The 51,661-nt window shown below is 39.9% G+C and overlaps 3 protein-coding genes and 1 non-coding gene across 7 annotated transcripts; 3 read left to right on the top strand and 1 right to left on the bottom strand.

The window, feature by feature from the left end:
* Window positions 1–1,277: 1,277 nt before the first annotated feature.
* On the bottom strand, window positions 1,278–28,743 carry XPOT (exportin for tRNA). 3 transcript variants are annotated; one of them, XM_050984688.1, is made up of 26 exons: window positions 27,262–27,415; window positions 24,778–24,884; window positions 23,676–23,806; window positions 21,784–21,866; window positions 20,647–20,703; window positions 19,114–19,183; window positions 17,730–17,948; window positions 16,967–17,151; window positions 16,450–16,618; window positions 15,035–15,271; window positions 14,689–14,727; window positions 12,153–12,215; window positions 11,071–11,195; window positions 10,058–10,202; window positions 9,786–9,905; window positions 9,509–9,603; window positions 8,667–8,736; window positions 8,144–8,382; window positions 7,370–7,655; window positions 5,966–6,155; window positions 4,670–4,786; window positions 4,469–4,584; window positions 3,923–3,970; window positions 2,946–3,017; window positions 2,387–2,443; window positions 1,278–1,857 (listed from the first exon to the last, which is right to left on the bottom strand). In XM_050984688.1, the coding sequence occupies exons 3-26, from the start codon at window positions 23,733–23,735 to the stop codon at window positions 1,831–1,833; spliced, it is 2,889 nt and encodes a 962-aa protein (XP_050840645.1). In that variant the 5' UTR covers window positions 23,736–23,806; window positions 24,778–24,884; window positions 27,262–27,415; the 3' UTR covers window positions 1,278–1,830. The 3 variants fall into 3 exon arrangements, with proteins under 3 accessions (XP_050840645.1, XP_050840652.1, XP_018775225.1); XM_050984695.1 differs by lacking the exons at window positions 24,778–24,884; window positions 27,262–27,415 and adding an exon at window positions 27,539–28,743; XM_018919680.3 differs by lacking the exon at window positions 24,778–24,884 and having other exon boundaries at window positions 27,262–27,422.
* A 146-nt stretch (window positions 28,744–28,889) lies between these two features.
* Window positions 28,890–32,497, top strand: RPL18A (ribosomal protein L18a). The gene is made up of 5 exons (XM_050984707.1): window positions 28,890–29,050; window positions 29,437–29,616; window positions 30,181–30,310; window positions 31,819–31,928; window positions 32,348–32,497. Exons 1-5 carry the CDS (start codon window positions 29,033–29,035, stop codon window positions 32,438–32,440), a joined length of 531 nt encoding a protein of 176 aa, XP_050840664.1. The 5' UTR covers window positions 28,890–29,032; the 3' UTR covers window positions 32,441–32,497.
* On the top strand, window positions 30,922–31,053 carry LOC115485277 (small nucleolar RNA SNORA68). The gene has a single exon (XR_003946037.1). It is a non-coding gene; the product is annotated as a small nucleolar RNA SNORA68 (small nucleolar RNA).
* A 1,431-nt stretch (window positions 32,498–33,928) lies between the features above and the next one.
* On the top strand, window positions 33,929–43,660 carry KICS2 (KICSTOR subunit 2). Of its 2 annotated transcripts, XM_018919679.3 has the most exons (4): window positions 33,929–34,208; window positions 36,266–36,339; window positions 36,418–36,554; window positions 40,906–43,660. In XM_018919679.3, exons 1-4 carry the CDS (start codon window positions 33,974–33,976, stop codon window positions 41,720–41,722), a joined length of 1,263 nt encoding a protein of 420 aa, XP_018775224.1. In that variant the 5' UTR covers window positions 33,929–33,973; the 3' UTR covers window positions 41,723–43,660. The 2 variants fall into 2 exon arrangements, with proteins under 2 accessions (XP_018775224.1, XP_009093301.1); XM_009095053.4 differs by having other exon boundaries at window positions 36,266–36,554.
* The last annotated feature ends 8,001 nt before the right edge of the window (window positions 43,661–51,661 follow it).

The following is a 51,661-nucleotide window of genomic DNA, read 5'->3' as shown; positions in this document are numbered from 1 at the left end:
AAGTGTTTCTGCTGCTTCAGCTTGGCTGATTATGGGCACAGATGAGCTCCAGATTTGGCACAAAGGGCCTACAGGAGTGGTGAAGGATGGTGGGGTTGAAGAAGGAAGAGGGTCTCTTTTGGCAAAGGCCAGTTTAAAGACTTTGCTCGTGAGAGTCTAATTTGATAACAGCTAAATCATCCTCTTAGCAGCACTGCCCTTACTTGTGAAGACAAAACCCTACTTCACATATAAAAACTAACGGTGACTCAAACCCAAAAAGCTTTATTTTCCACTACATAATCTGCCTACTGAAAGCTCTCCCCTAGGTGTGGTAAAGCTTCCATAACTGTGGGGGAGGAGGCCAAGACAGACACACAAGACTGACAGCAAATCCTCAGCCATAGCTGCAGTGTCAGGGGTGCAGCCTTCCTGCTGGGGAGGTGCAGGAGAACAGCAACACCTGGAAAGCACCAAGCCAGAGAGGGAAGGCTTCTTCTATGGCAGAAGATGAAATGGAGCATTGGTATGGCAGCAAAGGGAGGGAAACAGTACTGTGAAACTAGGAAATATGAAAAGCACGACAAACACTAATTTTGTGATACAACAAATCAAATAACAAGAAACTTTTGATTAAGCACATAAATCAGGAACAAAATCTTACAAAAGTAATACTGTCCTCTTGAAGGTAGTAACAGTACTTTCTTCCCTCAGTGAAAAATGAAAATGCTCAAAACATCAGTATGCTCAAAACATCACCACACTCTGATTCTGGATGCTGCTTCTGACCCACCTTCCCATTTATTTTTCAATTAAAGTGAATGAAGAACACAGCACCACAGAGTCTAGGAAAAATGCTCATCTGATTACACTAGAGGTAAGTCAGCTTTTTACTATGGACATTAGTTTGTGAGGAAAGTGTTATAAATCCCATGCATGGCAAGACTCAAACTTTCCCCTGCCCCTATGAGATAGCTATAAAAGCCTGTCATGTTAGAGAATTAAAAAAATAAAAGTAGAAGCATTCTACTAAAAGTCACTGTATAGACCATTGATGCTACTGAAATATTGCAGTGAATGGAATTCTTTCTTTCTGCCAGCATCTTCCACATGCAAGGGAGCAATATAATCTATTACCTAAGCACCAGAAAAATTGCCAGGTTCTACTCAGATATAACAGCCAAAAGATTCAAGAATGCTGTAGCTTCTACAGATTCAGCTAAAATGATTCAGAGAGACTTAGACCTTTCACTGCATCAAATTTTATTGGTTTTATAAAAAAAGATAGAACCAGATGCTACTTTTAAGTGAAATCATTTATTACACCAGTTTGCTTTATAGGAGGTATATATATATTTTATCATTAAGACAACTTCAATAAAATGACTATCTACAAGAAGGACTTTGATTGTTTTATTTTCATGTCACCATACATGAACAAATGAATTTTATGTCTTATTAAAACATTTTACTCCGTATCAAAAATGTACACATTTTAATAACCATTGCTATGGTCTGAAGGTATTTTTACATTTAATTCATTTAATTTAAAAAATAAGTGTCATTTCCTTGCTGTATGTGTTACAGTGTAAGCTTAACTCATCCTATACATAATAAAAGTTTGTGTATACAGATAATTTTTTATGTTGTCACATACCTTCATGTCTGAGACAAAGGTCGGGAATTTGCATTTCGTTTTTGCAGAAGGTTAACGTACATACTGATGTGAGCACAAAGCAACATTTCTTAAAAACAAGACCAGTTTGAATGGCACAAGAGTTAGCATTTTTATAAATTAACAACCAGAGTTCTGCATTATGGAAACAGGTACATGAGATTCCAGTACTTTCCTTAGGGCTTGGCTCGCTGGAAAAAAACCTGCAAAAAATTATTTTAAAAAAATTAAAACAAAGGAAATGTAAGACATGGAATGTTTGAGGTATAAGAGGATTTGTTTGACAGAGCTAATTTTTGTGTTTAACATATTGGTTAACACATTAAATTTAAGGGTGTGATTTTGCCAAGGGGTGCTTTGTTTATGCTCTTTGTCTAAGGGGTGCTATTTGTTTATGCTCACACCCTCAAAATGATCTGTTTTGACACTCGCTACAATTATAGCATCACATTTTTGCTTTTTCTGCTATTAAACAAAAGCCACAAGAATATCAAACTACTGAGATGGCAAGGTGCTAAGAATGAGTGACAATTTTAAAGATGCAGGTTTGTTTTTGTTTGTTCTGTCTTTCCAATTAACTGCTTTGCTCCTTTGAGATTCCCAATAGGAATCTACTGAAAACTACTAAATAATTCAGTATTTTGGTTTTACTTCAAGTCACTACTATGACTGAATGGTATGGTAAACTTCAAATGGAACTAAAAGCTATTGAAAGAAAAAAAATCTTTATACCTTTAAGTAGTTTTTAAAAACTTTAGCATCAGGCTGCTGAAGTGCTTGACAGAATTCCTGTAAGAGAAAACAAAGAAATTAAAGCCATTGGTATTAATTTGTATTTTCCCTAATGTACAACTGAAGAAAAGCATGTTATGGATAAAAATTTGTAAAAGGTTATGATAGTCCAAATGCACTCTAGGGTGAAAAACTATTTGTTTGGTGTTTTTTTGTTTTTTTTTTTTCAAATACAGGATATCTCATTCACTTTTAGCTGAGGAGACAGAAATAGGACTATCTACAAGGATATCTTCAAGGTAAAATTTGAATTAAAGTAGGAAGGTTGTTTAGACAGTTACATGCACTGGACTTGTTTTTTTGTTTTGGTTTTTTTTGTTCAAGATATCCTTGCAGTATCTTTATTCCTTGTGATAAATTAATCCTATTCTCATATGCAATAACTGAGTAAATTTTAAGGTGAGATGAAAGGAGGTTAACTTTGTAAATATCCATTTCTCCCCATTTAACACTTATGATTGTTAAAGAGTTTTCCAAATCCTCTTTTAGGAACTCCTACCTGGATTATCTCAGGAGCAACTTGCAAAGAAGGCAAATAGTCTTGCTGAAGATACTGAATGCACTCAGGACCCTAAAGAAAAGCAGTACACATTTTCTTCATGCATTTTTTTTACAGATGGAAAAATCATAGCCCTATTCTGTATGGTGGTCTACACCATTTCACAGAAAATGAATGCTTTTCAAATGCTTAAGTTATTCTTAGCTGTTAGCACATAAAAAGATTTCTCAATCTTGGCATTAAAGGTTCTACTGCAATTTGGTATCTTTTGTTACACAGAAGAAAAATGCACTAAAAATTGCACTGAAGAAATACAATAGAGCCAAACAGTTTGTTACATGTCAGCTGTAAGAGACAGTGAAATTAGAGTTACCTCCATAATTAACTATCTGACATTTGGAAGAAATATCTGGGTATTAGCATCTGCCTACTGCTTTACCATACTACTGCCATTGCAAAATTCAGTAGCCAAGAGAAGATGAACACAGTACTTCTCTTGTAACATTGACTATGTCATCTGCAATGAACTAAGCAATAATAAAATGCAATATCCAAACCTTTGAGTGAAACTAACATTTTGATTAACACTTGAGTTTTTGTTTTCTTTACCTATATTTATCAGATATGTTTCAGTACAGGAGAGATTACTGCACAAACTGGCAGAATACAAACATAATCCAACAGATCTACCAAGGGAAAGTGAATCAGCTTAACTAATTCACATAAGTTACCCTGGAACTAGAACAGCAACAAAGTGAGCAGACTTTTCTCCTTCATCAAGAGTCAGTATTTTGCATTATTTTATCAAGAGGTACAACAACTGGATCCTGTATCCATGCACAGCACTACGATCATCCTGTTATTTTATATAACAGTACAGTAGGAATTCATCCTAGTAAGTATCTAACTTTTGGAAATTGATAAAACTACTAGAAAGAAACCTATTATTATTCCCTATGAAGTATGATGAAGCTTACCCTTTTGAGATGAATTGTTTTTAACGTCACTGCACATTCTGATAAAGCCTGAAATGAAATACAGAGCATTAGACTGTTGCATTGGTCTACTGGTTCACTATTCAAAGCTGAAGAACCTAATGAGACCCAAAACAAGGGCTAGTTCATGCCATTATCCCTTCATTTTCCCCTCACACAATGCCAAGTCTTGACATTCCAGGTTTTGCTCCACTCATCAGAAAACCTTCTGCACAGCTGAATCCAAAATGAACTAGAGAACAGACCACTCTGTGTATTTACTTTCACTGAGCATTAGTTAATAGGTAATGCAGATCAATGTTAAATACTTAGATCTCCAATTGATTTTGAGCCTAGGTATACTACAGGATACACTACCAGAACATCCAATAATTAATCATACAGATACCTCAATGTAAAAAAATCCAGCAAAACCTAAGGGACTTTATTTCTGAGATGACAATCTTTAGTACCCCATGGCAATTGTAGGTTTGTTAGCTTCAGTCTGCCTCATAGGAATAAACGCAAAAAAAAATCCATAATACACACCAGTACTGTCTGGGCATCTGCTAAGTCAAACGTTTGCTTCAAAGGTGCTAAGAAACATGCAGGAACAATGTGCTTGTAGACAAAGTCTGCAAAACCTACTGGTCCATCTTTACCTCCTAAAAATAAAAAAAAAAATTCCATTTTGATTACTTCTTCATGGGTAGTAGCAGACAGAAAGGAATTCTGGAAAGACATTCTTACCCCAGAGCTCCACCAGTTTAGAAAGAATAATAAAACAAGTCTTCTGTGCAATAGGATCTGGGTAATCCACCGCTCCTTGAATGACAGTGAACAACACACGTTCCACATTCTCTGCACCTTAAACACATTAAAATGAACTTGTCACTTCCAACTGCAGCCTAAAACGTTTTGGTACTCATACACGTTTTTATATAAATACTGACCTGGAAGATATGCTTCAACTTCAAAATAGCTCTTTTTTGCACAAATCTCAAATATTTTTGGGAAGTTTCCCCTACGATGCAAGACAACTCTTATTTAGGTTAATTTTTTTTTTTTTTTACGTTTGGAGATTTAAATTGTCTTCTGGTCATTAACACACACAAAGGTGAGGGCAGTACTTTGTTTACAAATAAAAATTTTGTCCTCTCTACCTAACTTGGAAGTGTTAATTAAAACTCAGCAGCACTGTAGTAGTTGGCTTATCTTGCAGCATATGATGAGGTATTTTTCAAGCATTCAAAATTTCTGTGCTGCATCTATGCTTATTTGTGTGATCTCTTTAAAAATTTCTTGGCCCTTCACAACTACTAAGTGCCTCTTTCAAGAAAGCTCTCACTACTTTTTCCTGTCCCAGCAGTATTATCAGCATTTTAGGACAGGGGAAAGGAATTCTGAGCTTCACTTACCAGATGAGACACTTTAAACTTTCTGAAGTCCCTATCCACTTTGATGGAATTTAAATAGAAAGAATCACTTAAAATATCAAGCAACTAGATGTCTGACTTCAAATTCCCACCGTGAAAAATAATTAATTTGCACCAGGCCAGTAAAGGTGAGGAAAATCTGGTAACTACATATATACTAAGTCACATGATGCCTTCCACCATAGACAACAAGATCAGGCAACACTAATAAAAGTTTACAGGATTTACTGATGTGTCCTTCCAAAAATATACAGAATGAATAGTGGCATCTGTGAGAGGTCTTGCCCAGCAGTCTGAACACTGCTATATATTGGTATGTAGTGTAGGATCTCCAATTCACCAGAGAAGTACAATGATACACGAAGACAGGAGACACTGTTTTTGTCTTAACAGGCAGACTGATCACATTAAGCTGAAAAGATCAATAGGAAGAATATGCCTATTATAGCTTGATTTCACAACCCCAAATTCCTGTACAACAGGTAATATTAATCCACTCTATTGTAAGATAGTTAATAGTACTTGCCAGGAACTGGGCTAATAACTTTCTTAAATAAAATGTAGGTGAGAATAACCATAGTACTATCCTTTGAGAAACTTGATTCCTTACCTTGATTAGCTATGACTTCACTCATTCCACTGCCAGTTACTGTCTGGAGAAAAGCAAAGTAACTCCTCCGTAGCATTTGTTTTTCTAGAGCAGCAGACTGGTCATTTTCTTCTGCTGGAAGGAGCAACACCTCAAAAATAGCATGAAGTAGTGGCATAAACATCTGTTGCAGAAAAGGCGAAACCTGTGTCTGTGAGGATCAGAAGAGGGTGTCAGCTCAAAAAGAGAAATTGAACATTACGATGTTAAAACGAAAGTCTTGTTAGAATTCTCAGCTTGGATCCACTTTTAATGCTAGTAATTTCATATAATTACTTACAACACAGCAAGTTGCGTCAGGGTCACCATGAACATTACTGCCCCTTGACTTACACACCACCTGTTTTAAGCCTTCTGCACAAAAATAACTAGTGCTTCTAGCCTCATTTGGTGTAGAAAAAGGTTTTTCAGGATTTTTCATTCTTCTGTTTAGACAATTTCAAATATCCTGAAATACCTTCTCTAAGACGTTAAAACTGGCAACAGGCCAGCTTCTGTAGAACTTTTCTTTAAGGATTACTAAATTTTTCCTACTGACATTACAGAATAAACTTGTCACAACACTTTTAGCATAAAATATATGTAAGGGCACTAAATTAATTATGAATTGAAAAACTGAAGGCATCTGCTATTCAGTCACATCAAAATTGCACAAAGAAACAACTCCTATGTTAATTTGTTAATGCTTAGGCAAGATTTTACCTTTTATCTTCTCTCTGCTATGCCTTTAAAGTATTCAAGGTGAGACTGGAGAAGCTAGGATCTTTATTTTACCATGTTACAATAAGAATAGTACTGTATCATACAGACTTAAAACATTACACCTCACATGGTATTTATCCCACCTTGCTCCTGTGACTTCTTTCTTTTACCTTCCTCATCTTTCACAGGGTATTTTTAATTATCCTTTATCCCAGATATAAGTCTATATTCCTCCTTATACACATATTTGATATTTCTGTATCTCTATCTTCTGGAAATCTCATTATAAAATATGAGAATTCATTTCAAAGCTTGTGTATTTGTAAACTGATTTGCAACATTTGCTTAAAATTTCAGTGGAGAGTATGAAGTTAATTGTGTCAATAAGAAAAATTTGTGATGCAAGTAATATTTTAAAATATCAAATAAAAAAAATTAACACAATATAAACATTTAAGACTAATCAAAGAAAAGAATCAGTCATTTAATCACTGTGAGTCCAGCAACATATGACTGTGATCAAAAACAATGTTTCCCAATAGCAGCCTTCAAAATACACTTACTAATTTTTAGGGAGGGTTCTGACACAACTGGTTTTCTGGAACTAGAAATGAAGATCTCTCAGCAACACTTTAACCCTGAAAAGCTTATGCACTATTATACCTTAAACTTAGCTGTTATTTGGTTTATAAGAGGAATGAATTCTTGAAGATCTTTTGCTTCACAATCTTTAAGCATGTGTTCAGAGGCAGAGGGAATGAACGGAAGAACTTCTTCCTCTAGGCAAATAATCATACGGTGAAGGAAAGTGCGGACACCACTTCTCAGAACTTCTTTTTGTAATGGACAACTGAGAGCTGGCAGAAACGTTTGTAAGCAGTCCAAATAAACCTCTGAGCATCCACACTGCTTTACAGTTTGCTTATTGCTGAAAGCCTTGCTGGTCCGGCTGCAAAAGCACACATCAAGTTTTACATAAGCTCACATTCCAGTACAATGAAGAAGCAGTAACACTGAGAACAAATGCTTTCCAACCCAGGCACTAAACAACAATACTGCATTTCATGAACTGGGAACCAGACAGTGGAAGCAATGAACAGAATAATTTCATATGAAGTAGCATCACTTTGGCAGTTTCTGAGAATTAAATTCTAACAATTTACCAATGACATATGATTAGATTAGCTCCATACAATTCTTTGAGCAAAGAAATAGATGCTGATTCATTATGCACTTGCTCAATATTCTCTGTATATACATCCAAAGCAGACTCTTCTAAGGGGACTTAACTTATTTTCTCAGCTATCACAAATTCCTCAACAACTGATGACTTTTTAGGTCAATAAATAGAAATCTCAGTCCCTCCTCCCAGTAAACCCTTTTTTATTTCCCTTTTACTCAAACCGGAAACATACCGAGTTATCGTGCTATACCTACCTAGCAAACCCAACAGCATGATTGAGGCAGTCAGCCAGTGCCATCTGTCTGTCCTCATCTTGTGCCATCATCAGTTTTTCTAACAATACTTTGAACTTCTCCATCAGTGGAGTCAACAAATTCCTCATCAGAACCTGTTTTCTTTCTGCAGAGTATTCACTGTTAACTATTAACACTCCAGCTGTTTCATAAATGAAAAGTTGATCATCACTGCTTAACAGCGCCTGGTAGCCATTTTCCTACAATGGAAGATAACAGGCATAATTCACTAAGTGTCCCCTATCAAGGCTGTCTTCTCAAAGTTTATAGCCTTCTGTATATACATCCAAGTCCCAGAAACCCACATAAGCAAGATTATTACAATTAGGTACAAAAGTAAAGTGTGCAAGTGATCTCACACAAAAAAGCAGGAAAATTATTTGTGCTTAAATGTCTGCATGCTAAGCTTGCAATTCAGCAAGTACTAAGGCACACTGATAAGTGCAAGCCTCACTCATTAAAAAAACCTACTGCAAATACTCACAGGAGGAGAAAGTTCCATCAAGTCTTGTATTCTGTTCAGAACATCTTCAATGAAGGGATTCATTTGCTTACTGAAGTAAAACACAAGTACATAACACTACTTAGAAGCACATACATTTTCACAGGTTTTAAGATACTTTATGTAAGCTGTGAAGTTAAATGCAAAACTGCCTTCTCTATATAGGAATCCCCTTTAAATATCAAAGCACTGCTGCAGAAAAATCTAGCTTATGGGTATGATGCCAGTGGTAGGCCAAATAAATACATGGCATAGTGGGAAATAACCATTTCTTTCTTTCCCTCATTTTTAAAAAATCTGCATCATTAAAGTGAAGTATTTTGAACAGTTGGAAAAATGAAAGCATACTGAAATTTGAGCCATCTCTGAGCTTCTTCTGCCTCTAAATGAAATGCATGCCTGTGAAATAAGACCAAAAGGACAGGACTCATTTACTGAGTAAACTTCATCTGTATAAATTCCAAAAGAATTCAAATTTTAGTTAGGGACAGGGAATAGTTACTCTTGAAAGTCTCTAGATCCACTCACACTCAGCTCTGCTTACTGAGAAAAAGTAGAAAAGGCATTTATCTTGTTGATCAGCTTTAACGTCTGATCAAAATAAACCAGGCATAGGTATTCCACTTCTTTGTGCTGTGACAAATATTTCCACTACTACCTTAGTATTACACAGTAGAACAATGCTGCTAGAGCACTGCTTTGGTATTTTATTTCATTGCAGTCCATCTGAAACCTGTGTTCAGGCTGTTCCAGTGACAACTGGGACATACAGAAGTGTTGCATGCAGTAAATTCAGTGCCATTTGGATACATTTATTTACTCACTTAAGAGACTTGACAAATCTGGAAAAGAGGTAAGCTGTTCGACTCCGTACTTTGGGACTTGTATGACGAAGACCACGGTGATCTAAAAATGCCATCTGCAATCAATAAAGCATCTCAGTCTTAAGAGTGTCTAACCAAAGCAGGGGGAAAATCTAATCATTCAACAAGTTAAGAAACCCAGCTTCCTTAGGAACCTTCAGAGAATAGGAAAATTTCTGAAGTCTAAAGAACTTAACTAGTTTCACCTAGTTAAAAATGTAAATGAGATGAAACTTACTAGTACAGTTGGAATGTGCTGAGGTTCAACAGCAAAGAATTTTTCATATCTAACCACCGTTTCAAAAAATTCCAGGGTCACTGATGTGTGTTGATAGGCACTAACACCAGAAGTCACCAGCTACAAATAAAAGCATTAGCAAGTTAGTATTTTAGCTGTTTAGAAAACCTAACTACAGCATAAGTGACATGCTGGTAATTGCACAGAGCCATTTGAACTGAAACATTCTAGGCTTTAGTGGCACTTCTTAAAAGCTCTCAAGACATGCTTACCGTTCTCATCATGTCTTGTAAAGCTGTAGCTTTAGTAACATCACCAGAGAAATGAGCACCATGAGATACAGGAAGAGCCTCAGCCAACATATACAGCAGCCTTATTGCCACTTCTACTTCCATAAACCTTGTAGTCTGCCAGTTTCTAGAGAAAGAATATGAAGATCCCGTTAGTCTTTAGTACTTTATAAAACACTCACAATTATACCATGTTAATATTTTCTTTTGAGCCTTCTTCAGATGCACAGCATAAAAAGAACAGATTTAAACCAAGTAAAACACTGGAAGGCTTGGGCAGTTATGCAAGATGCTTCTGAGAGACTTTATCCTCAAAAATACCACCTTCTCATCAGATTATCACCAACTTTCTTTTGCCAGTTTCCACTTGAAAGCTACAGATTTCCATTGTGCTTATTTAGATGCAAACACACCTACTATGGACACAAGGACAAGCCATTCAGCTTCACATAAGAACAGACTCAGTTAAGGTACAAGGTAGCCACAAACAATAATGGATTTCTATTTGTATACACAAAACTCTCCTCCCTAGCCAGGGAACTAGTAATGTTTCTTTACTTGTGTCCAGTTTCCAGGATTAGATCTACTTTTTTTTTTTTTTAAATACTTAGATTCCCCCATAATCCAACTTTGTTTTACTGATAGAAGTAATACATAGTATTTACACCTCAAGGACACTCTTATGAGATGTGGCAAAGTGAACACCTCTCCAAACAGCTCGTGATGTGTAGGTAAGTGACAAATATCAAGAAACACCTCTAGGAAAGAAAAACTGCCATTTAAGGTTACAAAAAGAAAGCTTTTTCTTTCTAAGGAGCTGAGTAACAGATGATACAAAGCCATATTTATCATTAAGTTGTAATGAGCTCATTCTGTCAACTGACTTCACCTTGCTGCATCACACATTTCACTACAGACTGATAGTTTACAAAAGGAAAATAAAAACCAAACCCCAAAAAGGCAGCATACAAATCAAGTTATAAACTCCAACTTACTGAAGTGTAGTGTTAAAAACTCTGCGGACAGATGCCAACAGTAATTCTGGTGAAACCTGAGCAAGTCTGTCCAGCAACAGTTTCAACTGTTTTCTGTACTCCACAAACATTGCTTCATCTTCACCCTACCAAAAAAAATTCACGTCAGTAAAGTCCTTATTTTCATGTTTAAATTAATCCACAATTATTTTAGACAAATACCTAAAGCAAAAACATGTACATACAAAACGAGTATAGCACACTCAGAGAATTCAGTAATGCTCATCCAGTGCTCTTGTAACATAACAGCAGGCTCCTTTTATGGCTGGATATAGTATGTTGAGATCCACTGCCCTGAGTCCAGGAACATACTAAAAAGGCTTTACAAAATGAAAACTAGCCAAAAGTACAAGAAAGAAAATGCTCTTGGCAAAGCCTCATTGACCCAATTCTTAAAAATTAACTCACTCCTCAAAGACATTCTTTCTTAGCATCTAGCTTAGTTTTAAAATTGGACTGACAACATTTATGATGGACTGGATACAGTTTAATTTAACCCTTTTAAGACTATTGCTCCCTTAACAGCCTGGGACGAAGTCTGTCTCACATACTGTTGGCTGATAGAGATATTAAGCATGGAAGAAAAATGAAATCAAAGATCTTACCCCACCCTTAGCTCATTTTTGCAGAGTTTTGACTATCTCCAGTAGCTCAAGCAGCACTTTTTTTTTTTAGAGTTTCATTACACAGTATTTCTCATGTATTTTTGCAAGACAGAAGTGACATGCAGAAACATGCAAATTTGCACTAAACCTCAACAGCTATGTTTAGTTATCAGCACAGCTGTATTTGCCTTGGAATAGCTCTGTACAAACACAGCCACAAACACTGCAAACTCAGTTGGCTTGGATACACCTTTACTATGTTGTTCTGACCTATGCAGACATGCCCAAAATATTTCCACACAGGAAAAAACCTCAGCCTATGGACCCTTGCTTCCTACATTTAAATCTTCAGTCTATAAAAAAATATGTATTTTAAGTGAGCAAGTTTTACTACATATAATTAAGTTGCATGTGTCTATTATCCCTACAACACAATACCTCATTTTCAAAATTATATTCTTCATCATATGTCAACTTCTTCATAACAGCTAACATGATTGCCTAGGATAAAAACAGAACAATAAGCATAGAAGCAAACAAGTTATAAGAAACAATCATGAAAAATACTACAGTACAGAAAACACTGAAGCTAGTGTTATGTGTTTACAAATATTTTTAGTCCCTTTTAAACTATTATTTTCAGAGGTTTAGCAGAAGTTAACACTCCAAATCAAAACAGATGGATTATATCCAAACAATACACAGATGCTATTCCAGACAGACAGCATAGACCTTTTGGAGCTTTCAGTCTCTGATAGTATTATCTAGCTTTACTTCTGCTTGTGATTTGTACTGTTCAGTTCACATGGAAAACAATCAAGATGACTGAACTAGGCAGAGGAAACTAAACAGGTTGTCCAAGATACTATTTTAAAGGGATAAGTCAGCTTAGCTATAACATCAACTTCTCTAATAGCGTGTGTTAACATCCATCTGTATTCAATATTGTTTTGCCATCTTTAATACTGCTGATTCAACACTGCTTCAAGAAACAGTATACTATACTGTAGTACCTGTAACTACTATCCATTGCATGTGGTAAATACTTCTGATTTGAGTCTTTTAGTCTAATCATTATCATCAACATCAATAAAATCAATCATTTATAGATTTGGTTTGCCATCCTTAATCCTACAGAACAAAGTTGCAAAAAGCTTCACCTACACAATCCTTTATACATAAACCATTGACTAACTCTGGGAGATAGACTGGATCCAGCTGCACCTAGACTTCTCTCTAGAGGAGTTTAGAAAGCAAGAGGGTCCCTGCTGCACCTTGTCTCTCAATGGGAAGGTCTCTCTACACTTTGTCCATAACTTGCAGCAGCAAGCTGTCAGACCAATTAGAGCAATGAAGTGCAATATAACCTTGGTAGGAACTGTTGGTACATCCTAAAGCAGCTATAAAGGCTTGACCTTAGCTCTACTTAAGTCTAAATGAAACAAAAGGAAACAAAAAACCTTTTGACAAATAAACCATGATTACTGTTTTTCATTTTAACTGCAAAACATGAAATTCATCAACACCAAAATGGACCAATGGGTTAAACATAAGTTACTGTGATGAAATTCTTGGCTGACTTGCAGAAATAGATACTTTGACACCAAGTGTCACCATGACCTGTGAGAAGTGTCTGCTTCTCTGTAAGAAGTGATATTTAGGAATTAAAATAACTGCTAAACATTAATGCAATACACTTAGAGCCAAAAATGTTTAGAAAGACCTGTCATTCTAAGAACTAAAAATGTGATCCTGCTGATGAGAAAAAACTTTAGAACTTCAGATGCACAAGAAACAAGCCCCCTTTTTTCCTGTTCAAATACTGAACAAGTTGAAAGTGTATACTTTAAAATGCAAAACCTTAAAGGAATTCTGCTAAGCACAAAATTTAAAGCTTAAGGCAAACAACAATAAGATTTAGACTACTGCCCATTACTTTCTTATTATGAGGTGGATCAAAGAAAAAAATTTTTTACAATTGTTTCTCTGTTTAACACAAATCCTCAAGAAGTGTTCAGTAAAATTAAGAAATATTTGCAACATGAAAATCTCCAGTATGAAAGCAACTTAAACCAACATATTTCAGGGCAGTAACATATTCTAGCTTTTAGTGTCTTAAGTATACTGCAGTAGTAACTTATTTGATCTAGCTGTAACAACAAAAGACAGTCACAAAAATAAAGATTCAGTGTTATTATTAAAGTTCTCTTTTTGTGTTACCTAATCCAAATTAAACAGACATTAGACAAAAGGAAACCAAGATACTCTACACCACAGTTATCCAAATTCAACTTGTCATGTTAGAACAGGTACAGAATTCAGTTTTCTTTGTAAAGGAAAAGGAATCAAACCTGTTAGCTGTATGAACTTACGAAATAACTGCACCAATCTAACCAGTTCAGCATCCAAATCAGTACATCTACATTGGTGCAGACAGGACTGAAAAATCCATATAAGTTCACTCCTTCCAAAACTGGACATGAACTTCATATTTTATATATAAATTTAAGATTATCTACTTGAGCTTAATGTATATTTGATGTAATGTTTAACATATAACTGCTCATAATTACAATTGTTATCTCTCAATTGTTGCTTCTTTCTTAAGTTCAACTTGTATTATTAAGACTTATATTTATGAGTTATATTTAGGTCAATCCAATCCTAGGTAGATTTAAGAATATTCTTTGAACAGTATCCCCTGCAGAGGAGCTTGCCAAGCATATGCTCAAGGGTTGTTTGGGAAGACCAGCTCTGAAATAGCTTTCATCTTCATACACAATTCAATATAGGCTTACTATTTAAAGAAACAACTGTAGTTACTTAGCAAAAGATGGAACACACTGTCCTTACTTTTAATTACTGTCACATACACACTGAGGCATAAAAATGAAATATTATTTGTTTCAGCAAAATGAAATATTCTGATCTAATGTGTCCTTGAAGTATAGAATCTGTAGTAAAAAATACCTACCTCTACATTAGCTTTTTGTTGGTCTGAAAGTGCAGAAAGCTGGAAAATAAAATTCAAGTGTTATTTTTTGGTATTCTTACTCCTTCATTACTGTCTAAGAGAAAGACTTGCTTTTTTAACAGCCATATGATCTGCCTTTCCCCTTAACACAAGATTTAACTCAACTCCTTCAGATCTCTAAACAACACTACAGAAATAGCATGACCACAGGCATTAGAGAAATTGAATGCTAATTAGTAAAAAAACCTATTTTGCAAGTCAGTTTGCACAAAGTATGAGACATTCACACAAAAATCAAATGAAATCCTATCAGAATTGGTGTTAAATTGAAGCCAGATGTATTTACTTGTTTCAGGATGTGAAGGTAGTCGTAACAAAAGCCAATGATGTTAGAAGAGATGTCATCATCTTCATGAATTAGAAGTTGCAACATCAGGGCCACTTTTGCTTCAATAGCTTGTAGAGTGTCTTGAGCACTCTTCATATCACCATTTTTTATCAGTTTAGTCCAACTAGCTATTAATGCTTGCCCCATCCCATTGACCAGCTTAGAAAATCTGGCCAGAAAATCCACATCATCTTCCTGCAAGAAAAGACACCCCATTAAAAATACTAACACAGCTTATGTTTAAATAATACAAGACTACAGACTGTACTACTCATGTCTAGTATATAGAATTAAACCAACACTTGTCTCCTAGCTGGAAACTACCAATTGCCCACAATTGGTTCTTTTCCCCCTGGGAAGGGAGAGAGAAAAATGTTAAAGCAATGCCAGATTTGTCTGGCCTCCATTACACAACAGTAGCTTGCTTGATCTCTTCAGTTTTTTTTGTTTCTCTCTTTACAGCAATAAGGTTCAAAATAAAAGCAGCAGCACATGCATACCATAAATTCTAGGCTGTATAAGAGGAAAAATATTTCTATGGAAAAAGTTAAAAGAATTACCAGCAGCTCACTTCAGAAATACTGATAACAAGTACCTTTCAGTACTGCCTGTTACAGTGAGTTAATATTAAATATTTCTGGCATGCTTTGCAGAAATACATTGATCAGAATCGAGAAATACCCCTAAAGCAGCCACCTCAAGAAGACCTTTTGGACTCTGCCATAACTATGCAAAAGTGAAAGAAAAATAAGTCTGCTTATGAAAGACTGAGGCAAGACTTATATTAGTAGGAATATAAATTTGACAAAGGTTTCAAAAGTAAGAGGTAAAAGCCTTGCAATCTAAGGACTTCCTAAGGACTGGTTGTTCTTTCTCCATAGCAGGTAGTGAACAGCTGTTCCTTAAACAAGGCAACTGCCAGAAAATGTGTGTTTAGTTAGCAGGTATACTTTTCCAGCTTATAGATAAGCATTTCAAGCCTAATGTTTGATGGTGCACATGTGCAAAACAGCATACGCGTCCTTTGCGCCTACAACCTGTTACAGAATCATTCAGGAGGGAAGATTCAAGACAAGGAAACACAGAAGCTGAATTAACAGTAAGCACAACATGCTTTAGGAGAGGAAGAGGGGAGTTACATAATACCTTGCTTCTAGAATAAAACCCCGTGTGTTCAAATTAATAATGAACATTAATAACAAGCTCTTAAATTTAAGTATGAGAAAACTGTAAGAAGTACTCAGTTTTGATGCAGAAGCACAAGTACTTCCCTCTAACTTATGGACCGTTTTATAATTTTCTGTGCATCAACTTATTTAAGAGCTGTCAGAAACCTATGACTCATTCCTCTTGTTAAAAATCAATACACAAACCTGATCAATACTGAAGAGGCCAGCAGACTGCAATACTTGACATAAAGACTCAACCAGTTTTGTTTTATCAATTGGGTCCATTCCCTTATTTACAATTTCAAACAAACAATCACAGGCTTCTTCCCGGAGAACTTCCACAGACATGTGACCTAGCAGCATATTTATAAACCTTCAGAGAAAAAACAGTTCAGCTTTATATATATAAAGTAACATTGCATAGAAGCTTTATATTATTTGTGTGCATATTTACAATGATGTCTTTTTACAACCCTCTTTCTATTGTACTGACAAAACTCAACATTTTATGCATTTTAAAGAGAAAACAGCAAACTGAGTAGGGTTTAGTTTGGCCACTATATCAGCTTGGCTTGCAAAAACAATCACTCTCCTAAAATTCCCAAAACTCCAAAGATAGAATTAAAAGTCATCTTTGGAGAACTTTTATACATTTCATCCTATACAGTCAGCACACTGCCAAGGTGGTCTTTGCAAACCCTTTCCATCAAAGCCTTCTTACCTTTCATTGGCTATCAGGCTCAAATCTATCCAGGATACATAAGCTCCAACTACTTCAAGGCACTGGCATGTCAACTCTGAGTTATTATATTGATAATTTTGTAAGATTTGGTACCACGACTCCACCAAACTTGGAATGCACTGTTCCCTCATAGTATCTTTTAATAAGGTGTTCCTACGAGCCTCCTATCAATACAGAAAAAGGATAAAATCAGTCCTGTCACAGATTAGCATCTTGTCAAATTAGCAGCATTTTTGTGTCCAGACACCAGACATCATGCATCATAGCAAGATAAATCAGAAAGCTAAAGAGAATGTTTTTTTCCTTTCCAACAAATAAAACCAAAATATTCCAAGTTTCCCCTTTTGTTTATCCACAGTGCCCGAACACCGACAAAAAAGGCAGAAAAAGAAGAGCAGTTTTCTAAATCATTAAATGGACTTTAAGGGGTTAGGACCCCTTAAAACATGCACTAGAAAACATTAACATATTTTAAAATGACTCAGTCTAGCATTATGCTGACAAACTCAGTTGACTAATTTTTGTTTGCAAGCTTTCAAGCAAAAAAATTTAGCTGAAAATTATGAAATCATAAAAAGCATTAAACAACAAAGTTAAACATAATATTTTGAATTTATACCACCTAATATAACTAAGGCAGAGCTGCCACAGAAAAAAATGCCTATCTATAAACCTTCTGCTCTAATTAAAGTAAGAGAACTTAAAATTTTAAAACAAGTGTTAATGCAAAATAATAACTTGCCTCTGATGTATGAACAACATCCCGGTCCACCAGCTCAGCATCGACAGCCATCAGGATTCTGAGGTACATATCCACACCTCGTGGATTAAGGTCAACTACTGACAGAATGTCAAAAAAAAACTTGGGCCATTTTGTGAGATATTCAGTAACAAAAAGCAATGCAAAGACTTGTGCTGCTTTGTTGCGAATAAAAGTCTTCTCAGGCTGGGGGTTCAGCATCTGGTAGAAACAAGATATTTCATCTGTATATTCTCAATAAATTAGTGAGGAATCTTATAGGTTTGTTGCTCTCTCTGTAGTAGTTCATGTACAACCTCTCTTCCTGGCTGAGACCAACAAATAAACCCTTACATTTCCAAGGAATTTGATGAAAAAAATGGCTGAAGTTTCCTACAATAGGGAAAATGTTTTCTATGGGTGATACAGTCCTAAGCCTTTCATTCAGGAGCAAGACATTAGGTGTCTTCCAAAAATGCCTCCCATGCAAAAACGACCACAACTACTCAAAGACTAAAAGCTCATTTGCCAGTTTGGTGAAAGTTACAACCTGTGTTAGATGTTAGTGCTACAAATAGTAAGGGAAGTTCCTAAATCTAAGGGGGTGGGGGGAAAAATCCGCCACTACCAATCTCATCTCCTTTTCGTTTTAAACTCCATAAAAGAACAGTTTGCCACAAAGAAAAGAACCATTTAATCCACTTCATAATCATCTGTTCTTTTTAAAGTTGTATTACTTTCCATTTCCTACTGTTAAGTTTTCTACAGAGCAGCTATGTTTATCTTCAGTGCAGAAGTGGAATGACAGCTCTACAAGGGCAGGTACAGGCAAACCAGTGGATACTTCTGCTGACTGCAAACTCCTGGGTGGGGCTGATACTACAAGTTTGGTTACAGTAACTAATCCACAAGAAAGAATAGCTCATACTCTGCCATGGTACTAACATGGTTTATCACAGAGAAGCGATAAACATCTGCCAGCACTCTAAGCAGACAGGTGTTCACTCAGTAGGGTCTTAGAAAAATAACTAGCAGGCCTGCTTCTCCTCCAGAGACTCAGGAACATCAGGAATCTGTATTATGCCTCTCTAAAGGGGAACTTTTAATACACCTTATTTCATAAATAATTGATTAAACCACAATCATCTGATGCAAGAGTTATATATTTAATACTAAGCTCAGGCATGGACTTCTTTACTACAGTTGATTTAAAAAATTTCTCACAAACCTTTAACAATCAGATACCAAATATCTTCAGGAAGCCATCTTTATACTCAAACAACAGTTTAGTTGTTAAACTAAACTGTTTAAACATTCTGTCCACACTCAATGTCCTCTGTTAGTCTAAAAGCCTAACATGTAAGACTGCAGTGAAGAACATGCATACCTGTGCTTGCAGCCATGTTATGAGTGTTTCCCTAATTAGCTGCTGCTGGACTTCAGTAAGTTCAGAGTATCTGAAACAAAAAAAATACTGAGGTCAAAATACAACTGTGGTCCATGGCAAGCACCAACACTCAAAGCAAAAACTCTTTTATATGGTATGTAATCCTCCACATTAACGTAAATGATAAGTTTCTAGGACAGCAACCTACAAAGCTATTTGCATGTTAAAATTCTGACTCAAAGGCAAAGATAATAAAAAACATTTTACCCATAGTAATGGATCACATTTTGAGGCATTACTACCTCCTATACTGGAGTAGAAGCTTGAAATTTCGCACGAAGTCTGCTCTATCAGGGACAGGACTTATGATCCTGACAAAAATAAAAATTTCACCACAGGCCAAGGGGAGAAGGAAAGAACATCTGTATATGCCTAAACTTGTTCACTACATATTGAAGATTATCATTATTGAGTACAACAGGTCCCTCACTGATTTGACCTACACTGCATTTATGATATGCCTTATGTCAAAAAACCCAAGGAAGTAATTCTGCTTTATGTTGTACATATAGTCCTGGCAAACTGTGACATATATATCCAGCCCACCTCAAATACTAGCCATACCTCTGCTAGGACTAGTGAAGCTGCGAATACTCTATGGCAAAGAGAGTTAGCTATAGGCTTGTAGAGCCCTTAATAGAAATGACTGCTGAATGGGACTCTAGTGCTCCTGTCACAGCCAACTATTCATTAAAGAGAAGAAAAAAAACAGCCCACCGAAAATGTTTAAAGAAAATAAGCACCAGGAAACAAGAGAAAGCATACTACAGGAAGCAGGTGACAGGAATGAAACAAGCAGAGAAAAGTAGGCAGTGAGGTAAAATTGGGTAAATAAAAAAGTGTCTAACATTTGCATTCATACCAAACTGTAAAAATCAGTCACAGAATACATCTTATTCCTATCTAAATTCCTGACCTGTTCAGTGTATTACAAGCAGTCACAATGATATTAAGAGTCCATGACACTCAATTCCAGACCAAGGGAGCCCAAAGTGGGAAAAAATATATTTCTGTGCAATTACAATAATATTAATAAAAAGTATTTTTCCCTAGAATTATGGTTCTATGAAACCACCACTCAGTGAAAAGACTACTTTCTCAACATCTCTGCCACGGTTGTTGAATGAATAGGGCTTTGTCTGAAGTCCAGGACTCAATACAGAGCACAGCTTCAAAAATCAGTGAGAGTACAGAGTAAGTCCTGAATCTCCAGATAGGAATAGTGAAGTTTCAAGCAGTCCTTGCTAACTGGGTCTGTGTTGGGCAATATATGTCTTAGACTAGCTGAGAGTAGAGCATGCTGCTCAAAACCTCTCCAAGGAAAAGGTAAAGAAATACAAGACAGCTCTCTGCACCAGACTACAGACACCTCATCAACCACAACTAGGGAACAGATACTATTTTATTTGCAAGCAGAATAAAAAGGGAAAATTAAATGGATGCATATGGATGGTGTCAATTAAAATTACTCACTTGAACTTAACTTGATGTTCCAGAACTTGAAAGCAGAAGAACTTTATGTGATCATCACTAGAAAAGAAAATTCTGTTACTGGAAGCATTATGGTTCACATTTCTGTGAAGAAAAAAATTCCTCAAATATTACAATCAGATTGCCCCTTTGGCACCAGAAAAAACCAAACCTGCTGCTGCTGTTACTTCAAAGTAAAAATTACAAATAGTGGAGCAGTCAATCTGGTAGAAATGAGCAACTGTTAAACTAATATTTATGTTTGATACTAGTCCTTTTTTTCCTATAGCCACCTGTTTGTTATAGTTTGATTTCAGTATTGAACAAACAAAACTACAATACCTGCAGTATCCTGCCCTTACAAAAATCTGTCAGGCTTCAATAGTAAGTTTGAGGCCCACTACTACACTAAGTGCAAGTTGTACTCTGCATCTTAAAAATCAAAGGTAAACACGAACTGAAGTGTAGATTAAGCATAGACATTCCACATGCTCTGTTATCCACACTGTTTTTTCATCTTATTATCTAAAACTTGCAACAACCGCAATGTGTATTTCAAAGATTATAATTCCTAATCTTATGTGGTTTTAATTACTGCATATTCTGATGGAGTCAGTAGTTCTGATAAATCATTTACAAAAAAGCATTCACTATAAACTACTGCTATTATTCAGGAAATATGCACCACTCAATTTCCTTCCATACTGAACTATTCCATAAAACAGTGATAAACTAGTATTTTTGATGTAAATACACAACTATGTGCAAAAATAGTGGTGATTACACACACTTGGCATCTTGAAAACTGGGATGGCCTACTCCATAAAACTGGGGCAAGGAACTACTTATGAGATTACTGCATATAAAGCCTATAGTCTCACTGGGGGCATTTCTCACCACTTCTTTTCCCCAGAATTTCAAAACCCAGCAGTCTTTAGGCTCCTAAATTAACATGGAGTTTAATTGATACATTGCTCTTCCTTGAAAAGCATTATACAGAGGCCACAGATCAACTATGATACGAAAAACAGTACAATGACCATATTAACTTTCAGCAATTTAGTCTGCCTATTATGCTGCACAGTTAAATCAGACCCACACATATTACTAATGGCAATAAGAAATTATTAGTTACATTACCTGTATATACTCTGAGCTAATGCTTCTGCACAGACTTGCCAAGCATCCTGAGATATCTTCAGCTGCTCAAAGTAGGCTAGTGCCTGCAAAAATCAAGGTAAGTTTCACTTTAAAAAGAACAAAGCTCATAGCAATACATCTCATTCACACTTTCCCTTGTATTTAAACTGCTCTTCTTCAAAACACCAACACTATTTGGATACATTCCAGTGGCTCCCTAATCACCTTAACACCGAGCAGGCTTTTCAGCAAATGCTTGTATCATAGGTACCTATTTCCACTTCATACTCAATACAAAGATTTTTCTTACTTGAATATGGAAGTCATAGAATCAGAAGTGTTGGGGTTAGATGGAACCTCCAGAGACACAGTTAGACTAGGGCAGCTTGCTCAGGGCCTCTCCATTTAGGAGGAAGTTCACATCCAAGTTACAATTCCTTCCACACATTCTAAAGAAGTGGTAATTTAGATTTTTCACTGAAAACAATTCAACATTTTGTTGCACCACTTTGCTTGTATTCAACACCCCAAGCTCAAAAAACATTTAAATACTAACCACCTGGACAACTGTCTGTATAGAAATCTTTTACAGAAATCCAGAAAACCTCTACCAAATTTTAAATAATCACGTTACTTATCAGGACTCCTAAACAGCTTCTGACAACAGGTAATTTGACTTAATTGCTTTAAGGCTTGGTGTGCCCTGTAATACAGAACAGTAAAGCAAGTTTTGAAGCCGAAATTAGATTAACAACATTATTTCAATTCTATGAATGCATGTATTTCAAGGAAGAAGTCTGACTTGGATGTTTTTAGGGGCTGCTTTTTGCATTAGTTCATAAAGGCTTCCATTAACCAAAGTCATCTCCCAAAGTAATTATTCAGAACTAAGTCCTAAAAAAAGAATTCACCTCCTGTAGTTAGTACTAGTGATTTTCTTATACTTAATGTATTATTTTACTAGAAATGGTTTGATACTTCCTTTATGTTACATCTTACATGACTGTGGAAAAGGTAGGTCCCGTTCTGCTACGAAATATTTCAAAACTTGGTAGACTGCATAGTTAAGAGGTCAAATCTAGAAGCTTCCAATTTTAGTGATATTTATTGACAGATCACTAAAGATTAGCTATATCCAACCTTTTAAAAAGGACAAATAGCCAGAATCAACATATTTAACAGGCTACTTAGCAAATCAAACCAAATTTGTAACTGTTTTAAACATTACAGGATTAGTTTTACGAATACAAAACCACAGTATTAACATCCTCACTCCTGGAAGATTTTACTAGAAGTTATCTTGTAGACAGTTAAATCAACATGGTAATCAGTTAGCAGAGATAATTACTCAATAAACAGCTTTATAAATAATAATGTCTTTTCATAGGATCATCTCTTATGCAGCAAATGTTACCCACATACCATGATTACTTTCTTAACCTACTTTACAATAACACAAGCTTCACTACAATTAAACCCACACATTTCATTAAAAGACACTAAACCTATTAAGATTATAGTTAAAAACATCTAAGAATCAACAGGCTCATTTCAAGCAAATTGCTTTCTGTGACTGATTTTCATTCTATGACAATCTATGTAAGGAGTTGAGCAACAAGTACAAAGAACTGCAAAAACTTAAACAGAGTCCAGAAAAATAAATTCTCTACATGTTAACTGCAATCGAACTGAAATGTAACAGAGTTGATAATACATACCTCTCAGCGCTCATGTTTGCAACGTGACTTTGGTTTGTACTTGCCACCACAAATCCTACACATTTGGCTCACAAAACAAACTCAACAAACCCCCACCGCCCATGAAAACATTCGATTTTTTGCACTGCAATACCATCTCTAGTTATAAAAGAGAAGAGGAAATTAATTACATACTCGTTGTCTGAAGTCTGCATCAGCATTTGGGTTGAGCCCTAAAAGGGCTTGTTCATCCATGTCTACTGCTATATTCGTTGTTTCCTGTTCCTAACTTTGCCCACTGCTTCTAGAGGGCAAAATACGACCATCTGCAAATAGAGAAAGAGAAAATTTATTTGCTCAGCAGAACAAGAAAAACTAAAACCAGCACAGCAACAATGACACAAGGTGGCCCACAAACCTCAAAAAATGCACTCCAACTAAACATGAATGCTACAGTAAAATACGGTAATTCTAAGTCCTTTAATCAACTTTTCACAGTACTGTATTTCGTACTGAATAAGGAAACTTTAAAGTCTCCATATATTTCAGTTCTCTTGAAAACAGAACTTTGTTAACAGAAGGATGGCCTTATGTATAGTATTCAGCTAAAAGGCTTAAATTCAAATTTCAAGCATGCAGAAGTTTCAGCAAGATATGACATAAGCAGAAATCTACTCCTTAAATGAAAGGTAGCTGTTTTTTTTCCCTACCACAAACCTAAGTACAAAAAAATCCAAAAAAGAATCTCTACTCAACTCCAATATAGATAAGATGCTTCATATACCCACTTAAGAAGTATTTCCCGTGGTAGGGGCAAAGTCATTAGGAGGTCTTTCTTCTAAAGCAAGCACATACAAGTGTCTTAGAGATTAACCACAAAATACACCACACTAAGTTGTTAACAAAAGTTTTCTGTTCCTAACAATAGGTGCTGATTTACTAGCAATGATTTTTACTTAGAAAATTCAATGTAAAATTAACAAGTGAACTAGACAAATGTTCTAAGATGCCTTGGCGCTATAGGCTGTTCTGTAATGCTCTAGTAAAACACAAAGAATCAGAGAATTTTAAAAAATTAAAACTTCTCTGTCAAATACTAGGATGCTGTTAAATAATAAGAGGGGACAAAAATCCATCTATCCTTCAGTTCTCTGCCCCACCTCCCCCTCATGATAACAAAGTTAATTAGGCCTAAAATCAGGCCTTGTTATGTAAGTATGTAGGAGGTAGGGGAAAGAAAGAGACAAGAGGAAGAGATGAAATACAAAGGAGCTGTGGTTTGAAGCTGCCTACATACCCATAGGTAGAACTTCTAATTTCTTAGTATTGTGTCTCGTGCACGCTCTACTGTTCACCCTCCCCCACGGGAAGAAAGGGCACAGTGACAAGCAACAGCAAACAGAACTGAAAAGGAGAGCCCAAAATTTAATGTGATAATAGACTTTTACAGAAAAGTCAAGACAGAATATACTATGCCAAAGTCAAGACAGAATACACTATGCATAATGAAAATCAATTTAATAAAGAAAATTGAGTTCATACAAAAAAATTTGCAGGTTTTGGCAGTACAGAAACCAGAAAGTCTGGAACAAAGTGATGACTCCTGGCAAACGAAGCCTCACAGACTGCCTTAGTCACAGTGATCCCCCTCAGGGGCAGAATCTTTAGGGATTAAACTGCTGTGCTGAGTCTTCTCCCTCTGCGGCCCCAGCCCCTAGTCTGTTTTCCCCATAATCAACATCCAGAAGAGCGAGACTAAAGAAAGGTAAAATGCTGTAGGGAAAAATGAATTTTTTTTTTAATTCATCCTTTGATTAGGGTATGGTCCAGAGTTATACAACTATTTAATACACAGCGGCAATTTTTTTTTTGCATATTTACCTGCTGGTATAAGTACATTTTTATCTTTTGGGCAGATGATTTATACCTGGGTGACAAATTTTGCTAATAAAAATAACGTGACTCAAACATGTATTCCCTTCCCTTGGCAATGCCAATCTGTCCTACTAATTTTCTAAATGCCTCATGAGCGTATTTAAAATTTCAACTTCTATCATATAGCCTTTTCTGTTTCATCTTGACAAGCCAACTCTAAAAGACAATTAATGAGATAAAACATTTGAATGAGCCTCTTGAGAAAATTAATAAAATAGATTTTCTTGCCTCATGGTTTCACTTAAGCAGGTAGCTTTTCTGCCACGTATCTACTTAACCAGCCAGTTACACTTCAAAAGCAAAACTGAATAGTGTTTTTTATAGTACTAATAATTCACAAAATGCACTTGTCTATAACATCAAATATGTTATTAAAGCAAGTTTTATTTATAAAAAGCAATAGATGACGTTAATAGTTAATATGCAGCTCTGCAGAAAGTATTGTCTTACTTACTTAGAGATTATTCTTTGTTAACCAGTACACCATGTCAGGCAGCAAACTTATCTTACAGTAATTAGAAGGCTGCAGTTCCTTACCAGCAAAGTCATATACGTATGTTGCATCAAAATAATTTACTCCTTTTCCCCTACTAAATACTTAAAAGCACATTTGACAGTAAAGACTGTTTCCATAGTGTAAAGGAGCCAGAAAAAAAAATTCAGCCCACTTCAACTGGGCAAGACTACCCAATGAACAATACAGACGAGGCCAAAGTGTGTAACTTGGATCCATATATATCCCAACAATGAAAGCATTCAAAGCATTTTAACTACAGATGCTAACCACGGGAACAATCAGCAATTATAAAAAGCTTCATGTTCAGCAGTCATTTTAAGTATTTACAAGATGCGGTAACACAGGGGGAGCCAGTGGTGTGCCTCATTTGAATTTCCTCAAGTTTTCTCTCTAATAAAACAGACATTAAAATTCATTTTTACAATCTTTTTTGCGGTTTTGCTTGCTGCAAACCTTGGGCATATTTACAGCCTCTTTGGGCTCTAGACCCTTTACATTGACCTAACAGGCGGTTAAAGCCAACAACTGTGTAACTTCGACAACTTTTCAACTGGATTAGAAAAGTTTTTCCTTCTGGAATTGACATCAGGTCTTAATTTCAGGCACAATTTTACCGGCAGGAATTCCGGTAAGGAGCAAGGCCTCCTTGCCCCCTCCCCAGACTCGGTCAGAGCCCGGTCTCCTGTGGCTGGGAAGAGCCAGCAGGGCTCCGCAGCGCAGCCGGCCCGGGCACTCGGGAATGCACAGCCCGCCGCGTTCAGCCCCGCGGCACAGCCATCGGCCTGTCCTTAAACCTGCCCGGCGCCGTCCCGGGCCGCTGGGAGTGACCCGGCCCCACCACTCGCACTGGGGAACCGCCGCTGCGACCGCGCCGCGACCAGCGGAATACAGAAGTGCGCGGAGGTCGCTCCCTCCCCGCACGCCGCCGTCCTACGATTTCTTCCTTCCTTTCCCCACCAGAACCATAGCGGACGGACAGCCACCAAGGCGGCAGCTCCCGCGAGCAGAACCGCGCTACAGACTACATCGTGTATTAGCAGAAAAAAACACGGATATTTTTCGTGGCACCCGCAGGGCGGGACCGGCGGGGCCCGGTCGGCTGCAGCCCCCGCTGTTCCCCAGCAGCTGGGCCAGGCGGACGTGGTGGTGCCTCCCCCCCTTTCCCGGAGCCTCTCGGCTGCTGGAGAGGCGGCCCCGGGCTGAGGAAACCGGCCGGGGGACTCGCGGGAGCCCGCAGGCGCCGCCAGCTCAGCCCACACTGCCCCTTCCCCCCCGGGCTGAGTCACCCGCTCCGCGTGTCGCGTCCTGCCCGCGCCCCCCCGCCGGTACCTTCGCGGTCAATGCTCCATTGCCGCCGGCTCCCGCCCACCCCCACAGCTCCGCAGCCGCCACGAGCACAGGGAGCGGAGCGGGCCGGGCCGGGCCGCGCCGCCACGGCTGGCAGCGGGAGGAGGAGGAGGAGAAGACTAAGCAGGACCGCCCCTCTCCGCCAAGCCGGCCGGTCGCGAAGCACGCCGGGATGTGCGCCAGCCGCGGGGCAGCCTGGGAGTCGTAGTCCCACCCCCCCGCCTCAGTACCGCTGGCGCCGCTGTAAAACCAACCGCACCGGCGGAATAAACTAGGCCTGTCCCGGCCCGCCCCCGAACTGCCTCCAGTGTCTGGAAATCGTGCTGTGTCAGCGGCGGCGGGGCCAGGCTGACAGTGCGACTTCCTCAGTAGCGGCCGGAGCGACCTGCTTGGGGACGCGCACAGGGCAGGGCCCGGGCTGGCGTGCCCTTGTCCGTGAGGAGGAATCCAGCTGCTGTTGATAGCCACTGCGATGGTTGTCTCTCATAATTAAGAGATGAGCATTATGTGTATGTTAAGAGAAGTTTTATAGATGTATAGTTATATTATTTCAGTACGTTCTCGCCACAGTCCTCTGCCCTTTCCCCTTTCCTTTGGTGTTGCTAGTCAGCGCATTTAGGGGAGGGCAGGCTTGTTACTAGGAGGCGCGGCATGGCAACACCGGATCTCCAATCAAGGTGTAAGAAAGTGATCTTCACCAATGGACGGCAGAGAAAGAGTTGACTGTCAAGGCTTTGGAGGGGGCCAAGGATATAAAAAAACAGAGTATCCATTTTGTAGCCAAGCACGTGGCCGTTTGGGGAGGTACACTGGATGCGGCAATTTTCCCTTATTCAGTCTCTTGTATTCTGCTAAGGTTTAATAAACCTTTTTAATTTTAAAAGTGAGCGTTGTTTCTCACACAGCTGTGTCTGCACATGTGGCACTAGGCTCCTGCGCGGCAGCGCCGTGTTCGGGGCTTTGTGTCACCACATGCCCGCTTGGCCGCTCGGCCAGACTCAAAACCGACCCAAACGTGAGCAACTGCGTTACAAACCCGTCCGCGCTGCTGTTACAGTATCTTCCGAGGCAAAACCCACTCCTGTCCCGTGGCTATGGCAGGGTGGCTCTCAAAAGGCGTTGAGGCGCCCAGAGCTCGAGAAAAACTTGTTCTGCCAGCAGAGCCAATGCCGGCTCACAGTGCACAGGGGAACGAACGAACGCCCGGCGGGACCAGCCGCAAGACGCATCCCGTGGAACTGAGTGCGTGGGGGCGATCTTCGGGGGCAACCTCACGGTAGCCAGTGACCTCGCTATCCCAGGGGAGGACGAGTGAGAAAGGTTCCCCCGATACCCCTACGCTCCCGGCTACCGCCCCGAGGGGATTTCGGTGCCTCCGCCTGGAGCTTCCCTGCCAAGTCCTTCAGGCTAACGCCAGCAGGGCGGGCTGGAGACGGAATCACGCACAGCCAGGTCTATCTTCTATAGGGACCGTGCAGGCCCGCGGCCCTGGTGACGGGAGCAAGGGGTTGGGCCAGGACCGCGCTGCCTGCAGTGAACGATGGGGGCGGGCGCGAGTCGGGCCGGGCCACGCGGTGCCGCCAGACCGGAAGCCAGGGCCGCGCGCGGAGACTGACAGCTGCGTGCTCCAATCGCGCTCTGCTGGCAGCCAATCGCCGCACGGGCCGCCGGGGCGGGGCTGGGTGATGACGTCAGCCGGCGGCGCACGTTGCCCCTCCCTTTCCTTTCCTGAGAGCGACGGCCGTGGAGCGCCATGAAGGCGTCGGGCACCGTGAGTACGGATCGGGAGGGCGGCGGGCGCAGCCGGAACTGGGAGTGTGGCCGGCGTGGCCGTCGGGAGGGCGGTGGTGGCGGGTTGTAGCTCGAGAGTGGCCCGTGCATGCCCGAACGGCGCCGCCTGGCCCGTGGGGCGGCGAGCGGCCAACATGGCGGCGGCGCCGCTCCCGCCAGGCGCGGACCCAGGTCGGCGTGCGGTACCGCGGGGAGATCCGCAGGCACGTCGACCGCCCGGCGCAAGGGGCTCCCCTCCCTAATGGATTGAGCTCTTTTCGTCGCGTTGTTCATTTGAGGAGCCGCCTCAAAGGGTTCGGGGCGGGCGCGGTGGTGGCTCCACGGCTCACTCACTCTACCGTCCACCTGTTTTTCGTGTCCCTCCAGCTGCGGGAGTACAAGGTGGTCGGGCGCTGCTTGCCCACGCCGAAATGCACGACCCCTCCTCTGTACCGCATGCGGATCTTCGCTCCGAACCATGTCGTCGCCAAGTCCCGATTTTGGTACTTCGTCTCTCAGCTGAAGAAGATGAAGAAGTCTTCTGGAGAGATTGTATACTGTGGACAGGTGAAGGATTAAAAATCTAAAAGCGTGGAAAGCTCTTACGGAATTCTAGCAGGTGTATGTGAAGGGATTTTACAGGAATCGCAGTTATGGAGTGAGAAGTTGAAATCCATTGTCTTTCAGTTTCTTTGAAAAGCAGTGACAAGCTTGGTTTTTAAAAGTAGTTGTATATGTCTTGTAAACAAAACACAAATTTACTTACTGCTTCATAATGATGAGCTATGTGTTGGGTTCATTGTGCAATATACCTTTTAAGAGGCATTTGGACATTCATAACCCTGGGAAAGTAGATGTTTCTGTGTTTACACTCTTCTATTTTAAAACTTCAAGAACACTCTTCAGAGCTGAAATCGTGTATTTTTCTTTGAATCACTAAAGCTTTCTACTCTGAATTGCAAAGATATATCCAGCTATCTTGGCAAGGGGAAAGAGAGAAAAGATTTGTTTTTTGACAGTAAGACTTTAAAAAAGGGGTTTTGTTAGAGCTGTGAAATATTTATTCTTAAAATTGTAAAATTGTGATAATACATCATCTCCAACCACTTCCATGTTTTTGTGTAATTCCAGGTGTATGAGAAGTCCCCTCTGCGGGTAAAAAATTTTGGTATTTGGTTGCGCTATGATTCTCGTAGTGGAACCCACAACATGTACAGGGAGTACAGAGATTTGACCACTGCGGGTGCTGTCACTCAGTGCTGTAAGTATATGTAGCTGTTGGAGGTGTAAAATAGTAGGAGCAGTATACCAGCGGAAGATTAAATCTCAAACTGGGCATAAAATGTGCTGACTTAATCCATGGTAAAATAACTGAAACACTGGAAAATTAAAAGAGGGGATTGCCAGCTATTCCATAGATATTTATCTGTTACACATGCAGTAGGTGACTTGTTACGTCTCTTTATACAGTTTCTCTGACTAGAAAGTACTTCCACTTCTTTTTGATGTGTCTTTCTACAATTCTGGTAATGAGTGTTGCTTTACAAACTGAGAATTTAATGACTTTTCAGGTGCTGTATTTGCTGCACTGTGCTGTTTTAAGAAAATTGAATATATCTTCCTAAGTCTTGTCAAAGGAATATTTCAGAGATCATGGGGAATATATAGAATTTGTCCTTTATTGAGCAAGTAGAAAAAAAAAAAAAAACCACAGGGAAAAAGCCCCTATTACTCCAAGATCTCATTGCCTCATTTCATGGAGAAGTAGTGGTTGTCCTGATTTCAGACTGTTTTGTGAAGTACTTGAGGGATGGACTATTTGTATAGCTGATGCTGTTGATACTTGACTCCAAAGTGTTATAAGCACTACAGATTGCACATAAAAACCCAAAGAATATTGTTCTTAATAACGATATTCTTGTCATGTGTGCAAATATTAAATGTATCTTGTCGCCTTTCAAGAGCTGAAGTGCTGTTGAAAGTGAAATTTAAGGTTCTACATTAATATACAATAATCTCTGTTAATGAACATACTGAAGGATTGCTTAAGAGACCCAGAAAACTTCATGATACAATGACTAGTTCTTTTATGTTCAAGAATAGTTGTGACAGGTAAGGTTTTAATAGGCGTGTTAGATCTTCATGGAAAACACAGTAGTATTTCAAAAGGCTTACCTTGTGGAGCTAGCTATGGGTGTGATTTGAGGCCAGTGATTTGCACTGTGAATTTTCAGGTAGCCTAAGTACAGATGCTTCTTCCTATTCAAAAAGCCTGATTATGTGCGATGACCATCAATTCATGGTTCTATTGCTGGTCAATTTCGATAAAAGTAAAGATACTCTCAGGTCCTACTTTTACTTGTACCTTCCTTTTGGAAGGGAAAGTGTTTTGAAGTTCATGTGTCTTTCCAGTAATATTTCAGTGTTGATTCTGAATCACAGAATTTCCTTCTCTTGCAAGAGAGTAAGTAGTCCTAGATATATTACTTGTGTCCATCTGTACTTTCTTTAAATTGGAGAAGAACGGTAAGATGGCTCTTTCTGTTGTGGAGCTTACTTAGAACTTAATGGAAGAATTTGCTGCTGGTTGTTGGTTTTGTGATACTTGTGCCATTACTTTACGTAATAGAAACAGTGATGTTAATTACAGCTGATCAGAAATTTTACAAGTTGTAGATACCACTATGAACATTTCTTGAACAACGAGCTGTAAGATTCTTGAACTGAAAATGTCACAAAATTCCTTTTTAATGAGTTCTGTTGCTCTAGACCGTGATATGGGAGCCCGTCATCGTGCCCGTGCTCACTCTATCCAGATCATGAAGGTTGAGGAAATTGCTGCCAGCAAGTGCCGCAGACCAGCAGTCAAGCAGTTCCATGTAAGTGAGCCAACACTGGCTGGTGGGTCCTGGTCCAATGTTGGATTGGAAGAGGGGATCTCTCTTGAGTGGAAAAGGTTTGCTTTGCAGCCAGAAATAGGGCAGGAACGAAACTTGGGTGCATATGTTCATTATTATGGTATATTATGATCAAGACTTAGGCTGCTACAAGTATTTGGAAGAAAGTCAGAATAAAGCAAATACATGTTCTGGTACAGAAAACATGCCTCTGACGGACATTACTTTGAAAAAAGAATACAAAATTAATGAATTTAAGTCCTGTGAAGTGTATCTTAATTTGTGGATGGGTTACTTCTCTAAGCAAACGTAGTCACTGAATACGGCTTGGCTACTTTTTCCAAACTATTTTCTGTTGTTTATCTGATACCTCAATTAATATAGAAACATTTTTCTTGCAGGATTCTAAAATCAAGTTCCCGCTGCCACACAGAGTTCTGCGTCGCCAGCACAAACCACGCTTCACCACCAAGAGACCAAATACTTTCTATTAAATTCAAAAACATGTTGTCAACTCTGTGTTGCAATAAAGGTCTATTTGGAAGCTTTCACTCCCAGTTGTCTTTTGGAGACTGTGTCCTGGTTATCTAGGAGTCCCCATTCTTACTGTTATTTTCTGTAAACCATTGTCAGCCTACTATTCACAGCTGTGATTTCCTTAAACAGGTGAGTGTTTCAGGTGCTGACTTAAATTACTGAAATATCCCATCAATAAATTAAATTTTATTAACCAACTTTCCAGGGCAGAGACATCTGTCGTCAAGCAGCTGTAAAATCCTGCATCCATTTTGTCCCTTTGGCACACTAAGTGAACAGTTGAGTTCAGGAAGAAGGCAGTTTCTGGTGCATGTGGAGCTCAGACTTTGCTGGAAGAATGAAGACCTCGTAACTTCAGTTAAGCTGCTTCAAATTTTAAGCACTTGAAGCCAAAATTCTAGTTCTAACCAGAACCTTTTCAGGGATGTTACACACCACTCTGAATAAGGTCAGGGATGTGTACGGAGTTGCCTGTGCCTAGAAAAAAAAAGGGATGAAGCGCTTGGCAGATTTATCCTTTTATATTAGACCAATGAATGAAAATTATGACAATTTCTATATCCACATCCTTAGGCTACTTTGTTCACAGTAAGAAGCTTGCAGACACTGTAGTTGAGGTTTATTTAAAAGGCAGCTTCATACCTGAAGGTGGTACTTGCATCTGGTGCTCATTTTCAGTGATGGTGTTTCCTGAACAGGAGGCAATCAGCTACTTAAATTAGTATGTGGGTCATACCAGTGTCAGAGAGCTGTGTCTTGTCCAGATGTCAGTTTGAAACCAGCTGCAGGTGCTGTTAAGAGTGCAGGGAAATGCTGTGCAGAGAGGACATGGGGAATGTGTCCTTTCTGGGTTAACTGCGGAGCTGCCACTCCATCTGGAGAGTGCTGTCTGTCAGTGCAAGGGTGGGTAGTTGTTCTGTGGAACTGGGACCAGTCTGTGGCCACAGAGAACTCCCCTTCCGTGGCCTGGGCCCGTGGCTCAGCTTTGTGCTCCTCATATCCTGCACAGAGAATTAGTTCAGGCAGCTCGTCTGTCTGAAACATGAACTGAAGAAAATGGGATTAATGTGGGCAATCCACAATCTCCCCGATCGCAAGGGAGGGAGAAACTGTAAAGCCAAAGTAGCTCGAGGGTCCTGTGGGAGTGAAAGAGGTGGGAGTAAGGGCCTCAGAAGGCCCTTGAGGTTTAGCAGGTTTTTAGCTGAACGTACGGTTTAGCAGGAAAGTGGGTCTCACGTTACGCGTACAGCACGCAGCGCAGGGCGGCAGGCCGGGGGCGCGCGGCCAGAAGGGGCCCGCGCTCGGGCACGCGCAGCCCCGGGCCCGGCACTCTCGCGCGCTGCCGCTGCCCCGCCCGCCGGCCGCGCGATCCCCAGCCCTTCACGTGGCCCCGAGCCGGCCGCTCCCCCTCCGCCGGTCACGTGTTCCCTCGCGCGGGCGGGCGGGCGCCGGACCCGGAAGTGGCGGCCGCTGCGGAGGCGCCGGGCGGGATGGGGGAGTCGATCCCGCTGGGAGCGCCGGTGCCGGTGGAGCAGGCCGTGCTGGAGACCTTCTTCTCCCACCTGGGCATCTTCTCCTACGACAAGGCCAAGGACAATGTGGAGAAGGAGCGGGAGGCCAACAAGAGCGCGGGGTCCAGCTGGCTGGCGCTGCTGGCCGGGCTGGCGCACCTGGCGGCGGCCGAGAAGGCCTATCACAGCATGACCTTCCTGGGACAGAAGCTAGGTACCGCTCCGGGGAGGGAGGGACCGGCTCTCGCAGCCCGGGCCGTGCCCGCCTCAGCTTGGGGGTCTGCCCCGCTCTGGGCTCCGCGGGCGTGCAGCGGGCGGCCGGGAGCTCGCCTGGCAGCCGGCGTTTGCACGGGGCTGGGACCCGCGGTCCCCGGGGCCCTGCCTCGGCGGGTCCCTGCGTGTGCGTCTAAAAGACAAGGGCTGGCTTAGTGAGTGTGTCCGTGCGCCCGCTGGGAAATCGGCCGCTGAGAGAAACCATTAGTGCTGCCATTAGGAAGGGTGCTGTGCAGGTGGCACGCTTGCTGTTGTGCCAGTCGATGCTTCTCTTCGCTGGCCGGCAGGGTACCTACCCGCCCTTCCCAAGAATTAGCCAGAGGTGTTTCTGTGTTGAGATGCTCTGGCTGAGATATAGGCAAAGATGACCTTACTGGGGTGACCAAAGCGTTAAAGCTTTTTCACCTTGTGTTAGAGGTGTATATGTGCAAGTACTCGGAGTTGGAGATTGCATCCTAGAAGTTGTTACCCATGCAGATACTGCAGGATCTCAGGAAGCTTTGGCCATGATAGCAGCTGCATCGTGTTTTATCAGTACATGAACATAAAAATTCCAAACTGGCACGGGATGAGCTTTCATGGTGCTACCCTCTGGGCAAAGCTGCTTATTTTCTTTTTGAAGTGCAGATGGGTATGGAAAATGGATCAAAGGATATGAGTCTAATGTATAGCGCATTAAACCATCAAGAAAATTCAGCTTTGTTATTTAAGTGACGGCTTGGAACTGTTATAAGATCTTTACAGCCAAAACTCTGTCTATAAGGCTGACTTTAAAGAAAGGATAAAGGATATCCTTCCTGCTTGCAGAAAGAATAAAGGAGACAACAGAAGGGGCAAAGCTTTGTTTATTTATTTGCTTCATGAGCAACTGCAATAGACAATTTTTTCTCCTGTCCCTGGCTGGGGGGCTACTCCTGTTTAACAATGGGAACTGTTTCACTGTGATAGCCAATTCTCTACCTTTCTATCTCAAATGTCAGTAGTCACCTTTGAAAATTATGTGTAAAAGAAATGTGGAAAGAGCTATCCAGCATTACAAAATTTATAAGCGGTTTGAAAGAGGCACCTAAATTTGGAATCTTTAAAAGATTCAGACTCAATCTCTGTGGTCTTTGCTCTGCTGCAGCTGTTAACTGCCAGAATGGCACATTAGGTCTTCTGTAAATAGAAACTATGAAATAAGGCTAGTACATTTGTACAGTCTTTTTGTAATGTCCAAGTTAAATATCTTTTACTTTGACCCTTTACTCCTCTCTTCTTTTTTTTTTAAATTCCTCATAGTGTTGAGCAGGTAGAAAGGAGCACAGATGACTTCTTGTTCTCCCTCCTGCCCTCCAAGTTTTAGTTATGGATTAACCCGCACTGTGGTCTCACTGGGATAAAGTGTGATTATTTTCCTTTTGAATTCTGGTTTATATTTAGATTGTATAAGAACTAGAAACATTTGATTTGTACAGACAGATGTCACATGGTTCCCATTTAAAGGTTGCTTCATGAATTTGAGTGCTTCATGATTGAAGAGGAATTGTTAAGGGAATTTTCTGGAAAACATCTAGAGTTATTAATAGGAGTGAAGGCTATTAAAATTTGATCACTCAAGTCACTATGACTTAATTCTTCTGACTTCCACAGATAACAGTATTTCCAGGTTATGTATCATAGTAGCAAATTTAACTCAACCCTAGGTTTCTTAAAAGTCATGTCATAACTGAGGCAGCTGTGAAGCAGTTACTGTTTTGCGGCTGCCATTGACTGCTGAGACATGAAGTGGGACAAGTGTAGCTTGCATGAAATTACATAAAGTGCTTCTGAGCATATGCTCTGTAATTCAGTTACATGCAGATTAAAATACTGAATTTTGTTTCTTTGCTAAAAGAAGTACTGTAATTAAACAATACTTACAAACAACTAGATATATAATTACAAGAATTTTCCAGTGTTGCTGTCTATCTCTGCTGTCCCTGGATTTTGGTAATACCTCCATATTTATCTGAACAGGTGGTCAGTCATTCTTCAGCCGAAAGGACTCCATCCGAACCATCTACACATCTCTGCATAATGAGCTGAAGAAGGTGGTGGCGACGGGTCACAATGCACTAGGAGGAACAGCTCCTCACTTGGAAGAGCTGCTTTCTCACCTGTCTGAACAGCTCTGTTTTTTTGTTCAGGCTCGGATGGAAATTGCTGACTTCTATGAAAAAATGTACACGCTCAGCACCCAAAAGTTCATTAACTCTGAGGAACTGGTAAACATTTTGGAATCCATCTTAAAGAAATACAGTTCAAGGTCAGTGCTTCTTTGCTGGCAGTACCTACTCAGACATGTGATCTGTAATACCTGATGTTGAAGTTCAAAGCAAACCTAAAGACTTTGCTGTCCTTTGACTGCTGAAGTCCCTTCACAAATTCATGTATGAAGTCTGTGTTGGCTAGCAGCATCCGATGGATGAAGTTTCTTCCAAAGAAGAAAAATAACAAAGGGATTCTGCTCATGGTGTACTAGGAGCCTTCCTCCCTATGCCTTAATTAATGCTCAGCATATTCATTTTCAGGAGAGAGGAAGAGTGATTTTCCTTTTATAAGATGCAAGGCTTCTTGAACTTTTTTCTTTGGTAGGGGAGAGGAAACAAGCCTTAATTTTGTATGGACTTCAGTAAAGGTGACATAAATAAAACAGATACTTTTGTGACAATCTTACTTTTTAAGAATATATGTCTGCTTAGACCTAAAAGCTACACCACAACTGTCTGGCTTAGCTGGCAGGGCTTTATGGTGCTCTATTACCACTTTTCTCCAGAGGTCTTGGAGCCAGTAGTAGGAGCACCTCTGAGACTTTGGTCCTTGCCACTATGGTTTCTTGAAGTTAAGATTTAATAGCTCCTGTTACAAAAATCCTGGGATGTTTCTAAATGAGGGTAGGTTGGGTATTTCACCTCTAACTTATGTGCCTTGAAAGTGATGGCAGTTTAAAAGAGAATTTTTGAATGCTTCTCAACACTCAAATTCTGCCTCTTCATTTTAAACCAAAAAAAGGTAGCCATTGTAGGAAGTTAACTGTCAGATATGGTTGAATTTCTTTAAACTGATGTTAGTGAAATAGTGTCTCAGAAGACTTTTGGGGAGAATATTTATAGGTCTTTTTTCAGTTATGATTTTTACAGTGTTCATCTAGGAAAAATGAAAATAATTCAGTGTTCCTTTCTGATATTCCAAAATGAAGCATTGCAGCTGATTACCTTATTTTTTAGGGGTACCTTTGGCAAGTTGCTATGTAATTTTGCAATTTGAAAATCAAAACTAGTCTATATGATCTTAGTAGTCATGTTTTTCAATTCTTGGCTTGTGATCATTTAAAATATCAGGGCTGTTAGTCCAATAAAAACCTGAAACTTAGATATATTTTCCTTGGTGTGATAAACTTTAAGGAGTAAAGAGAAGTAAGTTTAGGGTTTGAGGTGGTTTTGTTGTTGGCATTTTTGTTTGTTTGTATTTTGAGAAGTTGATTTCTCTTGTACACTATCAACTGCCATCTGCTCTGAGCATGTGCTGAATCAACAGCACTGTTAAAAATCTGAGAAGCAAAATTCTTACTTTGATAAAGAGATTGGAGACTATACCTGCATACAACATGTTTTACTGTGCTATTTAAATAAATTTCAAGGGTGCATTTGTACTTCTAAGGCATTATCTATGTTTATATAATATGTATTATATCAGTATATATATCATAACATCTTAAAAAAAAGTAATGTCTTCCTGGAAGAAATACTGATGCTCTTGCTTTGGGTTAACAAACAGTCTTTAGGATGGAGACGATCTAAGATGCTGTCAGAACTAATCCAGTAGCTGCAGTGTGCTCCTCCCCAGTGACAGGCAGAATATTTTTGAAAAAAGGGGGTATAGTGATATATTCCTTTAGTCCTCCCTTTTAGTTGCTTTGTATCTCAAATCAGTTTTTGGGGTGTGTTATGTTGAAATGTCCTGGCTGCTAGGCGTTTCTGCTTTACAGGTGAAAGATCAAATAAACTCATCCTTACCCAGCATCTTCCCTCTGTCAGTATATTCCCCACTTGTAGTTGAGGATGTGTGCCATTATTTCAGCCAGTTGTGCTAAGGCCAGACAGGACATTTGTTCTTAGATAGGTTCTGGCCTTGATTTCTTTCCTTTATGTTTGAAAGTAGCTGGGCAGGTAACGTAGAGGAAATAACTGGTAGCTGGTAAAGGAACAGCAGAATTGACAGTTAACAAGACATATGGTTTGTATCTGAAATGTCATTAATTCTTGAACAGTTTAAAGCTATTTTGTTACTATTTTATTACTACTTATTGCTGACTTGTGCATGGCCAGTACTTGACATTTTTCTTTCCATTTTTCTCTAGAATACATCTGGAGAAGTAACTTCTCCCGAAGTTTTTAGCTGTTGGTTTGAATGGGATCTTAAATAATTAATGCAGCATCAGAAGTAAAATCCTTTAAAAGCTTAGTATCAAATGAATAAGTAACTATAACACCTATTTGGATGTAATAATTTTTGAATGTTTAATATTTTTTATCTAGTCAGCATTGTGTAATACGTACATGAATGTGTGATCTCTGGAAGGAAATAAAAAGAAAATGTGGCTTCTTCACAGTCTGCAAAACAAAACTAGCATCCCTCTGCTTTCAGAAATGATTAGGAGGAAAAAAAATCAAGTTTTCAATGTGTACTTAAGTTTTTGACACTCTGGCTTATGAAATATTGCAAAAACTTGTTTGTTTTACATGATACTGAGCTCAGTTGGATGAGCTATGTTATAAAACTCAATTACAGCAGTTATACTTAATGCATAACTCATCAGTTTTCTCTGTAACCATATCAAGCTTCTCAGCTGTAGCTGAGGTATGTATTTTTTGATTAAAACAGTTTAGCAAATCCTGCTAGACAGTGCAACATCAGGAAAGCTGTGAAGCAAAGTGAAAGTGGGAAGCTGTACATCAGAATGTTAATTCAGGAGACTTTGGCAGAGCTGCCTTAATAAGGATTTTTAAATTGATTTTAAAATGGAGGAAAACTTTCTTGATCTGACTGCAAATGTATTTAAATCACTGTGCTGTGTGTCATTTGATGGCACTGCAGCAAATAATGGTGCATAATGCTTTTTGTACCCTCTTAAAATACAGAGCAATAAAACTGTTTTTCTGGTGAATTCCAAAACCATTGGAGAGATTTAATGTTGAGTGTTAGAAATTGTTTTTCATTGACTCTTGTTGAAGCTCTTGTTTGTTCAAAGAAATGTAAATATGCTCTGGACTTCACAGCCCACCAAAGTGGCCAGTAAACACTGGATCTCTGCTCTAGCAGGTTGGCCTGGGGGTTGCTGACATGTGCTGTGTGCAGAAGGTGCCTGATCACCCAGCCAGGCTGGTTTGCCCAACGTGGTGCATCGGCTGGTTTATGATGTTCTTAATTTCATTTTCTTCAAATAAATTTGGACTTGCATCTTAATAACAAATCCTTGCAAGATACAAATTTTGGCTTCCAAACAAAAAAAAAAAAAAAAAAAAAGAGAGATGCTTACAGATCAGTGGTAAAATAGTCAGACATTTCTCACAAGCCGAAGGAAAGGTAGTGGAGAAGGGATGAAAAGTCTGACATTTTCATTCTCACTTCTGGTCTACAACAAAGTGAAGTGTTTTGATCTTGAACCAACTATTTTCAAAACAGGTTGTATTTGTTGTGTCCTGGAAGCTGACAGGAATAATGACATTGCTTTAGTTTTAAAAGTTTGAAAAATTCTGTATTTACTTTATTGTTTTAAACCAATAACAAGACCCAAGATATTTTTCTGAAGTGAGGAGATAAATCTGTCTTTACTTAAATGGAAACCTCATCAAGTCTTGTCTTTGAACTGTTCATTGTTCTTTATTAGAGATCTCTTTGAATCCCAAATACCAATAGGGGAACACATTTACTAAAAAGGCCACTTCTTTCTAAAGTTATATATTTACATTACAGTTATTCACTGTCTCAATTTAGTATGTTATTGCTGATGTTATAAATTGCAAATATTTTGGGTATCATGGGAAGAAGGTAGAAAACACTGCATCTGCGTTTTCTCTAAATGTCAGGGGGAAAAGTGAAAGGAGAAGGAGTTAGTTAGTTTAGTTCCAAAAAGCAGAACCTTACTCAGCTTGGCTTCCTCATAGCTCCCCTATGTGAACAACAGGTCTATAACATAATTCCTTTGATTTAACTTAATGTCTTACTGCTGCTCCAGAACCATCAAGACATATATTACTGTCAGAAGAGATTTTAAATTGGAACAAGATCATCTGAATTTAAAAAGAAATGGTGTCGTAGTAGTTCATAGATTAAGATAAACTGTGATTGTTGAACTGATGAAATATAACTCCTTTACTTTGATAGAGAAATGTCTGACAGGTGTTCTTTTTGTCAGATGTGAAGCGCTGTTTGTTTGTGGAAATATTTACCCTAATTATGTAAAAAGAACTGTTCTTTAAATTAAGAATATTATTTTTTGATTTACACTTTGCTTTGATGTTTGATCTTTTGTCTGTTAACTGGCAGATACTATCTGATTATTTCACCATTGTGTACTGCAGTTCTCATGTCTTGACTAATATTATGTTTTCTAGATTTCATCATCCAATCCTCAGTCCTCTTGAAAGCAGTTTCCAGCTGGAGGTAGATGTGCTTGCACACCTCTTAAAGGCTCAGGCTCAGATCTCAGAGTGGAAGTTCCTTCCATCCCTGGTCAACTTGCACAGTGCTCACACAAAGCTACAAACTTGGGGCCAAATTTTTGAGAAGCAGCGGGAGACCAAGAAGCACCTGTTTGGAGGGCAGTCTCAGAAGGCTGTGCAACCTCCACACCTCTTCCTCTGGCTGATGAAGCTCAAAAACATTCTCCTTGCCAAGTTTAGCTTTTACTTTCATGAGGCCCTTAGTCGACAGACAACAGCATCTGAAATGAAAACTTTGACTGCCAAAACAAATCCTGATTACTTTGGGAAAATTTCCAGCTTCATCCGGAAGTATGATGCTGTCAATGTTTCCTTAATTTTTGACAATCGTGGATCAGAGAGTTTTCAGGGACATGGTTATCATCATCCCCATTCATACAGGGAAGCCCCCAAAGGAGTGGATCAGTATCCTGCAGTGGTGTCTCTGCCCAGTGACAGGCCTGTTATGCACTGGCCCAATGTCATCATGATTATGACTGATAGAACCTCTGACCTCAACAGTTTGGAGAAGGTTGTTCACTTCTACGATGACAAAGTGCAAAGCACCTACTTTCTGACTCGCCCCGAACCTCACTTTACCATTGTAGTTATTTTTGAGTCCAAGAAGTCAGAAAGGGACTATCATTTTATTTCCTTTCTCAATGAAATTTCACATTCCCTTAAGAACTCCAAAGCTTTTGCAAGCTTGAAACCTGGATCCAAAGGGTGAAGTGCAAACTGCTTAAAAGTTGTCAAGGCGCTATGCTAGCCTTGAGGGAGCTGTAGCTTTCAAAATTACATAAATTTGTGATTCTCAGAGTCTAATTGAAAAGGAACCATTTTTTAAATGTTATAAGTTTGTGGTTGTTTTTTTTTTTAAGCTAACAGACACTTGAAGAAAAGTATTTTTGGGCAGTACTCAGCGGGGCAACTTAATTGTGGGGTGGTAAAGGGCCACCGTGGGGTTTTTTTGGTGTGGTTTTCAATTTCCAGTATGATTTATTTTTTTAGTCCACAGTTTTGTTGCCTGTATCAGAAAGGAATATATGCACTTTATCATAGTCTGATCACTGACTGTCTTCTATAGAGTTTATTGAAAATGTGGTGAGGATGGAAGATACTGTCTTTTCAGAAAGCTGCATTGCCTGACAGAAATGATTTCTGGGAACTAAATACTGATGCAAGGGAATATTTTGAAAAAAGTGAACCTGCAAAGACACATTTTAAATAAAAAGATGAGAATCAGAAAAGTCACTATTGTTAATTATAATTTCGTTTCCAAATTGTTTAAAATGATAAGTGAGGTCTCTGACACTCTGTTAAGCACTGGTAATCTGTTCTGAAGGCCCTGTGTCATAAAGCTTGGTCACTGCTCCAGGACTTGGGCTGGGGCAAGAAAAGCTGCAGCATGGCCTGGAAGGCTGGTATTCTCTGGAGTGCTGTGACAGTGTGGGTCTGAGTCTTGGCTCAGGCTAACTGAAGCAGACAAGCTGCACTTGAGCAGGTGTTCTAGAAGGAGCAGCTCCATGAGAAAAGCACCAAGGCTCTTTTCAATTCGTGCTTTTTGTCTGGCTAACTTAAAAAAGGGAAAAAAAAGGTGGTAAAAAATGCCCTTTCTAAATGATTTATTGTCTAATATGCTGTTAGGATCAACCTAGATTTGTTTTCAGATTTTATAACTATTTTTTCTCTCTGTTCAGTTTTAAATAATTACATAATTAAGCCAAAACACTTTGGGGATTTGGATTTAAATATATAGCCTATGCAGTATGTTTACCTCATTCTTTCACCACTTCTAGGCTGCAGGGTTGGAATAAGTATGTTTTCTAGTTACCCTGAAAGTGCTTTAATTTGGAAATGAGGGTTTCCAAATACAGTAAAGGGGTCAGTTTGGCTGTGCCCCTAGCCTTACATTGCAGGATTCTTCTGACTGTTTGCTATGCAGTTGTGCACGCACTTTGACAGGGGTTCAGGAGAACTGATGTATAAATAAGTGTAGTAAAGCTGGGTCATTAGTTGACACTGTGTAATGTATAATAGCATCACCAGGTTGGTTTTAAAAGGGAGTTTAAGTCAAAATGTTGGTTTCTGTTAAGATTGAACTATAAAAGATACTTTTGCAAATGTGTCTTTTAATGATTCCTTTTCTCTCCCACAGAAGGTTGTGGTAATTTGTCTTGCCTCTCTGCAAATGCTAACATTTTACAATCATATAAGCACGTTCTGTTCTTGAAATAGCAGCTCTGACTTTCCACTCTGTGCCCAATGGAACCTTCCATGCTTTGCTCTAACTATGTGTAGTCTGTTTTGAATATCTATGGTGCTGCCTTTTACCTGAAGTCTTGGTCTGTCTGCAGCACCACTTGAAAAAGCTCTACTCTTTGCCACTAGAAAATAACAGGGTTGCAAAAATACCAGCAGTTGGAGGGCACCTGTTTTTTGTAAGTGTTACCCTTTGCAGCTTGAATTACATTTTAACAGGACAAAGTTGCAAATTACAATACTCAAAGAGTTTGTGTGCTTCTCTCTGTGGAACCTTCCCTCTGTGGGACAGTGACCTTGTAATAACTTGTAGTTTTGACTTCATCAGCCTGAGTAACACAAAAGAAACTGTCACCAGAACTGATTCCCAGTCTTCAGCAGTGTAAATAAAGTGTTGTACAAAATCTGTTTGCCTGTACAGTGCTTCCCTGTCGTAGTGGGAAAGGGGAGAGAAAACTGGAGGAAAAACTCTGATACAGACGCATTTGTTTCTGAGTTGGGAGAGGTGGAAGGGAAATCTGCTGCCCTTTGAAGCAGACTAGCAGCTTTTACCAGTTGCTGAAATGTCTAGAGGCTGTTCCCAGTGGTTTTTATGGGGAGAGGGAAAGGGGATGACTGTTCAGCAGACTTGGTAGCTCACATCACACTCCTGTCATTGTTCTTGGCAAATGGTGTCTCAGAAGGGAAGGTATGCTGGGTGATGTTTTTGTGCAGGAGGAGGTGGTTTGCTGCAGTTTTTTTCTTCAGAGGATCTTGGGGAAGCAATCACAGGAGCCTTGTGACTTGTGGGTAAGAATTTCTGAGTATTTCAGTGGATGAAGAACCAAAGGGAACCATAGCCATTACTCTTATGTGTGAAGGGAGGGAATGGGAGGTATTTGTAGGCAAAGGGTGCTGGAGAGACATGTGGGGCTGTCTCTGAGTCCTGTCCCTGTGGCTCTCCTTGCAAGATCTCAGCCTTAAATTAATATAATATGGGGAACAGAAAACTCAGGCCATGGGAAGTGGCTTGGCCAAAGATGGGTGAAGCTGAAGAGAGGTGACAAATATCAACATGAACAGTGTTGCAGTGTTGAGGTGTGTTGTGACCAAAAACAAAGTGTGGGGAGTGTGAGCATGTGGAATAAATCAATATTTATAGATTTGTCAGATTTGTGAATGCTCACGGCACAGTTTCTTATTTGATGCTTTATGAAGTTTATGTTTTAAATTACTAATGAGGTGATGGGGAGACTGCATTAGGTTCAAACTGGAAGATTAGATATGTGGAAGAAATTCTTTGCTATGAGCATGATGAGACATTGGAACAGGCTGTCCAGAGAAGCTGTGGTTCCCCCATCCCTGGCCAGGTTGGATGGGGCTTGGAGCAGCCTGGTCTAGTGGAATGTGCCTCCAGCCATGGCAGGGGCTTGAGTGCAGATGGTCTTTAAGATCCCTGTGAGCCCCAACCATTCTGTGATTCTCTGTCTGTGATGTAAAACTGGCTAGGCCAGAAACAAAAACCTGCATAATTAAGCAAGGGGGGGAACATATCTGTGGAGTAAGTAAAGGTGACCAGAAACTCAGTAACTGGAAAAAAATGCATTCGTTTACTAACTCCAATACTGGAAAGATTGATCAGTGTCTTTACTATAAGAACTGGAAAATAAATAAGACTTTTGCTGAACTGGGTGATAGCCCATCTGCAGCTTTTCCTCTACACCAATTTAGCTAAGATTAAATGTGCTAACGTACTTTGAAAGTCATGTATAGATGACTGCTGTAAATGTAAGAAGTAAAGATATTTATGATAGCATACTGAAAGCCATTGCTTACAGACATATTTAAACATTTTTAAATAGGTACTGAGATTTGATATTCCCAGTGCCATTCAGATTGCTTAGAATAGCAGTGTTAAAGCTTATCTTGTAGCAAATTTCATGTACCTCATCACTTGCTTGAGTCCATGGGGATACTGGAGGAATATTTAATTTAGTATCCTTTGCCTGCAGTGTGATTTTGACAGCAAATGTATTCTAATAAGTCTGAAATATTTTATATTTATTACTTGTAAGCTGTTTTCTTTTGCATGTGGTATTCAGGTTTTTTCTTGAATAAGACATTCTTTTATTTCTCCTCCTTTTGCATAAAGAAAGTGCAGGGAATGGAAACTAATAGATTTTGCATTGTGCTGTGAAGGACTGCAACATACGCATTATGGATATAATATTCAGTCTTTAATGATCTAAGAGTAAAGGAAGCTCCTGGTACCTGTTTGAATGCTAACACCTAGTGTTCCTCTAATCCACTTTTAGAAAAAATATTTGCACTATAGCAGAAAGTAATTTTATGGCACTCACATAGTTAATCACTGCTCTTGTCCACTCTTCTTCATATATGAGCCTTTTGAGACGTGATCATTCTAGTGGTGGTTCTTTGACATCATTTTTCTGAGGCTTCTTTGTGTATGTGCTTCAGCCTACTGCTGCCTTTGACTTCACTGGGTCCCATTCTTCTCATAACCAAGCTTTTCTTGAGAAAATCAGCACTCTGCTATGTTTCATTCCTCGAGTCCTGATTTTTGGCCCACTGCCTAAAGCCACTCATCTTGCAGAAAGCACAACGTCACACAGTGGGGCTGGTCCTGGGCTTCTGGTGAGCTCTGTGGTTGCTTCCAGAAGTGCTGACACTAAGCTGACTTAGTTGGCTGAAAACTTTGGTGTTTCTGCCCTGTTTGCTCCAGAAGTCCTGTTTTCAGACTCCCAGAGATGTAAGCCAACCATGCCTGGGTGGATGCAGCAGAGGCCAAGCACTGTTATTTGCTTGGGCTCTGCCTGAGCCTCAAGAGCAGTAGGTCAGTGTTGTGCCCATGGGAACTGCTATTGAGTGGCCCAGCCCAGGGATGGCCTTTGGGCTGCAACTGTGCAAAGGTGGGAGCTGTTTATTGGGAAAAGCAGAAGAGGCTCTGGAAATGAGAATGCTGACAAAGCACAGCTTTGCAGATCTGACAAAAACAATAAACAGGTCAAATGCAAGATGGAACTGGACTCTGATGTTAGCAAAGGACTGATTTAAACCTGAAGTTTCCTTTGGAGGATAGAGGTAAAAGGTTTTTGTACTGAAATTGCTTTTAGCACTCAATCATTTTTTCCAGCAACTGCTTCTTTCCCTCTCTGGTGCATGCATGCTCTCAACACATGGCCTGACTTACTCTGATCATTGCTATGGAGCTTTTCTCAGGGAGTTTCAGTACAGTTCTCTCTTAACTTTCAACCTGGTGTTGCAGCCACTGGGCTTGTGGTAGAGTAACAGAGTTCTCCACCTTGCAGCTGGGACCTGGCTGTGCCCCAGCTGCACAGGGCAGTGACAAGAAGAGCAAAATGCAGAAGGGGAGACAAGTCACTACAAGATGGGCTTGGGCAGATGGCAGCTTTGGGAAAGACAGGCAGGGAGAAAAGAGACGCAGAAGGGCTGCATTGCAGATGGACTGTGAGCAGAAGATTTCTGCTGGCCTCTCTGCATTGCTGGCCTAATTTCACAGGGATCTATATAGATTTTTTGTGCTGAAAAAGCTGTGCTAGACCCCACCTGTAGTTCCAGCTTCTTGTTTTATATGACTATTTAAAAATAACTATACTCTTTCTATTAGGGGGCTGTTCCATCTTTAGGTATCAGCAGCCTTGTAAAGCAGCAGGTTTTGGGCAGATGATTAATACAAGCTTTGTGGTATCCTGTTATTAGCTGGAATACACTGCTGCAATGCTACAAGCTAACATCTGAAGCTTCAGAGCAGTGAAATGCTCTGGTCCATTTGTGCAGCTCACTGCTGATGAGATAAAATATTTAGTGGCACCAAGTTTTTGGCTGTGATGTATGCATAATTTGCTGTAAAGGTATTGAGAGACTCTTTAGTGTGTGCAAGTTGAATTCCTCAGATCAGAGCCATGAGGAGCCAATGTCACCATAATCCTGTGCTGGGATGCACAACCTTGAACCAAGAATTGTCAGGTTCCTGTGGAAAGGACAAAAGATCCTTGGCAAAATGAGGGCCAGTGAGAGATGCTGAGGTTAGGCTGGAGGTGTCCCTATTAAAGTGAAATCCCAACCTTTGATTTTGTCTTGGAATTAGTTCTTTCAGGCAACCCAGGCAGAGGGAATTGCCTCCCACAGTATGGAATAGTCCGATGGTCTCTTAAACATTTATTTAGTAAAATGCCATACCCAATAGCAACGCTGGCTTTGACCAGGGGAATCCAAGTCACCCTCTCCCTCTTCTGTGTGGTTATGCAGATGTTCAGCAGAGCCTCCAGGTATTTCCTCTGCTTTCTCAGGTGGGCTATAAGCTTCCTCTCCCTGGCCCTGGATAATTCTCTTGGCAGATGGGGGAGGAGAGGTTCTGAATTGTCTGAAGAGGAGAAGCTCATCTGCTTTCTGGGTGGGTGCAATCCAGAGCTGGTTCACAGTCATCACTGTGAACAGTGTCCAAAGGTCCACCCTGCTTTCAGTAGGATCCATGGTGGCTGGGAGTACTAACAGGTTTGGCTTTCTGCTTTTAATCCCATGATGCAAACCTGCCCAAACTATTTTGAAAAGTTGGCAGATTAAGTCCCATTCTAGTTGTAGAGCTCATCTCTGAGTAAAGTGCCTGGAGCTCTGCTGAGAGCAAGATGTGTAAGCCAAATAAAAGCTGCCTTTCCTTTCTCGTCATTCATCCCTGTCTGGAAAGAGCAAAAACAAGTTCCTTTCAGGTGTCATTGGATAATAGCTTTTTGGGAAAAACCTGATCCTCATTTATTGTTACAGAAACAGGGAATGAGTGCAATGAATCAAGTCTCCACCTCACCCTCCTACACAATTTATCTACAGTTTTGCCTGCAAATTCAGTAGAATTGGAGGCAGCCCATCAGCCATCTCCACAATAAACTTACACTGTGTGCTCAGGCTGGCTTTGCTTGGAGGACTTCAAAAGTTTGTAGGCTGAATTTTCCCAGCACAGGAGTTGGCTCAAGCTGGCTGACCTGACTGTACCTTGCAGAGAGAAAAGCAGGAGGCAAATTTCTGAGGTTGTGTGGTACTCATTCTATCAAGTATAAAAATAAATGGGTATAAATCTTGCTCCAACCCAGTGGGATCTGTGGCACTATCTGATTTTTCTTGCTATCCCTGTAGACTGACATGATATCCCAAATCTTCATCCCAGAAAATGTAAGGCTCTCAATATCTAAATTTGCTGTGGATGCTTCAGGCTCTTCTTTGCTTAGGACTGATTTGTTAAAATATGGTTTGTAAGTTAGGATTGGCTCATTCTGGTTGTTTATACCTGAAATTGTCAGAGAACAGTTAAAAAACCCCACCATCACCTTATTGATGAATTTTTAGTGTATTGAACAAGGAAGTGCGAGTGGAGAGATGGAGCAGTCACAAGCTCTTGCTACATCTAGCTTTAAAGCTGTCAAGGAAAATACCTTCAGGGGACTAAGATAATAATATATTGAAACTATAAGGCTCATACTTCCCAGTGTAATTTACTCACCAAACACTGAGGAATTCATCTGTCTGGAATGTTATTCTGCAAATGTGCAGAATTTATGTTATGCTTTTCATGGCAGCACTTTCTTGAGCACCTATTTTTAGAAGTTATATTTGAATTGAGCCAGATACAGCTTTTTCCGAAGCTGCAGAGATTCAGAGACTGCAGAATGTTGGTTTGAAATTCAGTGCAGGTCAACAGATTCCTATTTGCAATTTTTGAACCATTTCTTAATGCATGTGATTGATATGTAAACCACATTTTTACTTCAGTAAGGCAGAAAAAGGGCCACTAGAGGGTGGTATTATTACAAAAAAAAAAAAAAAGTAATTAGGAATCTCTTTCCAGAATAAAATAATGTATACTCTCCTACACATTTACAAATATGAGATAGATTTTACTGCTTTAGTCAGATTTGTTTGAGTCTTGCTGGCTTTTTTCCCCATAGGGTGATTTGTAGTTCTGTTTTGGCTGTAAACAGCAATAGCAGGTATCTAGTTTCATACCTTAATGTGTCTAGGAATAATAAAATGATGTTGTTTCATCTTCTCTGCAAGAAACTTTTTTATTGATTGCTAAAAAAATCTGTAAAAGAACTTTTATGATTTTTTTTCTCTTGAAAACTACCCATTCACTTAAATTTGCATTCCAGTTTGGAAAAGATGGAGTGGTTTTTTTTTTCCTTTCCTTTTTTTTTTCTTCCTAAACAGTGAGAAAATGAAAAAAATATTGTTTACCAAGGCTGTACAGTATGACCTGTTAAAGGCCTCATAGGGAACATCAGGCTAGGGTTTAAGCCTAATGCAAAGTAATAACAGGATTTTGATAGTCTTCTGCGGGAAGAGCTACTGTGGCATGTAAGTATAAATATATCTGGCATAACAGTGTGAGTGTGTGTGTGTGTATGGAGTGTGGTACAATGTTTGGTGACACCATGCAGCTCTGATAAATGGCTATACAGTACCAGCCAGACCACTGGGCACTGGGGCTGAGGGGCAGGGACAGGGCACTGCAGGGGCTCGGTGGCTCAGGCCCTGGGGCTGATGTCCTTGTGCTGCTTTGGGTTGTGGTAGAGTCACAGAATGGTTTGGGATTTTGGGTTGGGAGGGACATTAAAGATCATCAACCCTCTTCCGTGGGCAGAGACACCTTTCACAAGCCCGACAAGATGCCGCTGGGTTTGTGTTTGGGCACAAGGATTGCAGGCAAGTGCCTGTGCCACCCCACTGCTGCCCTTGGCATGGAGGTGGGGGAGATTTGCCAATGCTACAGCCTGCATCAGCCCCAAAGAGAACCTGCAGGAGGCAGAGCAGGAAGGATAGTGGAAGGAACACAAGAGTCAAAGGAGAAGCCAGCAGGACCTTTTCTTCTCCCATCTGTCCTCCCAAGAGGAGAGCAAGCCAATTTCATGGCACTTTCAGCATGGTTGATGAACCTGCAGCACCTTGGGGGTGTGGGCTTGCTGTGCCCAGGAGTCAGGTGGGGATGGTGTCCCCAGACAGCATCAAACTCCTTCCAACCTGTTGCAACCTTTTGTGACAGCCAAGCTTGTGCTTCACCCTCTGCTCCCAGCCTGGGTCAAACCCAGTAATAATTGTATTTATTTTCCCTTCTTTGGTGTGGGAAGGTAGCTGGATGTAAGGCACTATCTAGCCACAGCCTTCTGGGCTATGATGTGATCTGAGCAGCATTAGTGTGAGTTTCCCTGCTGCTGTTTTACATCACTGCACATAACAGCTACGCTGCTGGGGGGCAGCACTGCAGCCTGAGCTGGAGAATTGAAATGGTGATTACATGGGGTTTGGTGGTGCAGTGAATGCATTCCTGCTCCATGACAATGTTGAAATCCTGGCTCTTCAGGGGACAGGACGGTGCCTTTGAACTGATACTGGTGCTGCGTGCGTAGGATGCAAATGCAGCATGCAAAGCCACCCTGTGGTGTGCTAGATTAATCGAACAGATTTTCAGTGAATCATTGGGAAGATGAAATTTTCTACTTGCATTTAATCTTAGCCTGATAAATCACTTGGGGGGGCGGGGGAACCACAAATCCAACAGTAAAATATGTGCAATTAGTGCTTTGATGATGAGACAGACTTGGGTTTGGAGAGTGGGCAGTGGTGGGGAGCTTGGCTGACTGTGGGGCTGGGGGAGCATGGGAGGAGGTTGGATTACACTGCAAAAAGACAGGTTGGGGTGGGAGCAGCAGCAGGGCAGAGCTGAGTGGCTCCTCCTCATTTGCACGCTGGCCATTGAGTGCATGGTTAAAAAACTAATAATGTTCAGCCAGTTACTATAGCAATGGTGTGGCACGAGTTGTCATGGTGATGGAGCAGAATTTTCATCACGTTCCTTCAGGAGGGTGATGGATGCTGTTCTGGGAGGCTCTGAACCATTTGCCTCATATGTACAGAAACACTTGCACCTGCTGCAGTCAGTGAACATGCCCTTCCAGCGTCATTACCTGATTTTCCATGTCCTCATGCTAATTTTTTCTTTCACATTCATAAAGTTAAGAGCACTGATCAGCCATAAATTGCTAAGTCAAACCTAATTATGTGCACTGTTATTATATGAGGTGTGTTAAAAAACATAATTCTGGCACTGGGGCTGTTCCCAAACACTTTGTGTGTGCTCTTCACCTCTGTATCTGCCAATGACACAACTCAATGGGACATCAGGTGCCCATTTGAAAAAAGTTATTTTAAGCTGATTTGCTTCAAATGCTCCCACTTAATATAGAAAAAAAAGTATGTTCTGCCTTGAAAATGCATCTTTTTTGCAGTTTTGTTTAAATTGCCTTTGCTTTCTCTTATTCCTTGGGTTTTAAGAACAAAACACTGTCTTTTTCCCTTATGCATGAGCGAGGCATGAATTCCTCCTTGTCAGGGCCTTTTT

This window comes from Serinus canaria, chromosome 1A (genome assembly GCF_022539315.1).
Source record: "Serinus canaria isolate serCan28SL12 chromosome 1A, serCan2020, whole genome shotgun sequence".
In the NCBI taxonomy this organism is placed as follows: Eukaryota; Metazoa; Chordata; class Aves; order Passeriformes; family Fringillidae; genus Serinus; species Serinus canaria.
The sequence above is the reverse complement of the archived record's forward strand: the minus strand, read 5'-3'. Positions and strand labels throughout refer to the sequence as shown.

What these genes read in the sequence shown, in the direction of transcription:
- XPOT (XM_050984695.1), bottom strand. Translation starts at nt 23,735, where the DNA reads ATGGATGAACAAGCCCTTTTAGGGCTCAACCCAAATGCTGATGCAGAC. An exon ending in TAACATGGCTGCAAGCACAG is followed by an intron (nt 17,949 to 19,113) that starts GTATGCATGTTC and finishes TGTTTCTACCAG; the next exon opens with ATGCTGAACCCCCAGCCTGA. An exon ending in CATGCTGTTGGGTTTGCTAG is followed by an intron (nt 7,656 to 8,143) that starts GTAGGTATAGCA and finishes GTGCTTTTGCAG; the next exon opens with CCGGACCAGCAAGGCTTTCA.
- RPL18A (XM_050984707.1), top strand. An exon ending in AGATTGTATACTGTGGACAG is followed by an intron (nt 29,617 to 30,180) that starts GTGAAGGATTAA and finishes GTGTAATTCCAG; the next exon opens with GTGTATGAGAAGTCCCCTCT. An exon ending in GGGTGCTGTCACTCAGTGCT is followed by an intron (nt 30,311 to 31,818) that starts GTAAGTATATGT and finishes CTGTTGCTCTAG; the next exon opens with ACCGTGATATGGGAGCCCGT.
- KICS2 (XM_009095053.4), top strand. Translation starts at nt 33,974, where the DNA reads ATGGGGGAGTCGATCCCGCTGGGAGCGCCGGTGCCGGTGGAGCAGGCC. An exon ending in CTTCCTGGGACAGAAGCTAG is followed by an intron (nt 34,209 to 36,265) that starts GTACCGCTCCGG and finishes TTATCTGAACAG; the next exon opens with GTGGTCAGTCATTCTTCAGC. An exon ending in TTAAAGAAATACAGTTCAAG is followed by an intron (nt 36,555 to 40,905) that starts GTCAGTGCTTCT and finishes TATGTTTTCTAG; the next exon opens with ATTTCATCATCCAATCCTCA.